The sequence below is a fragment of the Squalius cephalus genome (assembly GCF_949319135.1).
Source record: "Squalius cephalus genome assembly, chromosome: 18".
In the NCBI taxonomy this organism is placed as follows: domain Eukaryota; kingdom Metazoa; phylum Chordata; class Actinopteri; order Cypriniformes; family Leuciscidae; genus Squalius; species Squalius cephalus.
In genome coordinates this window covers 29,289,264-29,347,998 of record NC_137139.1, presented here as the reverse complement: position 1 = coordinate 29,347,998, position 58,735 = coordinate 29,289,264, and the positions used below count along the sequence as shown (strand labels likewise).

Here is a 58,735-nt window from a genome sequence, read left to right as displayed (position 1 = left end):
TGCATGAAAGAGACGAGGTACACAGCGGGGTTTTGAAGGGACAAGGCTCATTAAATCCCAGCAACCTTCAGCTTCACATGCAGAGTCTTACTGGGACCTTTGCGTAAATGGCCAAGAAGTATAAAGACAACCTGAAAGGGTTTGAATGGCATTGCAAGGAACTTACTTCAAAGAAAGATAGTACAAGCTCACTAGTGAGACATCAAACGAGCTTTGGTAGAAGTTATATAACAATGTTTAATATTAATTACAATTCACTCAAATGACCTTTGGGACTATAAATGGAACCGAAAAATATCATTTAAAATATATATTTTTTTGTTTTCTAAAATAGAAGTATTAATTATTAATATTTTAAATTTATTTACATTTATAATTTACTTATAATGAATGAACCAAGGACCGTTTTTACATTATATATAAAATTATATTTACCTTAGTTTATTATAAAATTATTACAAAATTATTGAATATTAATATTTTAAAATATGTAAAAAACTAAAAATAATTTGAATCCCTTAAAATGATAATTTATATATTTAATTAAAAATATGTATTTAAAGCTGCAATCCGTAACTTTTTTGGGTTAAAAAATATCCAAAATAAATGTTTGAGCAGGTACATGAGCGATGAGTGTGAGGATGTTGGAGGTGGAGATTTATAGTCTTTTCTCACAGCACTTGATATAATTAAACTTATCAATTTGATGGCGGATCCAGAAAGGTTCAAACGACAATCACCAGTGACAACTACAGAAAAAAAGAGACTGCAACCGGCCCGTGCGAAAACAAGGATAAATATCGGAAGGGCATTAAATGTAGTCACACAATGCTGATGTTGTTAACATTAACAATTTGAGAACAAAGTATAATTTGCACGGTTTGACGTGATATGATAAGCGATCGTTAGATTTAATCAGTGTGATTTACTGCAATGTTTTTTTCCCCTTAGTTGGTCAGAACAAAAGTGGATGTTAGTTACATGTTCAGATGACATTTTCCGGTGAAAATTCTTATGTTGGTCATAATTCCAAAAAGTAGAATCTGTGATTCTGAATGGCAGTATATCCACACCGGCGTGGTGATTGACAGCCGCACGTTCTCCTCAAAACATCGGATTCATCCGCACCGTGCCGAGGCACAACACACGTAAAGTTGATAATTCCGCGAATAACTGCAATTGCAGATTTCGAACAGAGATGGCGACAAAGAGGAAAAACTACGCACTGCAGCTTTAATTCAAATGTAAATGGTTTATTATATCATTCTAAAAATATTATACAATTTTGTTATAATTTGTATCCACTAAATTGATTTATTATATAGCTTATATATATGTAGCTTACCACACACACACACACACACACACACGCACATAATTTAAAAAAAACTATATATAAATTATTTATATCCACTAAAACGACACAATATACAGTAACAACCAGGATTAAAGTTATGGTTGAAATTAGACAGTTTATACACCCATAAAATCTTCCATGGAAAATGTGGCATGGTTTATTTATGATTTTTCCCCCCCTTCTAATCCCAAATATTGGGCTAGTCTTGAAATTCATCCAAAAGTTTCAAAGTTTATTTGACATGCTTAACTTGGACAGCAGTGAAACGTTTCTGAATAGCTAATGTTGTTCATATTTAAATGCAAAAAAGGCCATAAAATAAGGTTTATTTATCATAAGTGAATTAATATACACCTATCAGGCTGCGAGTTTTCATTCCCTCAACCATATCAGTGTGTGTTTAGAAACCAGCAACTACCTTTTACGTATTAAATCACGTCTGATTATGGCTTAATCAAACTCCACATGCTGAAAAGCACCAGGTTCCATCAAATAAGTGCTATAAGGTAACACTAAGCAGTAAAAGTTTCAAGAGAATCGAATGTAACACATTAACAGCTTCTCCCAGTGCCCAGATGAAAAAGCTGCTGCATTCTGGGATGGCGAAGGATGCCAAAATAAACTGCACGGGGCTGACGAGTGCGACCATGAAGCGGGCCTGTTTGGCTAAACTCTGTTGTAAAGTTTATCCCGGAAAATTCTGCGATATGATACACTGACTTGTTTAAACATTGGAATGAATGAAGTGCTGCTCTCACTGACTGGATCCTACACAACCTCTGGAAAACGTCTGGACACAGGACTTCATTTTCAATTCATTGTACATCACTTCATGGTTGAATTAGATCATTTCTGTGCATCTATATAGATCTGGCATAAACCATATGGAAAATGCCTAAAGGTTCGCCAGCGCCACCGGTGACGTGATGCACATAGGAAACATGCTTTACATTGAGCACTGGAGGTGAAGAGGAAGATTCGCGTGGTTTAAAACGAGTGCACGTTTAACCTGAGAGAGCAGATGTACATTCCTTCACTGTGACAGCACTCTTATGCAACACAAATCGTGAATGAGTAAATTAATACGGAGCAACGCATCTTTCCAGACGACGGGGTTTGCAGTTCCATCTTTTGCTAAGACGACACACATTTTCCAGGTTCCCATCACCGTCATGTCTGCGTTACAGCAGCACAACTTTGTACTTTTCCAATTGCAACATTTCTATTTTAGCAATCAGATTTCATATGGAAATGGCACATTATATAACTTTACGGCATTATTCGGGAAAATCTTTAGGCCATGTGCTTGATCAGTTCCAAAACTTGCCATTTTTCCCATTTCGCCTCTACTATTTCTGCCATATCTCTATAAAGAAGTATGTTTGTATTCAGCTGACCATTTATTATAGAGGCCATTTCATGTTGAAAAATCTCTCCTGGTGAATGAATTACTAGGATGATTTATGTGTGTTATGTAAAGGTGAATATGGATAACCTGATGAGAAAGCAGTTTTTTATTCCACGTGGCTCTTAGCAACATTTCACACACACTACATGGAGAATCATCCACTCACACAAATGGAATCTGAATAGAATTCCTGAAGTTTCCAGTTGGAGCAGCGAAACTTAAATCTGTCTCCATTTCCCATTCCGGATTAATGGACAACAATTCAGCTTTCAGGTTTGGGATTTGTCTCCCTGGTTACTGTGGTGAGTTTCTGATATCTGTCAAACATGAATGATGACCACTCCAACACTGACAGAGGCTAAACAACACAATCAAACATTTTAATGCCTTAAAACATAAATACCAAGAAAGCAGTTTTGTAATAATAATAATTTGTATAATTAAACATATTTATCATTTAAAATTTAATTTATTCCTGTGATCAAAGCTGAATTTTCAGCCTCATTACTCCAGTCTTCATTCTAATATGATGATTTGATGCTCAAGAAACATTTATTATTATTTTTAATGGTGATTGTTTGATAAATAGAAAGCTCAAAAGAAAATGTATTTTTAAATAATACAGTGTATATATATATATATATATATATATATATATATATATATAGGCCTATATATTTTATATACTATGTATGCATGTATGAATATATATATATATATGTGTGTGTGTGTGTGTGTGTGTATATATACTGTATGTGTGTTAATTGTGCTTAATTGCATCTAACATAAAAGTTAAGTATATATAAGTGTATTGTGCATAGTTGCACAATGTATTCAGCACAATGAATCTGTTTAGTATTATTGTACCTCGAGGTGTGGTTATGATCACAAGCACTACTGAAAACTCTTAAGAAAATCTCTGTCAGCAAAGGTGAAGCTTTTAAAAGCAAATCAAACATTCCAGGCCGTTGTGTGTGTATAAATAGCTCTGCTGGGGTGAGAGAGCCGCCTAAACACACTCCTCTTTATGTGATTTATCATCGTCCAAATCTTCTGTTGTGGTACACAACGGAATATAACAGGGCAAGTCAGGATCTGTGTATCCAGGGGTGTTTCATCAGCACAACATTATGCATGCGCGTGTGTGTGTATGAGTATATCTATATCTATATCTATGCGTGCACACACACACAAGTCAATACTTGAAGTGTATAAAAAAAAAAAAAAAAAATAGTTCATCAAAGTTGTCCAAAGACAAGAACAGGTATTGTTCAAAATTCATGTATAACTTTGATGAAAGGTTTTGATCCACTTCAAATGTTGACTACTGAATCTGTATGTTTATGTACATATAAATACAGGTGGAGCTGGGGAAGGTGGAGGGTTTCAGAGGAACTTTATAAAACAAACACTGATCAACTGTTTAAATGTCGAGCAGAAAGCTCATTGGCTGCAGATGCAACAGGAACACATCCCTCCATCATAATCTCACTCTCACATGGTCCCATTATCTGTGTCCTCGCTTACATGCTCGTCTTCTCCCTCGGTCTCACGGCGGCTCTTCCTCTGGGACTGATGTGGCATGGACACACAGGCGACGATCACTGCTGTGTGCTGTCTAATAATAAAGCTCGACATCACGTGCACGGCAGCGTCTGGCACACCGCAGTATGCACCACATGAGAGAGGAGTAATGATACGTTTTACATGGGCTTTACCCAAAGAGCTCATTTCATCAGCAACACATTATGATGCAGAATCAAGGAGGCACACGAAAAGCCAGAAGTTTCAGAAAGTTTCAACTTTGTAAAAACCTGTAGCATTATTATTGTCAGTATCTGTCTGATTTATTAATGTTATCATGAACTTATGTTTTGAAGCCTCACTATCAGGCCTGCATGCTGTTAATGCAGTCTGCATTCATTTCTGAGACTCCCCCTTCTGGTGAAACATGACATTTTTATAACACACACTGGCTGTGTTCAGAAAGGCATACTGCTCTTACTATTTCAGTACATATGTTGTATGTACAATTATATAGTGTATAAATAATGTTTGAAGCATTAAGTGTTATATAATGTAGTTCTGTTTCATATACTTTTATTAAAAAGAGTGTGCAAAATGCAGAAAGCTAGCAATCCAAACCAGATATCCATAAAATAATGAAAATAAACACTACCGTTCAAACACTGGGGTCAGTGAGAAATTAATACAATTAAGCAAGGATGCAATAAATTGATAAAAAGAAATGTATAATGTTACAAATAATTCTATTTCAAATAAATGCTGTTCTTTTGAACTCTGTTCATGAAAGAATTCTGTTTCCACATAAATATTAATCAGCACAACTGTTTTCAACATTGATAATAATCAGAAATGTTTCTTGAGCATCAAATCATCATATCAGAATGATTTCTGAGGGATCATGTGACACTGAAGACTGGAGTAATGATGCTGAAAATTCAGCTTTGATCACAGGAAAAAAAATAATTTTAAAGTATATTAAAATAGAAAACAGTTTTTTTAAATTGTAATAATATTTCACAATATTACTGATTTGATCAAATACATGCAGGCTTGGTGAACAGAAGAGACTTCTTTCAAAAACATAAGCTATTACCAACCCCAAACTTTTGAATGGTAGTGTGTGTGTGTATATATATATATATATATATATAAAGAATATATATAAGCATTATTGTAGATATGATATTACATGAAATATATGTAGAAATTATACTGTATTAAGAAACAAGCAGAGAATTAGTTAAGAAAAGATCTTTTTTATTTTAAACACCTCTTATCCTGAGACACTTGTCCCTTTTTTGTTCTGCAAGTATTAGAGTGCAAATTCCAACACAAATAAGAAAAAATGATAATAAATAAAAGCCATTTTTTTGTTATTTACAATTCAGCAGATTACATTACCAAACAAAAAAAAACTATTTTCATATAAACATAAAAACCAGTCAGCACAAAAAGTAGTCAGGAGAAGATCATGGCATTCGGTCTAAGTCTAGGTCCACATCACAATCTGTACAAACTCTGATCCATGCAAGAGACGTCGAATATGACGAGAGTCTGTCAGTTCAACACAATTAAGTGTCTGAAGGTGAAAGATGATATGGCACTAAAAACACAGACACCAACATAGTGATCAATGCTAAGTGCACATCGCATTCGGGATCATTAACACAGACAAACATTGGGTTTAAGGACACCTTGAGGAGAAGATTACAGCGTTTAGTGCTGACTGATGCATCATGGGATTTGGCTCTGTAAACCAGTGATTGAGAGTAGTCTTAAAAAGACTCTCCGGGTCATAATGGTCAGTCGGGGGAGGCTGGGGTACAAAGTGAGCGTGTCTAGCGTCAGAGGTCACCACAAGAGTGGACAAACACTGCTGTGGACAGGAGGATGCTAAAATAGCATTGCTTTTTATGGCACTGTATCAACCCTGCAGTGACTAGCAGTGTTTGGTTAGTATGCTAATAAAACATTTCCATTTCCAGTTAACCTAGTTAATAAATTCAGTGTCCATTAAAAAAAGCACTCAAACTAGCACAAGAATGATCTGATCTGAACATCCTTTCCAACAATCACACATCTACTGTATATGCTAACGCTTCACAATAAGGCTCCATTTGTTAACATCAGTTAAGTTTGAGAGTTTCTATCTTACACATTGCAATTGCGAGTTTATACCCCTCAATTCTGATTTTATTTCTCATAATTAAAATTGAGACTATTCAGAATTGACACTTTATATATTTTTCTCAGAACTGAGATATAACCTCGCAATTGTGAGATGAATTGTGAGTCTGAATTGGGAGATAAAATGTTTTGAGAAAGTCGCAATTGCAAAAAAAGAATATATATATATATATATATATATATATAAAATATATATTGCGACTATATCTGAGATATAATTGTGAGATATAAATTCGCAATTGCAAGTTATAAAGTCTGAATTGGGAGATAAAAAGACAATTGCAATTACAATTTATCTGTTTTGAGAGTCGCAATTGCAAAAAAAAAACAAAACAACAACAACAGGATTTCAAGTATATATATCTCACAATTCAGAATTTTTTTCTCAGAATTGAACTTGCAATTGGAAGTTATAAAGTCCAAATTATGAGATAAAAAGACTTTAATACTCACAATTGATTGCACAATTTTGACCCAATTACAAAAAAATGTATTGCAAGTTTATATCTCGCAATTGTGAGAAAAAAGTCAGAAGTGGGTATATATATATCAATTCTGACTCAATTTCTCAAAGTTGCGACTTTATATCTTGCAATTTAGACTTTTTTTCTCAGGATTATGATAAACTCGGAATTACCTTTTTTTTCTGGTGGAAATGAGAAAAAATCTCAATAGCAATTTATCTCACAATTTTGAGAGTAAAAAAAAAAAAAAAAAATCAACAAAAAAAAGTACAACAAATTTATATCTCACAATTTTGAGAATTTTGATAAGTTAGAATGTATTTTATTTAAAATAAAAAGATGTATCTGTTAATATTATTTTATGGACCTGAGCTGACATGAACAGTTGTATTTTGATCAACAAATGTTAACAAACAAAGATATTAATTAACTTAGCATTAACTTTTACTAATGGAACCTTATTGTAAAGTGTTACAAATTGACAAAAAAAAAATTAGTGTTTTGTTTTTGTTTTCTTTCTTTTTTGGGGGGGAGAGGGGGGGGGGGGGGGGTACAACAGATACTTTCTGTTTTTAACCTCATCACATCCTTTCAAGTCACATAAATTCAGTAGTTTTGGAAAATAAATAAAAAAGGTACCAAAAACACCCTAAAACAAGTCAACTCCAATTTCCCTTTTCCTCTTTGTGCAAATTATTCCTTTTCACATGAGAATACAAATGCAATCGAGACGCATAATAGCAATAGATTATTAAATCTCACGGAAAAACTTCCCTGTTGTCTCTCTCATGGATGAATCCCAAAGCTAACCAGTGTGTTTAGTCTTCCTCAGGGAGAGTGATTCACTGCAACTTAAACAGTAGAGAAATTACATGATTCAGAGCGAATGGCGTCTGGACTGCGTCAAACAAGTGTCCATTCTTGTCAGTATGAGCAACTGCTCAGGGCTAACCCGACTGCTAAACTACTTAACTGGCTCATTGACCAAAAATATAGAAAAATCAGACTTGTGATTTTAGTATCAGGGTGAATGAAGGAGTGAATCAAACCTGACGTTCCAGCAGTTTTAGGTTTGTTTGAGCCGAGTTAGTGGTTAGAGAGCAAGCCGGACTGAGGCGAGTGAGGCAGTAAAGGGTTCAAGAGGTCAGTTTGGAGTAACTCGGAGGCGAGAAGCGTCGTCGCAGGTATTTGAGGATGTAGAGCGGCAGGCAGCTGACCAAAGTGATGGCGGTCACCTTCCACACAAAAGACAGGGTGGCGATGAAATACACATCTGTGAGAGACACAAATAAAAATACTGTTAGTGCCCATCTCCATTTGGATACTGTCAAACATCTGCTCATGCTGGACTCAGTCTCAGACGCCACATCCATAGTCTGTTCACAGACTCTGAGTCATACTGCACAAAAGTGGCAAAGAGTTTCTTGATCTGGCCAGGTCTAATCTGATTGGCTGACTTTATGAAATTTCCAGGAGTTTGTGAGAATGTTTTGATCCATCTAACAGGAAACAAAGTCATGCTTAAAAGATTTGAAAGAATCTAGAAAAGTTTGCCAGGTCAGTGGCATCAAAACAAGTGCCCCTGTAATCAATCATTTTATCCCTTAAAACTCACCTCTGATCACCAAAATTATATATTTAAATGTTTTTTCTTGAAAAAAATTAAATAACTTCGTCATGCCTTAAAATAGCTTGAATGTGACTCTAAACCCTTGCCTCATTTAGTATACGCGATTCTATGAATATGCAAATGAGCCCCGCCTCCACTCACTCACACCAGCTCAGAGATCCACTCGTTGACGATCACACGTTGACCTGATTGGTTACAAGGTAGTTTGTGATGTCAGAAACACCAGCGATTTCAAACCGCGTTTTTGAGACTGTCTTTGGTTCACTGCAGTTTTAAGGAGAAAATACTCAGCAATGGTGTTGACTTATGAATTTGCACATGGTTTGTCTTAAAGCGTATTAAAAACACCACATAGACATATAAACAACATTAAAAGCTGGATTTTCACCACAGGGGGACTTTAAAAGATACTCAAGAGCAGTAGCGGCCTTTGCTATGTTTCACCGCCTACTTCTTACCGCCACAAACATCCCGTCGGCATGACGGCCAGAGCTTTTCCACAGTGACTTTCTATGATGTTCAAAGCGTTTCTAAGGATGCTGGTTTTTAGAAGAACCACTGAATATGGCTGAACTAAACTTCCACTTAAACTTCCCACTTGCCATTGTGTAGCGTTTACTACAGTCGAGCGAGTGGATCAGGTATTCTGAGCTGAAGTGAGTGAGTGGAGGCGGGGCTCATTTGCATATTCATGGTTCTGCGTATACTAAATGAAGCAAGGGTGTTAAATTCAAGCTATTTTAAGGCATGAAGAAATTATTTTCACAGGAAAAACCTTTTAAATTTGTCATTTTGATTCCCAAAGATGAGTTTTAAGGGATAAAATTGTGGTGCGTTCTCAGAAACACTCACTGCAGAGCTTTTTATTAAACTAATCCTTAAGAACCTATAAAACCTCAGAAGTTTCATTGGGACCAACCAATCAGATTGTATCTAACAAATTTTGCCATTTCAATCTGTATCAGATGGTTGTAAGCGGACTAAATATTACATAAAACATACATTTGAGATGTACATAACACTGTCAATCCCCTCAAGATCCAAAAGTCTCGTCTGTCACACGCTCACGTAAAAGTCTTTCCCATCAATGGTTTTGTTTTGGGTACGATCCCTGCTGAATAATCCTTTGGCTCTTTTTTTAAACCTTTATTCCCAGAATTGTAGGGAAAGACTTCAAAACGGAGCTTGTGAAATACTCTCAGACCACAGTCAGGTCAGTAGAAGGAGAGACTCTGAAATGTAAGTTGGCCAAAATGTTTTGTGCGATTGCTGGAAACTAGCGTCACACTGCGAGGCAGTCGGGGTGACCAGTCTTTGTTTAATGTGGTCAGGTGCCACACACCACCGGAGTTGGACTGCACTCGGAGCGCTGCGGTGTCCGAATGCCTCATCAACACAACTGAAAAGACACTTGTTCGTGCGCTGTGAACGTGAGCCCCGAGATGGTCACAAGTCATCTCCGCCATCATGGATCCATCATCTTCTCCGCCAGGATTCGCATCGAGATCCAATAACGAATTCTCAACGTGGCGTTGGTGGGCAAAAGGAAAATGGTTATGTTGAAGGTCTTGAATGCATTACCAACAGGATCGAAGTTATTTTTGATAAAAGTAGCTAACTTTTTGACTAATCTGTTTATTTTTGAGACAGAACATTTTTTAATGAATCTTATGTTATGAATGTTTTTTAAAAACGTAATTAAATAAAAAAAATATATATACAAATTTTCATGTTTTTTTAAATTTTATTTTATAAAAAGTGCCATCACAAAAATAAACTTCTGGTACTAAATAGTTTTTATTTAGCATAACAAAAAAATGATTATTGCCTAAAACAACTGAGCATATAACTTTACACTAAATACCATTAAACTAGAACAATTTTAAGCAATTTAAATAAAAAATTGGTGTATATCATTATAAAAACTAAGGATGTCTACGCAGGGTCTCATGAGAATAGTTTTATTTACCTGTTCATATAAAGGGGCTACATGTACGAAATTACATGTATTGCCAATATGTGAACAGCTTGTAACGCAAGTTAAAAAAATGAGAGCTTTCCCCAACTTCCTAGCTTGTAGACTGATTTTCATGTGAAGGACTCGGGACGTTTCTGGTTAGAAAATCCAAAGGGTGTGACGTTCATGTCTCTTTCGTTCAATGGCACATGAAACGAATGCTTATACAATGTTCAGGATAATGCCAAAGAAGGTATTCTACACTTTAATGTCAATGTGTCATGCAAAAAAAGGATTAATTCAAACCATAGTCTCACATAGTCAGGTCTATATAGTCTATAGTCTCAAATATACTTTATAATCAAACTATCATAACAGTGTAAAAGTAATGCTTGTGAATTGCAGAGCTGGTGCAAACATATCCACATCGCTATGACCAGATGCTTTGTTAACTGCTGTTTTCTCACCGCTGTCATCTTTTTTGTATGATTCTTTTGTTATTGAGAGAAAAAAATAAAAAATAATAATAATAATAAATTCGCACAGCATAGATTTACATATTCATCAAAACGCCACCCTGACATACGTAGGTTACGTGTGCACGAGTGCGAGCAATAAGCATTGTGAAAACAGCTGAGCTACTGGCACGTGTGCATTTAAAATAACATAAATATGTGAATCCTCAATTGCTTTTCTTTGTAAGAAAGTGTAGAACTCTTCAAATTGAGAAGCACTCTGATCAACACAAAGACCTTGGCCGGGGTAGCATCAGGAAATGAGAGCAGGCTTGTGGTATTTCCCTCCGCGGTGAGCTCTGTATAGCGCTGTGGGCCGCTCTCGGGCTGCCCGGTGTCGTACGAGAGAAACGGGCCACAGCGGCCCTGGAATGCTGATTGCCACATTTTATACAATCAGATTTAACTCTCTCTGGGGAAAACAGTATTGGTTTTGTGGAATGTGGCCACATTTTTTACCTGGATATGTCCGAAATTCTGACGTCAAGATCGCTCAATAACAACAGGATTTCATGATGATAATAGGATATAAAGCAGTAGCAAAACCTTGACCAGAAAGCATAGATGCAACATATATCACTAAAATGACAAGAACAATTAATCACACCACAAAACTATTTGCTAAGTAATGTGTGTTAAATGCAAAAAGTGATTAAGGCAAGACAAGGTGAACGGTAAAAAATATCACTAATAGATATCGCCATATTCCCCAGTTGATCGATTACATTAAGAATACAACATTTTTGTGCTACAAGTTTTCTGCATGTTATGCTTTAACATGGAAATGAGGCATTATCTACTGAAATATGCACTAATTTGCATACATTCCCGATCAGAACTGGGTAAATACTGAATAAAGACAGGTTCAAAATTCGTTTCATTTTGTTTACATATTAGAGTCAAAAGAGCTATAGAGGGGATTTTGGATAGCTCTTTTTATCACTATGAATCATAAAAAAACTGTCAACAGCCAGGAAAAAAAAAGAAAAGTATTTTACGAATTTAAGGAATAAAATGTATATAATCAGGCAAATGATATATGAACAAACCCCTCTGTAGAAAAAGTGAAGTGAAGTGGAGATTTCTGGCTTATTTTGAGATATGTATTGTTATTCAAATCTACAGGTGCAAATAGATAAAGTGTAATAAAATAAACATTTAAAAGAGTATTTTGAATGTTTCTTTCCACTACTCATAGAACACGTTATGAAGACAAATAGGCCAAAATCTAAAAATTAACCAGAGCGCATGAAAAAAAAGGTCTCACTCACTAATAATTGCATGGATTATTTCATATTTGTACGCACAGGAGAACTTCTCACGAAAAATCTCCGCCTAATTCACAACACGTTTGTACACACAAGAATTTGTTCTTAACATCGTTCTGATGTTAGTGAATTTGGAGTTTTCTAAATGAGCGGCCGCGTGCACGAGGTAATTCATTTGCATAAAACAGGCCCAAAACCATCTCCATATAAGGGCTTTCCGCACACGCTTTTCTTACAGCCTTTCGTCTCTCTCGCCCCGAAAAAAATAAAAAAATTAAAATCTGTTTTTTGTGACCCATGTGTTTATGAAAGCATACCCACCGATAAACTCATGCAAGAAGACCAGGGATGCGATGTAGCAGGCCAGACTGAGGAGTTCGGCTACGATCATCAGCCAGTGCCAGGTCTGCACCGTCAGCGCCACCATCAGCAGCTCCGTCAGGATCAGAGACGTGAACGAGATCGCCACGATGTGCACAAACTCGGACTCGAACAGCAGCAGAGCCCCGTACATGATGATGCTCCCTGCAGAGAGCACAGCACATCTCTATTACCACCAGCATCTAATCAAGAGACTTCTAGAAGCGTGCTGGATATGCACACTAGGAGTGTGCTTCTAGCAGTGTGCTTATATACATGTATACAGGGCTTGACATGAACTTTTTTGCTCACCAGCCACTGTGGCAAGTGGTTTTCCAAAGTTTCTAGCCACTCAGCATTTTCACTGGCCTCAATTTTGACATCGATAACATGGCGAAAAACTGCCATATAGATATTTTTAATATTATCCCATAATTTGACAACAGGTATATTATGCTGCTGTCACTTTAAGACCTGACGCACAGATCCATTATACACATGAGTTTTCTTTCTCAACTGTTTGCGTTCACTTAAAACATAACTGGCTGCGTTTACATGAAGACAAGGCTGGCATTTTGACATTATTTTGGGTGTATTTGACTGATTAAGCACAATACGCAGCGAAAATGACCCTGGACCACAAAACCAGTCACATGGGTATTTTTTTTTTAAAATTGAGATGTGTACATCATATGAAAGCTGAATAAATAAGCTTTCCACTGGTGTATTGTTAGGATATTACAATATTTGGCCGAGATACAGCTATTTGAGCATCTGGAATCTGAGGGTGCAAAAAAATCTAAACATTGAGAAAATCGTCTTTAAAGTTGTCCATTTATGTTCGCGATTGTGCTTCATTCACTCACAAAAAAAAAATTATATTTTTATATATTTACGGTAGGACATTTACAAAATATCTTCATGGAACATGATCTTTACTTAATATCCTAATGATTTTTGGCATAAAAGAAAAATCAATAATTTTGACCCATACAATGTATTTTTGGCTATATACCCATGCGACTTATGACTGGTTTTGTGATCCAGGGTCACACACATACAAACACACACATATACATATATATACAGTACCAGTCAAAAGTTTGGAAACATTACTATTTTTAATGTTTTTGAAAGAAGTCTCTTATGCTCATCAAGCCTGCAGTTTAAAAAACAAACAAAAAAAACAGTAATATTACAAAATATTATTACAATTTAAAATAATGGTTCTCTTTTTTAATATACTTTAAAATGTAATTTATTTTTGTGATGCAAAGCTGAATTTTCATCAGCAAGTACTCCAGTCTTTGGTGTCTTATGATCCTTCAGAAATCATTCTAATATGATGATTTATGATCAATGTTGGAAACTGTTGTGCTGCTTAATATTTTTTTTATAACCTGAGATGCTTTTTTCAGGATTATTTGATGAATAAAAAGTTAAAAAGAACTGTATTTATTTAGAATAGAAATCTTTTGTAACAATATACACTAACGTTCAAAAGTTTGGGAACAATAACTTTTTTTTTTAAGAAATTAGTACTTTAATTCAACAAGGATGCGTTAAATTGATAAAAGGTGATGGTAACGATTTATATTGTTAGAAATGTTTTTTATTTTGAATAAATGCTGTTTTTATGAATAAATGCTGTTAACGTTTTACTCATCAATGAATCCTGAAAAAAGTATTCCAAAAAAATATATTAAACAGCACAACTGTTTCCATCATTGATAATAACTGAGTATCAAATCATCATATTAGAATGATTTCTGAAGGATCATAAGACACCAAAGACTGGAGTACTTGCTGATGAAAATTCAGCTTTGCATCACAAAAATAAATTACATTTTAAAATATATTAAAAAAGAGAACCATTATTTTAAATTGTAATAATATTTCATAATATTACTGTTTTTTTTTTTTAACTGCAGGCTTGATGAGCATAAGAGACTTCTTTCAAAAACATTAAAAATAGTAAAGTTTCCAAACTTTTGACTGGTACTGTGTGTATATATATATATATATAATACACTCACACACACACACACACACACGTATATGTATATACTATTTGTAAGTGCATATTTAACAAATAGTTCATGTACACTACACACTTGACAGGTACATTGAAATATGACATTTCTGAAATAATATCTACAATAATAAAGTGTTACTCTGATTTATTGGAAAGTTCATTCTTTCAAGTTAAATAAAGAACTTGTGTATTAATTTTTAGCTGCAAATACTATATATGACAGAGGTCATGATAAAAAGAAACCGTCTGTCTCAGATTCACTTTATGAGACCATAGCAAATCCCTGAGATTGTCCGATCAGCGATCTCAGGAAGAGGAAGAACGCTTCCATGGATTTAGCTTTTTTTTGAGCGCTTCCTGTCCTGAAGTGTTATTGTGAACTTTGAGCTCAACCTCAAACACCACTGGGACTGAAAAACTTGATTAATGCATGCATGAAATTCAAGACCATTCAACTTTGAAGGCTCTATTTAAAGCACAAATGTAAACATGCTATAGATGGGGGAATTTGAGTGAAAAAACTTCATGGACAGAGAATAACAACGAGGGATGTAGGACTTCTCTTTTGAAAACAAGCTCTCAAAGAAGTGAGGAAATACCCAGCGCTCTCTAACACAAACAGAATCACCTTCTAAACTAATGGAATGACAAAGTGTGACGCTGAGAGATTTACACACAAAGACAGCAGGGTGGAGGCTGCTAGTGCGGCTCAAAAAGCAATCGTGGAAAACCTCCTTGTGTTATTCGACTATTGTAGCCACAGACACAAATAAACTATTCAGTGCGGGCGAGCAAAAACACGTGTGTGGGTTTTGTTTGGATGAAACAACATTCACCACACTGTGCTACTGCTGCTGCTTTCTTAACAAGCCTCTGAATGGACATTACAAACACAGATACGCTTCAGTCAGTGGGAGACATAAATGGTCTACTCAATTTACAGCACAACTACTTTGTTGAGTGAAGGTTGTTGCAAAGTTCATGCATTGCACCATATGGTACAATAACCACATTATTCGCTTACCTTGGTAGATACTGATCAAGACCCATATCAAGAACGTTTTGAATGAGAGAGGCCGTCCCTGCAAACAATCACAGTTATTAATATTTTTAAAAAACACAAAAGATTCATTAACTAAATAGTGTAGGCTATTCATTTGAGAATGATAGGGTCAAATACCTTTAGAAGATCCTTGTAAAGTTCAGGATATAACATGGCAACCTCAGACTTGACATCTTTATCCAAAACCAGGGAGAAAACAGGAAACATTGTGTAGATAGTGGAGTAGCTGTAAGGCACATCGGCACAGACAAATTAAAATACAATAAAGTTGCTAGGGTTGAATTTACTTGATCAACAAACAAAAAAAACACACAAAAAAAACTAATATTGTGAAATATTATTACAATTTAAAATAATGTTAAAATATTGCAATCAATTATAAAAAAAGTTTAAAATTATGTTTTCTATTTCTAAAATGTATTTTTATTCCTGTGATGGAAAAGCTGAATTTTAACTCCAGTCTAATATGCCGATTTGCTGCACAAGAAACATTTATTCTTATTATCAATGTTGAAAACAGTTGTGCTGCTTCATATTTCTGTGGAAACCGTGATACCGAGATGTTGTTCAGGATATTTTCATGTTTCTAATTTAATTACCAGACCATCAGACCAATGATTTTCCAATTATCTATCATCACTGGACAAGGATTTTATGATTTGCACTCACAAAAATACAATTTCAAGCCAACTGCATATTTTAAAATATATAACTAGAAAGAATTAAATTTAAAAAAGATTTTTTCATAACTAATCCAAGCCAGGGAAATTCTTTGAGAGAATAACTGAAAACATCAAGCTCTGACATTTATCTGTTAATAAAAGTAAAATGCGCCCAACATGGAATCGCCCACATATATTTCATATGCATAGAAAGTCAAAGTGACAGATCTAGATTGATTCACCGCTGTACTAGTGTGGGTGAAATTTCAGCTTTATTCTCTCCCTGTCCTGAACTCATCTTCGCTGAATTAGAAGAGCCTGTCCGCTTTAACCCCTTGTTCATCACAGGCTTCACAAAGACTCTTTTGATGGACATCAGCTTTGGCGAGCTTCTTCTAGCTCAGTGACCGTGACTCTTGATGGAACAAATCCCTCAGCGATCCTCTAATGTCAGAGCTGTCTGAAACACATGGCTGAAATGCCAGAGAGATTTCACCGAGTGCAAATGAGTCATCATCACCCGCACACTCACCCGATAATGAGGAAGCCTTGATAAAGTGGAACAGATGCAAAGTAGAACACAGAGGAGAACACGGCCTGTGAGGACACATGGGAAGAAAAACATCAGCAGAAATATAAGACAGCAGGCAACTAAAGGCATGGTATATTCATTAGTCCTGTCAGAAAACTGCTGCAGTGGTACAATAGTACAGCAATTGCATTAGATGGCAATACAATGGTACTTTGATATACATCACAGTACTAAATGATTACCATGTTCATATGCAACGGTATTTTTTCAGTGTACAGCAGTGGCCAACAGCGATGTCTGGCAATATCTTCACCCTTATTAAAAATTTGTTACAGATTTTGTAAGCATATTACGTAGTTGTGCTTGGAGTCAATTGTTTTATGAAACTTGCCAAATTGTGTGGACATTTTTTGGCCAGGCTGTAATGCAAAGAAATTATGAACACATGCATAAACAAGAGAATAATATTAACAAAATAACTGATTATGTTGTAGTCAATGTATGTAGTTTTTTGCATAGTAAAAAAACAAACAAACATGTAGCTGTAGTTTGCCTTTTTTTTTTTGTGAGATAAATACTGACAAGTTTAGTGTTTTGTTTTATCATGGAATGACCATTGTACACATGCAAAAATTATGGTTTTACCATGGTATTATATCAAAAAATAAATATAATTATAATAATATAAATAAATATTATTTGTAATATATAAAATAAAATATTTCAACATTACCATGGGACAGATCCCGAAAATTGCTATTATTACTATGATTGCTCATCCAAAATAATTGAAATCGTGTAAAGAAATCATGGTGTATCTCCAAAAACTATGGTAATACATTGGTATATGTTTAAAAAAAAAAAAAAAAAAAAAAAATTATAGCATGGTAGTTTTGGGTTCTTTTTTTGTTAGTGTTATAAAAACTGTAATATTTAAATTATTCACAGACACTAAATTAATAATTAATATATAATTCATAGATACACACACATACATATACACACACATATACATATATATATATATATATATATATGTGTGTGTGTGTGTGTAGTTTAGACCAATACATGTTCTTTTATTTAAGACCTGAAACCTTCAACACTACACTGTTTATTTGCAGCTACTGTGATTCATGGGCTAGTGCTGGATAATTACTCGAGCAGACACTACCTGCATGGTGCTGATGCAGAGACTCCGGTGGATGACAAACTGGCTGAGTGCAGCGGACCGTTTGTAGCTGTTTCTGCCGTGGACCATGAGCAGTCTGCCCAAGTGCTTAAACTGAGTGATGGAGAAATCTGCAGCCAGAGACGCCTGCTTCCCTTCCTGCACACGCAGATAAATAAACAAACAGGTCAGAGCGCTTACACACGCTTTTTTGGACCACAAGCAAGAATGTTTTCTAGATTAAGCCGGGCTATATTAAGCATCTTTGGATCACTGGGTAGTCTAGGAGTGACTGGGTAAAGCAAAAAAAAAAAAAAAAAAAAACACAAAAAATAACAACTTCCCATCTAACCACGTCAAAGTCTATCAAGGCTTACTGTGTTAGTCATGAATGACTCAATATCAATTAACCTTCTCATAACGTCTCATTTTGATGACCAGGAAATCTCGTTTGACGCATAACAAGTGGGTCAACTTTGTATTTTAGGTACATTTAGACTCATAAAACGTCTAACGTCTAAAATGTGTTTCTAAATTGGCAGTCCACCTCCGGATGGGATTCCTGAAATCAGACTTTCCAGTGGTGTCAATTGAAGTTTTTTTTTCATTACTTATTTTGAAATCTTTGGTGGTCCTTAGACAACATGATGCGCCATTCGTAAAGTATTTGACATCCGTAATGTGACATATTTCTGATATTAATATGGATAGTCCTGATTGATTAATACAGCAAGAAATTTTCATATGCATTATATCCCTAGCCGAACTTTTAAAATAAAATAAATAATAATAATAAAATAATAATAATAATAATAATAAATATCAAGATGAAAAAACCTTTAGATAAACTAGCTGAACACATTAATTGACTAGTTGGTTGTTAAATGCTAATAAACAAAAAGCATGGTCTCAAATAAAATAAAATAAAGTAAAATAAATAAAATAAAAATCTAAATAAATAAGAATAATAAAATGTTATGCCAATACACTCAATATAGCATGGCCTGAAATACCTTACCGCTTAAGTGAAATAAAATAAAATATGATTACCAATTAAAGTTGTTTTAGGGGCTGAGATAGTTATTTCAATTACAAATATAGAAAAACAGACATTGTATTCTTTAAAATAACATAAATAAGAGCAGAAACTTCTATTTAGAAAATAAATAGGCTGAATTTTGATTTAAAACTAACACGCTGTAAATCAGTCATGGGAAGTTGTTGCGTGAAAAAGTTTGGAGTCATTTTACATGCTTTCAGTGCCATGTAATGTAAGAAATGTGAGAATCTCTCAGCAGAGGTCTGAAAAGAGCCTGTGTACGGCGTGTGTTTGACGCAGTAAGCGCAGATGGAGGGAAGACTCCGGAAGAAGGCGACAGTGTGTGTGACAGGGCTGCTGCTCGGGGAACTGGTAGCTCTTACTTTGCCCTCCACTCCCACGCCACAGTCTGCTTCCTGGATCATGCTGACATCATTTCCTCCATCCCCTGAGAAAGAGAAAACAGTGAACGATGAGCCAGAGACAGCTGGTGCCGTGACCCAGACCTTATGAAAGGGCAATAAAACTGATGTTATGTCACATGTCAAGATTAAACGTGCAATGGAAACTTATATATTGATGATGGTATCAGCTAATATTAATGCATAGTTTTTTCCAAATATCAGAAAAGGGCTGAACTGGATGATATTGAAAGCACTATATAGTACTAAACAGTTATCTTTAGCTAGTTATCTAGATTTGTTCTGTACATTACAGGGCGGGTTTCACAGACAGGGCTTAGATTAAGCCAGGATTAGGCCTTCGTTCAAGTGGGACATTTAAGTAGCTTTTATAAATGTGCCTTAGAAAAAGAAAAAAGAAAACATTACTGGTGTGCATGTTGAGACAAAACAATGGCACTGACATATTGTATATATCATATTGATATATCAGTGCAAGTTGCTTTCAGTTAAAACAGCTCAAACATTTTAGTTTGGGACTAGCTTAAGCCTTGTCTGTGAAACTGGGGGACAATTGCTGTTCATTCCTATTATATTTATTAAAAAAGTTAAATAATACTGATATTTTTTATTACTTAATTTATGTCTGTGTTTATTCATGACCATAGGTAAACAAAAACAGTGCGATCTTGTAACCAGAAATACACTATCCGTTATCAATCGCTGTTTACAATGAATGTAATAAAATCAGAATCATTCTTGCTTCCCTAGTTATTTTTTGTCACTGAAGTTTTAATAAGGCTACTTGTCCAGTTGGGCAAGTAAAATTCTTTCACTCGCCCAAACTTTTGAAGATCACAAAGCTTATTTTCTACAATAACCCAAAAGCCAAGGGGAAAATCCAATTGGGTTTTTGTCGAGGAGAGTCTACAACAATATGTCACTGTATATTTAATTGATTTAGTGGCAGAGGAAGTGCACAGTGTCAATGGCTTCTGCATACTCACCCACGGCACAGGTGAGTTTGCCGGTGCGTTCCTGCAGCAGACGTACAATCTGAGCTTTCTGTGTGGGAGCACAGCGGCAGCACACGACGGCCGGACACTGGCACGCTAACTCCATAAACTCATACTCGTAATACTTCAGACAGACCTGCAGCAGCAACAACAACAGGACTGAGAACAGGCCATTCAACGAGACATCAGACAGAACAAATTAATACTGTACAACACAGAATGACACAAAACCTCAATGTTTAGGATAAATAAATAAATCAAGCTATTGACCAAACTGGTCATTTACTAAAAATTCAAACATTATGAGATTATATTAACTGATTTTATATTAACAGAATATAAAATCCACATAATGTCATCTGTGAATTTCACATGAATTACACACATTTGAGACTAATAAATGAATCACATTTACACCTGGTATTAAGATGTGTTTTAGTCGATCGGATCAAGTAGACGAGGGAGAGACATTCCCGTTTACACCTGGTGTTTTAATCCGTCTCTTTTGTCCACTTTTAACCACTTCTGTCCTGATTTCTTCGAGGGAAGGTTTGTATGGGCTTTTTCAGATCTTTCAATAAGAAATAAGCTAGCGCAATTTACATAAGAGCGACGACAGAAAAGCATACGGAGAGCATCAGCTTTCGTTTCTGCTCCGACAGCCGCAAGATCACACTGAACACTGTGAGTGTGTTAGAAATCAGGAATGGTGAGAGAACATTGTGCTTGGTACGTTTTTCATCTTCAAACTAAATTTGGATCTTCAGCCGACAAAGTTTGAATCCCGTCTGGCTAGAGCTCTTCCCATAACTTTTACACATTAGGTCAGCAGGCGGAGAGTAGGCGGTGTTTTGTGGCTGTTCGAACACATTCGACCACATGAAGGTTTACACTACAAAAGCAATCCGGTCTGGATATCCGGTTACCTCTGGAAGTGATTGTAAGTTGACAAGCTCAAAACAGTTTAGACCCCATTTACACCTGTATTTAGTCTCGTCCACTTGTGATCCGATCGACCAAAACGCTTCTTAATACCAGGTGTAAACAGGGCCTTTAACCTCATTATATTAATCATGTTTTACACTTATCATATCTACAGATTAATCAGAACTCTGATTCAAGTTCATATAAATTTCTAATGAAAATGCGAGTGGTTCTTGCCAATGCAAAACTGTCCGACATGATGCTTAGAGAAGTAATAGCTCAAGATTCTGCTTTCTTTTCAATGTCTCTTGAGTTGAGTTACGCTCTAAAGTTTGCAAAAGTGTAAGGGGTTGGTTCAAATGTAATGTGTACATGTGGGCTCACATTACCTCCAGAGAGTCTCCCGATATCACCAGCGCGCAGTCGTGTTTCCTCCTGAAGGCGTTGAGCTCAAGGTGAGCTTCGCTTCGAGTGGTTACCTGCAACACATCGGAGAGATCACCATTAGGAGTGTGTTTTCTCATACAAACACACAATCAGCCACTCGGATAATGATCTCAGCGGTGAACCACAGCAAGATCATGAGACTGAGATATTAACTTCAGCTGTCAGTTGGGTGGCAGACCATGGCAGACTCAACTAGCTATCAGCGCAACCGTCTAAACTGTGAGGTTTACATTGCCTGCTGTCTGCAAGTTTCACACAGGAAGTTCACCATTAGTAACTGTTGTTTTTGTATTTACAGATGGCTTTGGGCAGATATGGCTTTCTTGAGATGTTAGATTGAAAGGTTGAAGGAGTAAACAAACTCAAAGTCATTTTCAAACGTATATGACTTTCTTTCTGCTGTGAACTACTAAAAGAGTAGTTAGTAAGAATGTTCAGGCTGCTCTTTTCCATACGAGAAACATCACACAGGTTTGGAATGACATGAAGGTGAGTATACAATTATCGGGTGAACTATTCCCGAAGCATGAACCACAACCAATTTTGTTCACATAAATCTACCCGAAGCTCTTCGCCAACGGAGGATGTTTTCTAATTGTTGGACGTTCGCACCAGAGCAATTCATCCGTCAATTTTAAACACACCAGACTTCAATCTGGATGCCATTTGTGTCCATGAGGAAGCCAATCCAGATGCCTCTTCGATCCAGAGGGAACGAGGTGCTTGTTTTCATGTTGTGCCAGCCATTGTCTTCTGTTTCCAGGAACCGCTGCTGTGGGGAAGATTCAACCTTCCTCAGAGCGTCCTATCTTTCTGTGGCAGCATGCCACATGGGAACTCCACAACAGCTCGTAGAGTCATGTTTCACATAGAGAGGGCACAGGATGCTACTTTCCCTGTTTGCTTCTCAGAACGCTACTAAACTCAATCAAGCTGTGGACCACATTTGTGTTGGAGACACTTGGGAGACTTTTTTTTTTTTATGAGCTTACATGCACACTACTACAAAATTTTGGGGTCATTACGATGTTTTAAAAAAATTTTTTTTAAGAAATTAATACTTGTATTCAGGAAGGATGCATTAAATTGATCAAAGGTAACAGCAAAGACATTTATACTGTTATAAAAGATTCTTTTGAACTTTTTATTCATCAAAGAATCCTGAAGAAAAAAAAAAGTATAGTGGTTTTCCACAAATATATTAAGCAGCGCAACTGTTTTCAGCATTGATAATAATAAGAAATGTTTCTATTAGAATGATTTCTGAAGGATCATGTGACACTTAAGACTAAAAATTCAGCTTTGAATCACAGGAATAAATTACATTTTAAAATATATTAAAACAAAAACAGTAATTTTAAATTGCAATAATATTACAATATTAGAATCAAATTATTATTGTATTTTTGATCAAATAAATGCAGCTTCGGTGAGCATAAGACACTTCTTTCAAAAACATAAAATAAATCTTACCAACCCATTACTTTTGAACAGTATATATATATATATATATATATATATATATATATATATATATATATATATATATACATTTGTGAGCGATTATGTCTTTTATGTTATGGTCAAGGTGGTTTGCAATATCAGGCAGCATTCTTTGCTCATGGTCTCTCATTTCTGAATCATCAGAAAGATTCAGGCACCATTAAAATATCTACTATAACATAATGAAAGATTTGCAACCAGTAAAGCCTTACTCATTTCTCCTGCACTGAGGCTAGTCAATCTTTTAGTTTTAGGGTGAGAATAGGATATAATTTCTGGTGCAAGGAACTTTATTGCTTAACCTGAGGGTGGGGGGGTTGATAAATCATTTTAGAAGTGCAAGATATGACCTATTTAAAAATGAAGGTTGAAATAAGAAGTCTGGAGAGGACTTACAGGCCTGAACACGTGGATGTCCTGATTGCGGGTCACTAGATGGGCGTTCTTGGCTGTGCAGGTTGCAGTCTCTAATTTGTCCCCGGTCAACATCCAAACCTGGACAAAGAACAGGTTTCGTTCAATTAGGCCTGACATTGATGTACCCAAGCACTTGTGTTAACAACACGTCAACAAACAACCCATTTTAGAAACGTACAGTGAAATTCTACACGTGACAGACTGCAGAAATGCAACTATATAGTGTATTTCAGTGTTAGAAAAACCAAGCAATAAGCATTGATAAATCCCATCTCTTAAGTTAATTTGAGTTTCTGTTCTAACCAGTTGCAACCACCAACTGAGCGTTGCATGTCAAGATTTTGATGAGCGCTTCTATTTTTGGCGCATTGTGCTCCGTAGCTCATTAAAATCTCATTGTATGTGCATGTTGTGCGTGCAGACACTGACTTTGATGCCAGCGTTGCGCAGTATCTCCAGAGTGGGTCTGACATCAGCCTGTAGTTGGTCCTCCACCCCAGTGAGACACAAGAGCTCCATCTCCATCTCCAGACTCTCGATCACTGTGGCGACCTTCAGCGAGCGATCGTGCACGCTCAACTTGGCCTGGATGTAGCGAGCCTGCGGCACACATGTTACACACAACATATTAACACACATTTATTTTAGGGGCTTATATAGACTTACAACTATCCACCAAAAATAAAACCTTGAGTATGAATAATTCAAAATAAATAAAGAATATATTGATGACTCTTGTACATTAATGAATCCAGCTGATCTGGGCACACAGATCAATGTTTCCAAAATAAATGATGTCAATAATAATAAATAATCTGATGTTTTTTGGAGTTAATGTGATTATATTTAAAGACAAATTTCCATACATAAATTAATATATATGTAATGTATACAGTTCCTCTTTAAAGGAAAGACTTAACTATTAAGATAATATGCTTTAATAGCAAATTAGGCAAGTGTGTTATTTAATACATTAAATATATATACATAATAATAATAATAATAATAATAATACAAATAATTTCTTATAGTACTATTGACAATAATATAATAATAATTATAATAACACAAATAATTTCTTATAGTACTATTGACAATAATATAATAATAATTATAATAACAAATAAAAAATATTTAATATAATTATATATTTTTATAATTATCTTGACAAAATTAGTGCTGTCAAATCAATAAATCGTGATTGCATCTATCAAAAAAGTTATATATATATATATATATATATATATATACACACACACACACATATATATATTTACATACTTCTTTACAAACTTAATCACGATTAATACATTTTAATAGTATTCCTTATAAAACTTATTTATAATACTGTTATAATGGTATTTTTCAGTCTACAAACATCTATTGATCTAACAATATCATATTGTGTGTTACATTTGTTCATGTTTTTCACATGTTCTATATCTTTTATGGTTATTAGCTAAAATTCATCTCTTAACACTGCTCAGTATTTTTTCCTGAAATCAAAGCAAACATATCAGACATGTCAAAAGAGAAAGTTCAGACCCCTGATACTCCAAACCAGAGGCATCGGCAATCAAATAATCAGTGTCAAAATGACACAGCCTTGCTTTGACCCCTCAAAAAGATTTGCCACTCTGTTGAGCGAAGCCAGAGCGCAGTTTTGAGGCCACGGCCCACAATCACAGTGAGATAAAGACCAAACAATGTGTGCGAGTGCGAGTAACACAGGAACACACTCTCACTTGGTGACTCACACACTCGGTGAGTCACTGCCGCCCACTCGCTCAAACACAATTACACACTTCAGCTCTGAGAGTGGGAACGTGGGCCTGTGAGAAGAAACAACTCTTTCTCTGTGCGTGTGGGCGGGGTAACGTTCGTTTTGGGGGTGTTCCCTGTGGAAAACATGTTACATTTCTTTGACAATTACTGTTGACGATGGATGGTTGCTAGGAAACCGTTTAATCGGGATAAATATAGATCAGCACCTGGATATTGTAGTTATAAACATCCAAAGGTCACCGTCTATACCAGCGGTTCTCAGGACCCCGTTTTACATTGGACACTTCACAAGTAAGTTAAAATGCAGCAAATGTCTTTAAAATCAAACATGACCCTTATTAATTTTGACATTAACACCAAGAAATCTAAAGCTATCTATATGATACAGGCCGAAAAGGAAAATTGACACATTGCCCACATATTTTATTGGCATAGTCATATTACCAAGCAACAGTAACATGACATTGCACCAAAATATTTTGATTTCAGCACAACTGGATCCACCATCTGGTGATCAAGAACAAGTGTCTTTTCTCCTCCTTTTTAAAGCCTATTTATATTACAATTCTAATAATGCACCATCATATGGTTAGATGCATGTTATTAATTGCATTTAGCTGTTTTTCTAGCTGTTCATGACCGTCACACAAACCTGTGGCTCAGTTTTGGGTCACAACCCACCAGTTAAGAATCACTATTCTGTGTCTTAAACAAAACACAGAAATTGTTTCTCTCAATATCTACAGTAGTGGTCAAAAGTGATGTCCAACCTAGGAAAATCTTCACATTTTATTAAAATATTATATATCTATCTATCCATCTATCTATTTTTTTTTTTTTTTTTTTTTGTACAGATTTTTTACACATTTTATGTAGTCGTGCTTGGAGTCAATTGTTTTTGTGATGATAACGCAATGAAACATGCCAAATTGTACGGACATAATTTTTGGTCAAGATGTCATAAAAAAATATGAACATGCAAAAACAAGAGAGAACCAACAAAATATTAAAAACTGATTAGGTTGCAGTCAAGTTATGAGGTTTCCTGTTTTGCATAGTAAAGTAAAACCTGTTTGCCTTTTTTGCTTAATAATTTTGTCAGATACCTTAACCAAGTTTAGTGTTTTTTCTTCCATCATATTTAAAATATATATATTTTTTAAAAACATAAAATAAAATATTTATCATATATTGATGGTTTAATCAAACTTGTAGGGTCATTAAAAACAAATATCCCCCTGGACATCACTTTTGGCCACTGCTTTACCTCCTCAAATCACTAATGGAAAAGAAAGTCAAGCTGTTAATAAGCTGTCAGTTTAGTGCTTTTAATTACAAAAAGTGATAAAAAATTACTGCAATGAATCTTGCACCCTGTCTTTATCAGATTAAGTCAACCTTGAATGTAAATAATTTGATTAAAATTTGAATTGACTGACAGCTCTAAAAAGGTGACTTACTCTGTTATAGCTTGAGTCGAACTATTTGTCATTTGAGAGTCAAATGGCCGTCAGCCAGTCGTAACCTAATGGCTAAAACCCTCTGTGAAAGACGCCGCACACAACTTGGTGACGTGTAAATCAGATCTACTGCCCAGAGTAAATTTGCCATTATTGTCTTCTTTTCTTTTCTTTTTTAAATACTTTTTATATATTTTTTTTTATAATAAATAATTTTTTATAATCATTTAATTATATAATTATTAATTATTTTTATTATATTTATCTTATATATTATTATTAGTAGTAGTACTACATATATAATGCTTAAAAAAATTCTAATAAATGCTGTTCTTTTGAAGTTTCTATTCATCCAAAATACGAAATGTATAAAAATGTATAACGGTTTTCATAAATAATTTAATCAGCACAACTGTTTTCAACATTGACAATAATCATAAATGTTTCTCGAGCATCAAATCATCATCATAGAATGATTTCTAAAGGATCATGTGACACTGAAGACTGGAGTAATGATGCTGAAAATCCAGCTTTGATCACAGGAATAAATTACATTTTACAATATCTTCACAGAGAAAACAGTTATTTTAAATGGTAATAATATTTCACAATCTAACTAGTCTCAAATAAAAGCAGCCTTGATGTACATAAGATACGTCTACATCTATTTTTTTTAGCATAAACAAAATACTAAATGTTCACCACTGCATTTTATTCCATAGCGGACTTTCTAATGACTAAGTGTTGGAAACTCACCTCAAAATCTTGGTATTGTTCTTCTGTTAGGGATTTTTTGGCCACCACTAGCACCCTCAAACCTTCCCTGGCCATATTCCCACACTGATAAAGAAGGAAGAAAGCAAATTCTCAACATACAAGTCACGAAGCTTCTTGGCATAAGCATTACGTAATATAATATTGTATTTGTTTAACTTTGAAAAAAGTGAAATGACCTCTTCCTCCAGCCAGTCGTTGTACTGAACAACCCCAGCCATCACCACATCAGCACCCTTCATGTAAAACGTAATCTCCCCGCTGGATTCATCCTAACAAACATGAGCAGAATATGTTTTGTTAATAAACGATTTGTCATTTATGTATAGAGTGGACACTGAGGAATATGGCAACACTAGAAATCAGGATCAATGATACTCAATGTACCAAACGAAACAGGAAAAGTTCACAGGTAAGCGAGACAGTTTTTTTCCAAGCATTATGGGAGATCCTTGATCGTCCCTGAAGGTGTTTTAAAGGATTCTGCAGAGGAAACTAGGTTCAGTTGCTGATTTCCTGAAACACCGATACAGGCTTCAGTCCAGGCCAACAACAATAGCTGAGAGTTTGTTCGGGGAGAGTTAGTCATCAAGCCCAGGGCAGGGTCACAACTTTCTCAGATAACAGCCAGTCTAGTCATATAATTTTGGGGGCTGATCTTCAATTATCACATTGTTTAAAAGGGTAGAGTACAAACTAGATTTTCACGTTTTCTGGAGCAAGTGTGAGTGGTTCTCGCCAGTGCAAAAGATACTAGGGTGTTCAAATGAATATTTGCCAGACACTAAGATCAGTAGCAGAGACTTTAGCGATTCAGAGTAGAAGGAAAACTTCAGAATAATGTCACTGAGTTCATTCATGAATCATGAAGTTGTGTGAAAAACACACGTGAACGTCCGAGCACACGCACACTTTGGTCAGAGCGGTAATAATGAGATTAAGGCGTTTACTTGCCTGTTTATTGTGATTAAAATCGGCGTACGCCACAGTTTAATGCTGTTATGGTTACTACGATTATGAGCTTAATCGCATTAGTTTGATGGAAGTGTTGTGTTTACATGAGGTAAAGTTTAAAGGCAATATTGCCAAAATCACATTATAATCGCATTATGAGGGTGCATGTAAACGCACTCAGCGAACAATCATTTTTACAGACTTTATCCATCCAGGTTAATTTATAATTTTAGTTTCTTTTCAAATTAATTCATACATTTAATGTATAATGACTTTTATTAAAATTCATAATTTATAATCTTATTTTATTTTTAAATTAATTTACATATTTAATATTGTTTGTTGTTAACTTATGTTTGTTCATAATGCATTAACTAATGCTTAAAATTTTAAAAATTCATTATGTAATAATGTATTTATGTAGAAATTAACATTAATAAATGCTGTAAAAGTCTTTTTCATTGCCAGTCTAATGCATTAACAAATGTTAACACATTTATTTGGCCACCCTAATTAATCAATAATTGTCCTGTGGTGTGACAATTTTTTTTTTTAAAGATACAAGTGCGTAATATCTCAATTAATATGAGGTCAACTTGCCTGCAATTTTACAAAAATTAAAAACAATTCTAAACCATCAACTACCCATTAAACATGACAAAATACATCAAATAATTACAAAACTGCAGCTTCAAAATCTCAGACTAGCAGTGATAATGCTTGTATTTTGCATTTTTATAATTTAATACACAGACCAATTTCACTTATTTTTTGCATCCAGATTTTTACGTGATCTCTGACTTTTTGGTTCCCTATTATATGTCGAACAGGTCATTTTATAAGCTAAGGGAGTTTACAGACACCTATGTTTCGGTTTAAGATGATCCAAAACTGCTGCATGCACCACTCACGCGCACTATGATGCCCATGCGTTTGCTCTCGTAGGTAAAGGGGAAAATCTGCAGGATGGTGAAGTTGAGAATTTGTCCACTAGGTGTCCTCAGCTGCATAGAAGACTGATCTCTGCCCACCAGCGTCAGTCCCACACTCTCCGTCCACTGAACCAGAGACACCTAGTGCATGAGAGAAGCAGATCAAAAGATAAAACATAATATATTAAACATTTCCGCATTTGCAAACTGCTGAGTTTCATAAACAAATGTCATAAACAAACAGGAAGTCGGGCTTCTTGTCTGCACTGTAAGCAAATTACTTAAACGTGCCACATGCGGTTTTCTTAAACAAAAACGAACTCAAAATCAAACACAGAACCATTTCGTTTTAACATCTCGACTCGTTTCCTGCAACTGTTTTTTGGACGTGTGGTGCAAAAAAATGCAAGTATGCAATGAGCCACCAATTATAAACATGTTCTCTTCAGGGAACGTGAAGATAAAGGCAAACCAGATGCCATCCATTAGTGTGATGCTGAAGGGGGGTATTTCTGGGAGGCAGAAGTTATTGCCCAATAACTTCCAGACCAAGGGTTACAGAGAGATCAAAAACCCCGATTTCTTATGCCCTCCCTGACTAGCTGCTAATAACATATCTCACAGTATCCAGATGGGCGGACTGCTGCCGAAAAACTGCCCTCGCTGTTAGAAACCAACAAATGAGGCGTACACAAGATATGCACAGAATAAGAGATGCCACTTTGAAGCATTTTGAGAAGAAATTGTTCAAACTATTTGTGTGTGTTCAGATCTATTAATTTAAAAAGAAACAATGAATAAAGCGAAAAAAAAAAAAAAGTGTTTTCAATTTCTGAATTAATTAAAAAAATATTTAGATCTTATTTTTCTATATATATTTTTTTTTAAAATATTAATATTTTAATAAAAAATATTAAAATAAAAAACAACTTTTAAGTAAAATATATTTAGGTCTTAATTTTTTAAAGCATATTTATTTTCTCTTCTATGATGAATGTTTTCTTTTTTTTTTTCTTCTTTAAAAACTAAAATAATGTTTCTATGATGAACGTTTTCAATTTCTGAATTAAAAACACAAGTAAGAAATATTTAGGTAAAATTTTTTCTTAAACATTTTTTTTTGGTTTTAAAACATCAATATTTTAAAAACTTTAATTCACCAAATGAAAGACAGTGTAGTAGAGCCAACAATGCAGGAATGTTATTGGCACGTGACAAGAAAACCATAAAACAGGAAGGAAATGACATCACAGAGAGAACGGTAGCCCCTTATGACTGTCAAAGTCCTTTAAAAAAAAGTTCAGATAATTTTATCTTTTTATATCACAGGTTAGTTCAGACTCTCAAATGGTATTAATTGTTAGCAAAATCTAATAAAATTTTTTAAATAATGGTTAGGATGTGTATTAAAATAAACTATCGTGTGTGTTTCTCGTGAGCACGTGAAAGTCTGTATATTTGTATTTTTGCAAAGGTCCCTTTAGGGGCTCCGTAGTATTCAAATGTTTTCAAGAAAGAAAAATGTTGACATTTTAGAGTCATTTATTTAAAAAAAATTTGGCTTCACAAAGATATGAAGCCAACATGAATAGAAATACTAAAATTCTAAAAACTTGGTGTATGAACTTTAATTCGATTTCCTTTAATATCAGGGGAAAGAAAAGCATGGCTAAAGAAGCAACAAACGTCTCCAAAAGAACACCAGGTCGTTGTGTCGTGTCTTTCCGACAGTCGTCAGGGCTTCTGCTCCAGAACATGAATGCAGTTAGTCAGTGTCTCCCTGAACACACACACAGTCAGTGCGCTGGCATGCAGTGGTGAAAACCAAACCAGTAATGATGCGTTTGGTGCCCACGTAACCACAGCATGGGCCGATTGATCACTGCATGCATCACTCGCTCCTGGCCAGAAATAATCGAATACGAGACAGCACATCTGCAGAAGTGATCGGCTGCAGAAGTGAATATGCCAAAGGATCGAATCATCATTTGTGAATCATCTAATACCTGCGCAGGGGAGGATGAAATGTGTCTAGACTCACATACACGAGAACGATTTCCCCCCCGAATTATTTATATATTTATATATTTATTTATATATTTATTTATATTTATATATATTTATATATATTTATATATATTTATATATATTTATATATATATATATATATATATATATATATATATATATATATATATATATATATATATATATATATATATATATATATATATATATGTGTGTGTGTGTGTGTGTGTGTGTGTGTGTGTGTGGTGTGTGTGTGTGTATATATATGTATGTATGTGTGTGTGTGTGTGTGTGTGTGTGTGTGTGTAACAACAAATTGTTCAGCTTTTTAAAAAGTTTTTAAATAGTTCAAATGGTCATGTTATGTTATTTAAATGCTCATGTTTTATGAATGCTATTTTTTTTTAAATATGAATTGTAATCATTTATATTATACTGTATACAGTTTCATATAAGGTTTCATTTGTTAACATTTATGTATTAACTAACATGAAATAATAATGAGCAATACATTTATTACAGTATTTATTAATCTTTGTTAAAGTTAGTTAATAAAAATACAGTTGTTCATTGTTTTGTTCACGTTAGTTCACAGTGCATTAACTAATGTTAACAAATACAACTTTTGATTTCAATAATGTATCAGTAAATGCTGAGATTAAAATGAAGTAAGATTAATAAATAATTCAGAAGTATTGTCCATTCTTAGTTCACGTTAACTAAAGTAGTTAACTAATGCTAAACCTTTGTGGTTATTTTATATAAGGGTGATTTGAGCATCATGAATAAGACTGCAGTACCTCGTCTGGACTGGAGGCCTGGTACACCCTGCATGTGTCTTCATAGTGCTGTTCAGCTTCCGCTTGATCCGTCACACCGTTGGACTCGTACACCGGAGTCACATTGTGCACCAGTGCGATGGCCTTCACTGCCTCGTGCACTCGACTGCTGATGGTCTTCCTCACTTTGGTGGCGCCCGGTGCACGAGAGGCCTGGAGGTCATGAGGGGGCTGTGGAGATCAGATTTAAAGGGGTCATGAACTGGCTTTTTAAAAAAAAATTATATTGTTGTCTGAAGTCAACTTATGATGTTCGCTTGATTTTTACATTCAAAACCATCAAAATAAATAAGTAATAGGCTATTTTCTGCCCTGATTTTGAGCCTAGCTCCTGAAACGCTCGGTTTTTATGGGCGTGCCGCATTGAAGACTTGGAAGTAAACGCCCACTGCTATGATTGGATAACAGTTTTGCATATTATAATAAGTTTCATGTAATGCGCGAATCGGTGGGCGGGGCTAAAGAGGCAGTGTTGAAGTAAGCGTTGATCATCTTCTGCGGAGGCGGTGTTTGATACCCTTTGACGTCATAGATCCTCACTTTCAAAAACCTGTTGTTCGGTGTGCCTGGTGTCAATAAAAGCTTTTATTGGACTAACAAGGAAGTTTTCAGTTCTGAAACTTACAGGATATTGTTATAGTATGATGACCTCTTATATGTCTCAAGGAAATTGATTTCTCAGTTCATGACCCCTTTAACATGATTGTCTACATCAGGGGTTCCCAACCTTTTTTGTGCCAGGGACCAGCATATTCATAAAAAAAATTCCAGGGACCAGTTGTCAATTTTAAGATGCATCGTTTGGAACATATCACTGTGTAAAACAGTAACAGATCATTTATTTGCATAATGAACTAGATGGCAACAAAGGCTACTTGTATGAATATACCAATCTTTTTAAACTTTCAGACCGGTTCACAAAATATTTCCCTTTACTGCCATACAATTAGGTCTACTTCAAAAGCAACTCACACAGCACTCACTCACTAGCAGGTGGCAGTAATGGCAAATTGTATGAAAATACCAGTCCATTTCACCTGTCAAATCTCTCCAGAACCACTAAAGACAATCACTTCAACAGCAACTTAGTGTTTTCACACACCAACAGGTGACAACAAAGGCTAATTGTATGAAAATAAGTGCCAGTTTCAACAGTCAGACAGTTTCAGAATACAATAGCAAACACATAAATTAGTGATTTCAACCAATCATTTTTAAAAGTATAAAATTAGAGATTAAACTTTAACCTTTAACAAAAAATACCAAATCAGACCAATGAGAACAAAACTATTTTAATGTGAGCATGAACTGCTTATTGATATTACTATATTTGTAGCTGTGCACAAGACCAGCTGTTCTTCCTGAGCATCCATAAAAAACATATGCATCCAAAACAATGCACAAAAATTCCAGGATACAATAAAACGAAATTTAAAAAGGTCTGCTTCACAAATATGAACGAAAACCAGCTTACAGTTTTTCACCACAAATAATACACAACGGATTTGGCGCCACGGAATCGCCTGTTGTCATAAATCCATAATGTATGAGGTATCGTATTTATGAAGCGTGACTTTTTCTCTCTCGCTATTTTCGAGTTGGTCATCGCCTTTCCTTTTACCAGAACTGTCCGCAATGAAATTAGCCATTGAAAAAAATATCGCGGCCCGCTCATCTCTCCACTTCTCTGTCACTTCAGGTGCAGCGCGCTTTTTTGCACTCCGTTCAGATATGACGCGTTGCTAAGCAATCGCAAGGCGCTCAAAGAAACACATTTTAATCTATTTATTGTTTAGGTTTTGGATTAAATAACATGACGTCATAGCACTTAAAAAAGCATATAAAAACGAAAATTATTATTATTATAAAAAAGAAAAAAAGAAACATTATTCTGGGAATATTTCAAGGCCCGGTACTAACGGGTCCACGGACCGGCACCGGTCCGGGGACCGGGGGTTGGGAATCACTGGTCTACATTGTTCAATCTAAAATGACAATAAAGTGGTTATCATAACTGATTTGATTAACATTAAAAAGGTTAGTTCACCCAAAACATTTAATTCTGTCATTAATAATTCTGTCAATAAAGTGGTAAATTATGGGTTTTTTTGCGCAAAGCACTCGTTTCACTTCATAAAATGTATGCTAAACCACTGGAGTCACGTGGATTACTTTAACCATGTCTTTACTACCTTTCTTGGTTTTGAAAGTGTCAGATGCGTAGCTGTCAATGGAGGGACAGAAATCTCTCAGGTTTCATTAAAAAGATCCTCATTTGTGTTCTGAAGATGAACGAAAGTCTTATGGATTTGGAAAGACATGAGGGTGAGGAAATGTTTGGGTGAACTATCCCTTTAAATTTACTGCTTGGTGCCTGAAATAATTTTTAAAGGTGAACTGATTTTTGTTATTAAACTACCATTTAAACGTTTGAGGTCATTAGATTTAAAAAAATAAAATAATAAAAATACTTTCTGAAAGGATGCACTAAAATTGATCAAAAGTGACAGCAAATACATTTAGTTTTCTATTTCAAATAAATACTGTTCTTTCGAACTTCATTCTGGAAATAAATTAAAATCTATTACAATAGAAAATGGTATTGTTATTTTAAATGGTAATAATATTTCACAATATTACTGTTGTTACTGTATTATATATCTTCTTTTAAAAATATTACAAAATCTAAGTACACTAAACTATTTTTATTAATACTTTTAGTTACTGAATGAAATTTAAGTAAATATTCAAAATATATCTAGATACAATGGGGTAATTTCTTTCCTCCAAGCTTGTCGCAATGCATTCTGGGATTGCTTTCTCCATAAAGGAAGTATGTGATGCTGAATTTTTCAAAATGAGACATCTCAAACACATTTGTAAAAAGTTACTCATTTCTTCAAAATTATTTTTTTTTATAGTGTAAAGACAGTATAGTGCACCTATAAAGAGGTATTCTCCTTGTTTTGATTCTCTATGACCAGATTTGAAGCAAAAATTAGCACTTTGGCTTGACATAATGATAAAAATGTCCACGTCTCTGATTGCTAATAAACCGACCCTCGCTAATATCCTGAAAAAGGACTCATAAATGCTCCCAGATGTGTTACATATATGAACAATTACCTTTAGCACTGAGCTACTATTTATAGAGCGCACATTTCCGAGCGCTAATGACAGAGTTTGTAAGTTCGTATATAAGCTATTGAGAGGCCGGAGTACTTATGACCCCGGTTTCCTGCCTCAGTGACCTCTGGTGTCAAACGGACTAAACATATCAGTAAGAGGTGAAAGGGACTCATTTTACAAGGACTTTGCTCTGTTCTCTGGACAAAAGCTAAACAATAGTGCTTTGTGATCGGCTTTTCTAAACAGCCCAGTTATACAGTGACAGGCTGCATCCAAATCTGCATATTATAGGTGGGTGCTACGACCAAAATCATATATCACAAGTAATCCCATGTCATCAATACGACACATTTACATTTATACATTTGCCAGACATTTTTATTCAAAGCAACTAATATTTATGGCAATTAGTTCATGCATTCCCTGGTAATCGAACCCATGACCATGGCACATTATTATGTGCTTAAATTTTGAGAATAAAATGAATTATTTTTCATTAGATTTCTCAGATCGACATTTTTATTCATTATTAAAATTGATTATTTTCTCGTCTTTTTTTAAAGAAGTTGATAGACATAACCAAAGCATAACAAATATATGATAAATCTGACATTATTGCAAAAACTTCATAGAACATAAATTACGCTTTGGATATGCTGAGATATAAACAGTAGAGCCGAATATCTACAGCAGAATTTGCACAAATAATTGTTATTTTGTCAAAAAAGTGGGTGTATGCGTGTATTTTGCCATGCAGAGAATCCTGGGAATACCTGAGTGTAAGCGCTGAACACGTGACTCTGCACTTCATCCATGGAGTCCATCCCGTACGCCACAGTTCCAAGATGGAGTCGTCTGAACACCATCTCGTTCTGAGTGAGAGTCCCTGTGAAAACCATTAACATTAGAGGAGGGCGACCCATCCAGCCTATATAAACAGATCTGCTTATATAATTATAAGTATATTCATTTTAGCAGATGTTTTAGTAACTTTCAATACTAAAATGATTAAAAATGGTCTTTGTTCATTGAAATAAAGCTGAAATAATATAAAAATTAGAATGAAGTACTAAAATTACTGAAACTAAAACTGAAATAAATAATACAATTAAAGCTAAAAAGCAAAAATGAAAGAAAAAAAAAAAAAGCACAAAAATCACTAAAACAAACTAAAATGCGTTTACTGGTACACCCCTATCAAACAAAATGAGATCAAATGTCTAGATCAAGGTCACAACGGGGTAATTATAAATAAAACTAAAACAAAAAACATAAAATGAACATTTACTGGAATAAAACGAACAATAAAAACTTTTCTAATTGAAGTACTGAAACAAAAAACCTGTCATAAAGCTATATAGTGGAGCTGCAAAATTAAAAGATTGCGATCTCGTTTCAGACACCCACGTCTTTCTAAATGACAACAATTCAGCTCTGTCTATTAAACCTTTGACAAGTAGGATCACAGTGAACATTCAGATCTGTCTTCTCACTGATAGAGCCGCTGACCTTTTCAATCACAGAGTATTATTATTTCTTTCTTACAATAATACAGTAATCTATCGGTTACCAGCCAAGATCTTTTACCAATACACCACAACTCATTTTAGCTGTAAAATATATACTATATATACTGTTTTTTTAAATAGTAGACAGTATGCAGTACACCGTTTTCAATTTCGAACATAACCGATAACAGAGACAAATCTGTGAAAGGAAATGTCAATCTCTAACAACCTTCCCTGATCGACATGCACTTCCTGTAGCCAAAAACCTCAAACTACACAATATTAACACTAATGGCTTGTTAATGACAAAGAGCCTCAGGTTCGTTTCCTGACACCTCTTGCGTTGGCCACTCTTTAACAGAGCCTCACGGTAGTATTTCAGTCAGGCGTCGCTGGTCTACCCCTTACATTACAATGACCTCTGACCCCCTTTATTCACTGGCTCAGTCAAGCTACATCAGTGTCCGTGTGGGAAAGAGGCCATCATTTTACAGGCGGTCAAAAGCATAAATTTGAAGGGTAGAGCTCACTGACTCTGTGTGGTAAGTGTGTGAGGATGAGAGCCTTCAGGTCATCTCTGATTTGTGGCTGTAATAAGTGGCATGTCTGCGCTCTCAGCACACAGGTTTAAGCCCCGTGGCAAGAGCCTCAGATACCTGTGAGCCACTGAGGGAAACACTTCAGCACTATCAACTCTCAAACACCAGCATAATGGTCTCATTTCTGCTTTGGTTCATTCAGAAAAGCCCTTTGCATTAAGGAACATAAATTTAACTGTCAAACTCACAACTTCCTTTTTCCTTTTCAGTCACATAAAAATGTTCATTCTTACAATTAACTTGCACTTATATAAAGATAACTATGCAACCCAAGCAATATCTCACCCTCCATTATTTCCTACAATATATTCTGCTTTACTCTGAAATACACTACAGGTCAAAAGTTTGGAGTCAATAAGATGACTTTTTTATAAAAAAATAAATAATTGTTTTACGTTTTTAATGCAATCTCTTGTGATCACCAAGGCTGCATTTATTTCATCAAAATGCAGTAAAACAGTTTTATTGTGAAGAATTATTACAATATAAAATAAATGTTTTCGATTTGAATATTTTTAAAAATGTAATTTATTCCTGTGATGCAAAGCTGAATTTTCAGCATCATTACTCCAATCTTCAGTGTCACATGATCCTTCAGAAATCATTATAATATGATGATTTGATGCTCAATAAACATTTATTATTATAAATGTTCAAAACAGTTATTCGGCTTAATATTTTTGTGGAAACCGTGATACATTTTTTTTCAGGATTCTTTGATGAATAAAAAGATCAGAAGAACAGCATATATTTGAAATAGAAATATTTTTTAACATTATAAATGTCTTTACTGTCACTTTTGATCAATTTGATGCATGAAAAAAAGTATTAATTTCTTCTCTTTTGTTTTACTTACCGACCCCAAACTTTTGAACGGTAGTGTGCATCATCACACTATGAAAGGCAAATGCATTAAAATGCATTTATAATGTCAACTTTTGTTACTTTGTCAACAAAAAAGATGCAGATTTTACATACGCTTTTACAGTTCAATTAAAGTCATCATAAAATCAAAATTGACATTTCTTGTTTTTTTTATGGACAATTTCAGTATTTATAATAAATCATTTATCTATGCACGCTCAACCATCTTTTTTAAATTCATGTGCCGTTAAAATAACTTCCCCTCCCTCTTGCAGCAACATCTCTTCTCTTCTTTGATGACGTGTTTACTGGCGCGAGGGCGGGACAACCTGACACACACATGGGATCCACCAATAGAAACCCACAACAATCCAATAAACTCCCCATGGACAAAATCAAGTCACACCCTTTTTCTCGTTCAAGTAGTCGTTTCTCTCTGATATACGTCACAATATGGAAGAAAAGATGAATCGGAACTTCCATTTCATGCCAACTTTAAAGCTCTGTAATTGGGTCATTGACGAATAAGGTTTTTAAAAGTGTAAAAAAATAGAATGGAGATATAACTATATTTGAAACCATTTTTTTTGTTTACCTAGGTGTTAACGATAAGATGTTGTGGTTTGTACAATGAATTAACACTGTTTTTTGTCATTTTTTACAAGATGGAAAAAATGTCACCAAAAAAGTCATTCGGTTTAACCACTGATTTGAAAGTTAAAAACTGATTTGACATTGATGTTGAGATAGTATATAGTGTGTACCACAGAAGAAATATTAAAAAAAAATATCACTGATCTCATAAATGTAATCATTTATTGGATTACTCTAAACACTCCAACATATTCAAGTAAAACATTGCACAGGGAAAGGAGAAAATGGGAAATGTAAAAAAAGAGCCTTATCTGCTTTATATTTGTATTATTGTAGTTCCTTTAGTTATTAAAAACAATATTATTCCATTTAAATATTTACTATATCGGTTTTACCGAATGACCTTTTGACACTTCAAAATCTTTAAAATACCTTTATATGTAGTAAAATATAATTAAAACCGTTTGGGTTCAGTAAAAGAGATCAAGTTGTACTACCTTAAATACTTTGGATGTTATATATTTGGTTTTTTATTATTATTATTAAGGCCTTTGGACAAAAAAAATGACCCGTCACGTCATTGACCCAATTACATATATGACATTCAAGCTTTGTAATATGTCTCAGGTCACTGCAAAGCTTCGGCAAGCAGAAAAGGAAATCATACCAGTTTTGTCAGTGAGCAGATAAGAGATCCGGCCCAGCTGCTCTGGTATGGTGCTGGCTCGAACCACAGTCCCGGGGATTTTAGAGTCCTTCTTAATCATCCAACTGAACACCATTTTGCCCATGTCTAAATTCACACGCAAACTGGAAATAAAGCAAGACTTTTAATGAGTGGCCTTTAGCCATTTTTAGGAGAGAAAACAGGACATTATGGAAAAATGGGATCAGAAAACTAGATTCAAACGTGTGTCACCAATATGAGGACTGTTGAAAGGCCAATGCATAGATATGATGCCAATATGTATTCAAATTTCTGGTTGACACCATTTAATAATCATCATTCAAGCATTACAAGACATTCAGTATGTGAGAAATCAAACTACAATCTGATTACAAACACATCTAAATGCACTTACAAAACCTTCAAATTGTCTGACCTTGTGAGTCAAACTGAACGAAACGGCTTTAGATTTCACAGAGAAGGAGAATAAACTTTTACCTGATAGGGACGATGTTGGAGAAGAGCAGAAGGAAGCGGAAGATCTGGAGATACCAGCGACCAGCGAAGTGCTGCAGAGCCACCATGACCAGTGACACCACCACCAGAGCACCAAACAGGATCTTCGTCAGACAGTTCACTTCCAGGTCAAACAGGCCAATCTGCAACAACCAATATGTGACATACAGAATGAGTGTGACAACACTTATTTCTCGGTTTTAGACTTGTCTTAAGATTTTGTTGACTTTATGATACTGCTAATTTTACCTTATGTCTTGGGTTGGAGGTGTTCATTACACTCCGCAGCTCTTTACCGGTGTAAATCACCACCCCAACCACTGTGCCTTGGATTAGAGGACAAAACATTTATGAGGATTATGTAACACGCTTTTCTCAGCTTCTCTCGGCTTTAAAGAAGGAATGGTGCCCTTTTGCACATTATAAGATGGCTGAGAATCATTAAGCCACTTTGATAATAGGGGTGTGCGATATTGACAGACAAATTATTTCTGATATTTTCTGGTATTTTGTCGATAATGATAATTAGACTCCCAAGGCTTCATATTCTTCATTCTTTGCGGTGGTTAGTTCACAGCATTGACAGTGAGTCATTCATTCAAATGATTCGTTTAAACAGCTGATTAATTTGGTCACCAAGACAAGTTTCCATCCACCTATTTTTATGCAAATTTTGGGTCATCGCACACACACACACAAAAAGTCACACAAGTCATTTATAATTTAGGAAAAAATTAAATTAGTGCAAAATATCTGTAATAAAAATGGAAGTGGTGATTTTGTTCTCTTGAACACATGCGATGGAAACAATGCTTTATTAGCAAATGTTTTATGCGATATCCAATTTTACATGCAAGTTAAATTTGTGGATGGAAACATAGTTTTTGAATTATGCATTAAACTAATTTGACACATTTTTTTAATACAATATATTTAGTTGAAAATAAAGCAAAAGCAGAAAACACTCAATTATGTCTAAAATGCAATTCAAAATGTAAAATTATTTTATAGTTTATTTTTTGCAAAGTAAGTGACATAATTAAAACAAAAATTACGATATTATTGTAAACGGTACATATCGCACACCCCTATTTGATATACTAGTACACAATTTAGAAATGACTTTCTGTCGGTTACCAGAAGCAATGACAGTGCTCGCCCAAAGAGTGTTTTCAATGCTCAGACTTTCATTGACTGGAGGGTCTCCATCTTCCTGTCAGATGTAAAACACAAAAAAGCTTGTCAAGCAATGTGGGTTTTGCCAGGTCTCAAAAAAATGCAACTCGTCTGACGCCGCTATACTCGAGCAATGACATGCACTCACTCTAGTGAAGGTACCGATGAAGTTATGGATGTCAATGTTCGGTTCTTCAGCATAAACAAATGACCTGATCTGCAGTAGATCCTGAGGGAACATATAAAGAGGCTTAAAGAAATGGTTCTTTTCACAAAACACACCGTTTCAAAGCAGCTTTACAGAAAACCATGTAAATATTATAATATCTGAATATCCTAATGCTTGATAGTTGCATTTAGCAGATTGGAGCTGTGCAATAATATACATTTTGCAACGACACAGGCAGATGAGATTTGCTATATATTGCTTTACATGAGTATATTCTACAGTATGTAAGCGGAAAAAAGTTGGACATACTGATATATCCAACATTATATAAAGAGCTGGGCGATAATATAGTTATCTTTTGCAAGAAAAAAAAAAAAAGTAGTCTATGCAGTTTATGCAACCGGCCACCGATCATTGTATGATCACCGAATTGTATGATGAACTCATTCCAGGTAAAGCGCTAACATACTTTTCCCAGCAACAAAATTGTAATTTCTATATGAAACAAATGAATCATGGGTGATTGACTCACAGCAGCAGTGGGGAGTCTCTGCGTACAGGCCACAGGGAGGCGTAGTTTCCAATCGGTTTCTCCATCCAACTGATCAGTCCTCAGAAAACAGGAGCCTTTAGGACAAAAAAAAATCTGTGTCTAAATATACATCAAATATTTTAGGATTGACCAAAAGTCAGTTTTTGGTATAACATTCCTAATCATTCCTTGACACGCTTTAAAATGCACTGTAATGTCTTACTGGTGAACTCAGAAGGGCAGTGTGATGTAACATTTCTAACTCTGTTTTACTGAAAAACGTATTTAATACACACCGCATGCAGTGCCTAAGATCATACACCTTTAATGAAATGCGTTCGCCGCCAAAACTAAACTGCTAGTCAGGCAAACCACTCCAGTAAGCCTAAAGCTAGTACTGCCATTTGGACATGCCACCCACCCCCACTCATTTAAAGACATGTCGCTCTGCCATTCAACCCTGGACTCTTAATAATTGCCTAATGGTGTCCATCTGCGGGGCAGATAACAATGCTTCCCTTCCCGTAAAAATAACACATCAACTACTACTGGCAACTTCCACCCCCTGAAACAAGGAAATCTCAGCCAGGCGGAATTCCAGCACAACCAGAGATCAAAAAAAATGTTTATCGGATCTATTTAGACCAATTAGTACCAACTAATTCCTAAAAAAATGTTGACTAAGAACTTGTATCATAAACAATGTAAAACTATTTAGCAAGCAACCATCTCTAGAATGTGACTACATCTTAATACTTTACTCCATTTTCTTATTCAGAGGAAACATTGTCTTTTTTCACTCCTGATGGCACTTTAAATTTGTTTGCCGTATCTATTTCTTCAGTTTTCTGAGCTACTTTGCATGCCTTGATTTTCCTCACGGCTGCCTTGAAATTTGAAAGACAAAAAGAATGTCAATCAAGATAGCATCAGTCCAAACACAGGATCAACAGTAAGGTGATCAGATTTCTGTAATGACAACCAGGGATATTTCTCGTTTCAAACTCAATATATCAATGTGAAATTAATTAAATGATAGAGTCAAAGTTACCAGTTTTGTGATCAAGATAAATAGTAGTATAGTGATGAAGTATGGAATATCATACTCTCATGCTACTCTAAATTATATTTAGTCAACAGCAAACTTATGAAATGAACGTCTGTCGACAATAATGTCAAATTAAATTGATAATGTGTATTATCTAAATGGATTTAATGGAATAAATTAACGAGAATGTAATAACTATGGTGTCTTTTTTACTATATAAATATAAAATGTAATGGTAACACTTTCCACTTTCCAATTCTCACTATTAACAAGTTGCTTATTAGCATGCATATTACTAGGATATTGGCTGTTTATTAGTTCTAATAAAGCACATATTAATGCCTCATTCTGCATGACCTTATTCTACAACCCTACCCAATACCTAAACATCTACCTTACTAACTATTGATAAGCACTAATTAGGAGTTTATTGAGGCACAAGCCGTAGTTAATAGTGAGAATTGGACCCTAAACTAAAGTGTGACCAATGTAATATATAAAATGTTCTGTTCAGTTTGTTTGTGACTTTTTATAATTGTCTTTTGTTTAAAGAGTTTCTCATTCTTTTTTCAAAAACTAAAAACAAAGATGAAATTAAAATTTACCCAATGTATGCACTGATATGTTTTTTTTTTTTAAACAAGCACGTACATGCCACGGGAAACAGAGACATCTGGTCACCCTAATCTAAAGCAGTCGGTGTGTTAAAGAGAATTTCAAAAATCGCAATGCATGCCATCTTTCTGGGCAATTTCAGTGTAGCTCATTAAATGTCCGAGGTTTAGGCTAATCCCTCCATCTACATGCAGTTGCCCTCGCGGCCATGTCATTTCCCCTGCGCTTTTGTTTGGGAAGTTTGGATGAATGACCGACAGATGTTTACCATTTCTTTCAGAGGTCCTTAGGAAGATCATGTCAGCAGGAACACGCTGGTTCTATAAAGAGTTTGGAGGGAGAGATAGGGATTGGGGGGAGGAAGAGAAAGAGAAAAACAAGGTAAAAGATAAAAAGTAAAGACCCAAACGCAAGTATGTCGTCAGCAGCAGTCACCTTGGTTTAGTTGTATAAGTTCTGTTTGGCTTTAATCTACTCAATTACCAGTACGGCCCGCAGCAAATCATTGGGTGGTGCCACTGTGGCAGCTCTGACCGCCAGTTCCACTCGGCCTGACCCTCGCTTCACTCCCAGCTCTGTTTGTAGTTATTAGAAGATGAATTCGCAACGCTATTAAACTCGGCAGATGTTTCAAAACATCGGACGTGACACCGGTATCTTAAACGCGGGCTACGCTTTTAATCAATTAGGCTTTTACTATATGTAACCCATAACCCATATGCAACCTCTAAATATTAAACCCAATTGGATTTTACGCAGATTAGGGTTAAAAGATCAAACATATTACAGCAAGGTTCTGGTGAAACACAACGCTTGCCAGAAACCGCCAGAAAGCTGCTGACATATTTGATTTATCAAGTCGGAATAATTCAAGTACTTCAAAACCTGTGACATTTCACCCCAAAAATAATAAAAAAAAGAAATATTCTATTCTATTGTTATATACATTATACTGAAGAAAAAAATGTTTTTGTATTGTTCATGACAATCAAGCACTTTCAGTGCCGTAATGCAAAAATGGTACGTTTAATTTATGTAGATTTTTTCATTAAAGTAATTTTTTATGTACTTTAGTTCTAACAGTAACCTAATCAGAATAATATGAATTACAAAAAAAACTACAGATGCTATGAGTCATTAATTAGAATTTGGTGGGGAAAAATAATGCCATAATGCATTTTCTTTTTGCAAAACAGGCAGATACGATTACAATTATAAAATGTGTTTTTTCTTAGGTTAAGAATGTGATCTTTCATAAGATTCACACATTAACTTCACTAATAAATGTGTTTTTTTACTGTTTTTTTTTAACAAAACCAGATTGAGCGCAGCATGTGTGAGTCGTCTTTCTGTGTAAAATCAACATTTTTAAGAAAATTGGCCTGATGGGTAATTGGAGACTGCGGACATGTCTCAAATTTCATGTTCTCAGACTTTGTAGGGGGAAACCAGTTCCTTACAATAGGCTTCAGTCCACACGGGAAAAAAGGCAACAGTTGAACAAAAGGCAACACTAAATACCAGAGTGGAATTAGGCAGGATTACTAATAACCAACCACTGGCCTCGGGTCACATGCTTCAGTCATTCAAAATGATTGACAGCTCTTTTCAGCATTAAATACATCATAGAGCTTTTTGATCCATTGGTTAGTTTAATAAATAAATAAATACGATATGAATGTTCTATGTTGGATCTCTAGATCTGTTATTCAAATAGCTCTAATGTGTTTTACATGGGTGAAAACTTAAAATTTCCTTTTGAAAAGGAGCACTGAAGAACTATTTTCATTTTACATACGCATATAAAGCTTGTTATGTCTTTACTGCCCCACTCGGGGGTCGAATTGCCCTAATCTCTAGGGAAGGTAAACAGCTAAAGCATTGAGAGGTATGAGATGCCATTTGTCAAAAGATCTCGATTCCTAACAATGACCGAGCTGATTAGCAAACCAACCTTTTCAACAATGATAAGATCTCCAACCTGGATTCCACTACTTTTCACCTTCACAGTTCCTGCGGAGAGAGATAAAGAGACAATCAGACAGATGCATTTCAAAAAAAAAATTGTGGCTGATGGATACATTGATCTTTTTAAACATTTAAAAACAATATTTAACTATTTATAAGTAATATATCAAAAACAGCCATGCCCAAACTGAAAATACCCTGAAAACTACAGCCAAACGTATAGCTAGAAATCTTTCAAAGATATCCTGATATTTCCAGGTTGTCCATGTCTGTGAGAATTCTGTTGATTCCACATACATTGTGAATCAGAAAAGTTTTATAATCCCCCAATTAATTTACAACAGAAATGTGCATAATATGAATCAATGTAAAAACATCTGTTCAACTATTGGAGGTTTCACCATTGGTCGTAAATCTGCATATTTCATTGCAAACCTCCAGTGGAGATTCAAATATGTAAGCCTTCTTTAAGTCCCCATTCAGATTTTTCAAAAGCTCTGAGTGCATATTAGATTTCCATTTGTTTTTGAACAATACCCTCCTATACGGCTTTACAAGAGTGCTGTGAGAACGATCTCTCATTCCATTGCAAATGCACAGCTAAAATTGTTTGGAAAAGGTCAGGGACCTTTAACCCCTGTGGAGACCTTTACCAATGCATATGTAAGACATTAGCACATATGTATATGTGCATTTTTTTGGAAATGAAAGGACACTTTTATTGCATTTAAGTTTCTATGCTATATTGTTGCAGATTTATTTTACACACATTATATATTTATATTTGGTTTTGATTAATATTTCAGTTTCAATCAATCTTTTTTTGTTGTTTTTTGGAAGAAACATAAGTATGGCTTAGGTCACACCCCTACAGGTTAAATTTTTTACATCCAGAAGCCGGGAAAAACTAGTGTTCTGCTCCGGAAGGTGTGACCTGCGACTATAAATCCCACACCCACGTTTAATGGTGTGAGTCTATTAAAAAACGAGTTGAGGGCCAGTTTAAATATGATGAACTTTGATGTTTTTCGTCCCTGTTGGTCTGGGCAGGGCAATCAGAAGCCCTCCCAGGTAGCTAGCAAATGCCCCAGCTCAGCTCCATGAGCTTTATATGGAGGCCGTTAGTGCTGAGCGCGCATACACTGAGTTTATGAGAGAAGAGAGCCTGCCACATCAAAGGAAGGCGTGTGATGGAAACGACAGGAGGTTCTCTTCCTTTTTTATTGTCAGATGCTTTTCATCCCCCAGTATATGATACAATTTACATCCCTACTTCAAATTAAAGACAAACTGCAGTCTGCTTTATTGCTGATGCATCTGCATACTTTGGCAAGCCTCATCTAAATAAAAAAGGCCCCATATTGTTGCCCTTTTTGCTGTTTTTTTTTTCCATTTCATAGACATTTCAATGACAGCAATTATACGGAAAAGTTTGCAGATGACTTCTAATTGACTTTCTATATTCATACTACAAAAATAAAAGAAATTGTAAAAAAAAAACACAAAACACTATCTTTTAACTAATTGCACAATTTCTGAAAGTGAGCAAATGTTTTATTCCATTTACAACACACACTCCATCGCAGCTTTCATTGACCAAGGCTCATCGCATCTCGTGCGCCACTGATAAAGCAATCACAATCATGTCTTTTGAGCGTGAACGCAATGGCCAATCAGAGGTGCTAGTCAGTAAGTTAGTCAGAATCCACTTAACACAGCTGACAACACACACGGTTTTGTTTTTTTCAACGCGAGCCACACATTTGCAAATCTTCTATTATAACCAACAAAGTGGTTGGTTACAATTTTGGTTGGTTACAAAGTATATTTGTAGAGAGTGCAGAATTCAGTGCTTTCTGTTTATTACCCATTAACAATCTGAATACAAGTTTAGTTGTTTATGTTGCCAAGTACACTGCAAAGTGTCTGGATTGACAACTGTTTTTAAATGCGCAATTGAATAAACTGCGACGGATTTCTAACGGATGAGAAAAAACAGGACAACATTTTTTCGAAGTACTTAATTCAATAGTTTTTGCTCTGGTAGAGAAATTGGTTACCAAGAACTGTGAAATTTTACTGATTGGTCCCGACTACTGAAATTTTCAATTACGATTAATCGTAATTGATTTTTCGATTTTGGATTGCAACGATTATGAAAGCAAGATAATCAAGATAAAAACGATTATTATGCCACTGCGTCATTCCGTCCAGCGCACCTTCCTGTCCTTCACAGCGGTGCGATTTCGTTCCTCACAAAAAGCCCAAACTTAACATCCAAATCAGTCAAATAAGTGAGTATTGTAAAATGCAGTCTACTATTGCTAAACTGCAGGACATGCTTGATATTAAACAGTGTTATTAAAAGTGTATATTGTTCCCTAGGCGGCCTCCTGTGCATGCGCTCCGAGACAGGGCGAAATACACATAATAAAAGTATATTGTGGGCTTCAGATAGGCGCCTAAATGTTCAGATAGCCTAGACACAACTATGTCAAAATGCTTTTGGTAAGTATGCTTGTAAACACAGTCGGTTGTGTCTTAAGTGAATGTAAACTCTGAGAAAGAGCGCGTGTGTAACAGTATATTGGATATGTGCAGTAGCTCTTAAAGTGACAGCAGCCTAATTAACCTGCTGTCATTAATGATAATCAAATAAAAAATGACAAAGATAAAATAACTCACTGCTCTTGAATGAATAAACTGTAGTTTTAATAAGGATTAGGCTAGTCTATATTTAATGTATACTGAAGTGCTATTTTACATTTGATTACTTTATTAAGTTTCTGTTGTAGGCTATTACTTAGCTGAATGCCACAGTAAGTACATCTTCCTGAAAAACCTAAACCACTGTTTATTTAATTTTGTCGGTTTTGTTTGTAATCAGATTCTTTGTTCTTACTGTATTGCTGACTGTTTACTTGTCTTCTTTAACTCTTTTGAGGACTTCTACTTACATTAATTAACCTAGTATTAGTTTTTGCTGAAGTATTGATAATTGTGAAATTTAACAGACATTTAAAATTACTCACATCATGAAATAAGACTTTGATCATATCACCCACCAATAATCTTGTTAAATAATCATGATTTTCAATATTGAGCAAAATAATCACAATTATGATTTTTGCCATAATCGACCAGCCTTATTTGTAACCCATTTAGGCCTACATTACAAATCCATGCACACTAAATCAACTTAAAAGCCATTTAGGTCTACAACAAACAACAAAAACCTTTAATTCATTGCTTATTGCAACACATTTACATAACAAATCCTTGCATAAGGAATCAACAATTCACATTCAAATCTACACCAGACAATAAAACTTGAACGTACAAGAGAAATGTCAAATCCTTGCACAAGGAATCAACAATTCACATTCAAATCTACACCAGACAATAAAACTTGAATGTACAAGAGAAATGTACAAAACCAACAAATAATCCTCTCCAGCTGATTGCTCACTTCACAACATTTACCACACACATTTAACTAACAAATCTATGCATTAGGAATCTGCTTCATTCAATATCATCCAATCAAACCATCCCAAAAAAATCTACATTAAAACACCACAAACTCATTGGCACACAAAGTGCTTTTTTCATTGGAAACAATAGCTCACCTCTTGTGGAGAGCTTGCTGTAGATCTGTGAATTGACCTCTTTGTCTCGTAGGAAACATCGTATCTCCTCAACGGCTTCCCTCACAATCGTAATAATCAAAACAAACCCCTGATGGAAAAAATGTAAAAATCTTATTACAATTTGACCGTATGAACATTAGTATTAGGCCTATATATCATAACAAAACTGTATTGGGACTCACCAGAGGAACCCAGTATGTGTACAGAGCCCCTAGTCTGAGCTCATTCACAAACTGTGAGCAGGCCAGCAGCAGAAAGTACAGGTTGAAGAAGTATTTGAACTGGTTAAATAACACCTATAAACACAAACGCGTGACGATGAGTAAAATAACAGCACCTGTGAACTGACACAAATATATTTTCATTTTAAACCAGATATGATATCATTTTACAGATCAAAGTTTGAACAAAACATGGTAAAAGTGATTGTACGACGATATATACCATGGTACTGAAGATTCATACACTACCGTTCTAAAGTTTGGTCTCTAATGCTCAACAAGGCATTCATTTGATCAAAAATACTGTTAAAAACAGTAATATTGTGAAATATTATTACAATTTAAAATGGGTGTTTCCTATTTTAATATATTTTCAGCATCATTACTCCAGTTTTCAGTGTCACATGATCCTTCAGAAATCATTCTAATATGCTGATTTGCTGCTCAAGAAATATTTCTCATTATTATCAATGCTGAAAGCAGTTGTGCTGCTTCATATTTTTTGTCAAAACCATGATACACTGTTTTCAGGATTCTTTACTGAATAGAAATTTCAAAAGAACAGCATTTGAAATCTTGTGTAACATTATAAATGTCTTTTACTGTTGCTTTTGATTAGTTTAATGTGTACTTGTTGAATAAAAGTATACATTTATATTTTTAAGGGAAAAAAATGTCATACTCTTTTGTTAGTGATATTAGGGTGTTGTTGTGCAAATATTTTCAGATTCAATTATTCAATATATTTTCATTAACTATGAAACACATATAGGCTAGCCTACATTCGCAACCATTGTTCAGCTAGAACGACATTTGTCTTGACGATCCCAGACAGAGCTTAAATTTTTCTACTTAACAAAACATTCAGAATTGAACTCTGATTATCATTTGTCCTTCAAATCATTCAAAATAACCAGAAGGCATTTGCAATGCAAAAAATATGTTTTCCATACAGCAATCTGGTCAAGGTTGTATTTAAACTGGTGGAGCTTGGCATGGCACGAGTAAACAGATTTTTACATTTTCTGCACTGAAATGCAAGTAGTGTTCGTGCAAAATTCGCCACCAAGATGCTAGGGCAGAGGTGTCCAATCCTGCTCCTGGAGGGCCACTGTCCTGTAGAGTTTAGCTTCAACCCTAATTAAACACACCTGAACCAGCTAATCATGGGGTGCGTCTCAATCTGCTCCCTAGTTCAGTAGTCAGGGCACTGATCAGGGAGTCGGCCATTTTAAGAGCTCGATCGTGAAATCCTTCCAGTGCACTGAAATGTTCACGCCCTAAAAAGTCCCACAATGCACCGTGAGAACCAAGGAGCATCAATGCTCACTATGTTCCCTTAACTGAAGTTCTGAGGCACGAAACTTAAATCACGTGATCCGTGCTATAGATGTTTTTAAAATACAAACCATTATTTTATTATATTTCAGCTTGAACAAACATCGCTAGACATGTAATGGAGATAATAAATCTAGCAAACATTTATAATTTATTTATGGATGAAATGTTGCATGTATATGTAACAAGCATTTATCATAATGTACTTTAAAGGGGACATATCATGCTAAATCCACTTTTTTAGCCCTTAAATGCATTTTGTTGTATATTTGGAGTGTTTAGAAGTACAGAAAAGTTGAAATTATTCTCTTCAGGTGCTTCGTTGATATTCAGTTTTGGCCTTATTTTTCAACCTGTTCCGATTTTTCTGTTATCTATGACGTTTTGTGAACTATTACGTCACAGTATTTGCAGCGGAACTGCCAAATAAGGACATTGACTTCCAGCCCAACACTTCGAGCAATCCGCCATTTTTATTTCTCGCTGCAATTTTGTTGTCCAAGCTAAAAGATGCAGAAGTTACGAGAGGGTAAGTTAAAATGTTCGGTTGTTGGATGTAGTAACCCACACGCTTCATTACACCGTCTAATGTAGATGAACTGCCGCGCTTGTGACAGGGCGCATGTTTAACTGAAAGAACGAGCAGAGAGAGAGAGACCCGGTCGCGCGCACGCACTCTCTCTCTCTTCGGAGCCAGGCGAAAGTGTAAACAAGACACCGTCTCCAAACTAGACGCTGTCTTGCTCTCTCTCCCTCGCACATATTAATCAAAATAAATCCAGACGGCGGTAAAAGGTCGGAAGACCAAAGTTTCATGTGTAAATACAGTAACACACCATTGCGATACATCCATATGAAGACGTTGTTCTGCAGGTTCGTCGTCTTCATTTTCATCTCGCTCCGGCTCCGACTCTGGTTCGAACATGTAAGGCTGGCTGGACAAGTCTTCCGTTGTTGACATTTTGTTAATAACGTGTGAATAAAAAGTTTCCTTGCGGCTAGATAATCGTATCTCTGCTATCAAACTACAAAAATGGCCGAACGGGGTGGAGTTGAACCGAGTGTCACCTCTACAACCTGTAGAGGGCGCGGGGTATGAAGTGTCTCAATTGTATTTAAAGAGACCGCACCAAAACGAGTTGCTCTCAGACGCACACCAGAAAAGGGGTAGAAAGGGGGCTTGTGGAGCTATAATAATGAGGAATTCAGACCCAAGCATTGCAGTTCCGCTTTATATAGACTACAAATGTATGATTTATATGTAAAAAGGAACGATTTAAAAGCATGATATGTCTCCTTTAAATAACATTACAAGTTATGTCAGAAAGATATCAGTTCTGCTGTTCATTGTTCATAAATATCAGTAGTGATGTACAATGAGGACGTTGTCATGTTGCCGGAAATAGTCATCAGTGTCCCAATGTGTAGTGAGCAAGGTCTTTACCAGTGCCTGAATTCATGGACACGATACACTGATTCATGAGCTAGGAGGCTAGAGACAGACTGAGACACACCCAAGCTCTTACTAGGCATTCTAGAAACTTCCAGAGAGGTTTGTTGAGGCAAGTTGAAGCTAAACTCTGTAGGACAGTGGCCCTCCAGAAACAGGTTTGGAGGACTCCCCTATGTTAGGCTGTAATGAATAATGGCCAAGGCATTGCTACACTCAAAAAAATGCTGGATTGTTTTAACCCAATTTTGGGTCAAATATGGACAAACCCAAACGTTGGGTTCAAAATGTAATTTACAAATTTAACCCAAAAACTGAATTTCTCCATATTTGAGTTGAAACAACCCAGCAGAAAGAGTACTCTTTGCTTATCCGTTCCATTCCATGCCAATTCAGGCCAGCCGGTACGGATATGGTTTCATTTTCCACTGTGTGGCTGATAACGGAGCTCCTTGGAACGTAATACAAATGCGTCAGTCGTTGCCATGGTAAAATAAGAACCGTTCGGCCCGACGGTGGAAAAGCAGCTACTGATGCGAAGGTGTTCTATGGTTGCTAGGGAGTTCTGGGTGGTTGCTAGGATGTGACTACATGGTTCCTTACTGGTCAAAGTCAAAATTAAAGACTTTTATGAAAGAATGGCATTGATAAAAATCAAAACTCTGATCACAAACGCAATAACACACATCTCCTCGACAACCAGCAAGATTTGTAAAAGGTTCAACAGTTGTATTTTAGAAATTCAGGGAAGAAAACTTAGGAAAATCCTACAATATCAGCCTCAGTGTCATGGGCAACTCTGTTAACCACCAGAGCAAATAAAGAACAAGTTGAGCAACATAAACCATTTCTCAACACGTTCCTAAATGACTCTGGTGGTTAACACCAACTTCTCCCTGAGCATTTCTAGTCACTTACCCCAGGCAGGAAGGTGAAGAAATTGTATTTCTGGTTGTTTATGACATTTCTTGGGTATCTCTGCTCTCTTTTTTCCGGATGGCCCAACCACACGGTCCGCGGACGGAAGTCTCCCCCTCCGCAGCATCTGGACCATGGGCAGCACCTAAATATACAACGACATTACATGTAGCTTGTTTCACAAAGCACTTCAATTAATATGGTAAAAGTAAAAGAACTTTGTGACCCTTTAATAGAAAGAAACTTCACATACAGATACTGGAATTTCACTACAGCCACAGAATTTTTTTTAAGCAAGCAACAAAACTGTGTCAGTAAATATTAGCTTTCATCGCCTGCCTCCTACCAACACCTTCATCAAACAACCTCTTATCAAGAATGATTTATATTGGATATCGTACTTCCTTATAGATGACAGTTTTGTATTTAACAGAAATACACACACACACACACATACATATACATATATATATATATATATATATATATATATATATATATATATATATATATATATATATATATGTGTGTGTGTGTGTGTGTGTATACATATATATATACATATATACATTACATACATGCGTACATACATGCAGAACCAGTCAAAAGTTAGGAAACATTACTATTTTTAATGTTTTTGAAATAAGTCTCTTAAAAATACAGAAAAAAAACAGTAATATTGTGAAATATTATTACAATTTAAAACACTGGTTTTATAAAAAAAAAAAAATTATTCCTGTGATCAAAGCTGAATTTTCAACATCATTACTTCAGTGTCACATGATCCTTCAGAAATCATTCTAATATGATGATTTGATACTCAGTTATTAACAATGTTGGTAACAGTTATACTGTGATTTCTATTTTAAATAAATGTTGTTGTTTTTTTAACCTTTTATTCATCAAAGAATCATGAAAAAAAGTATCTCAGGTTATAAAAAATGTTTCCAACATTGATAATAAATCAGCATATTAGAATGATTTCTGAGGGATCATGTGACACTGAAGACTGGAGTAATGATGCTGAAAATTCAGCTTTGATCACAGAAATAAACTATATTTTAAAGTATATTCAAACAGAAAACTATTTTATTAAATTGTAATAATAATATATAAACACACACACACACACACATACATACATACATACATACATACATACATACATATACATATACACACATATATATATATATATATATATATATATATATATTTAAAACTTATTTGCAAGCGAATACCTGTATGTGCAACGTATTTACATGGTACATTTAAAATACCATGGTACATGTCCAATCAACATGTTGGTAAATGGTAACGTTATATGGTGTTTTTTTTTTTAGCTAAGACAAAGCCACCGCAGTAATATAGTGCCATCAATGGGGATTTTATTTCTAAGGGCCATTATAAATAACCGAGCATTATATTGCATTCAAAGCTTGGTCTAGGTGCCTAGTTTCGACCACCCTAACAAGCGACCTTACGTGTATTATGCAATGACGGACTACATAAGGAGAAATGTTTATTTAGGAGAAATATTGTGACATCATTGACAACAAATCACCTGTGTCCCGGAACAAGGATGTGCACTTGTCTCTCCTATATACAATGATATCAAGACGCTAAATTCACTTAGACGACATCTTCATGGCAAATATTCAATGATATGCAAAATAAACAAAGAGCTACTCGTGTCATGTCGCGATATAATGTCGTTATCAACATTATTTTACGGGTTAAGGGTAGCTGAGCTGTTAGCCACCATGCTATCTCACATACACCGTCCATAAACAAGCCTCCATTTTCCAGCCGAAGCGATTTCACGTTCATTTAACGTCGTGTTATGCTCTTACCCGTCTCTTCGTTTGTTGTCATGTCGTTTTTTGTGTCGGACGGGCTGCAGAGGAATGTTGTCCGTCATTGTTGTCCGCAGTGGAGCAGGAGTCGCCCGCGCGCAGGGCGGAGGCTGATGGGTTGGGCTGTGCGTGAAGCCAGCATGATGATGAGGATGATGGGACGCTTCCAGATCAGCACCCTGGCATATGTGTGTTTCAGCTAGCTGTTTATCATTATGCCTTCTTTTTTATTTAAAATTACTCAAACTATAGCTATAAGTATGCTGATTGACATGCGTCTATACTTTTTGTTTGTAGAGTCAGCATATTAGTTGTGTGTCATATTGCCATTCCACACATATCCTATGTTTTTAGCTTAGATCAACTAATTTGACTAAAAATGTAAGCTAGACAAGGGGTGAAACAATATATCGTATATCGCAATACAAAACTGCAACAATATGTGTCGTGGATAGTGACAGTATTGTGCATAGTTCACCCAAAATACAAAATGAGAAAAAATTTAAGTCAGATTTTTAGTGTCAGTACTACATTAAATCACTATATATAATGTTGAATATAAAGTATAATAATGCAATGGGGCAATATTTGTGGCTCCTGATAATGCAAAATGTTACCAATAAAAAGTGGCCTACATTATTTTAAATGTACTGTATCTAGTCAGTGAAAGAGTGCAAGCATATTTGTCTAAAATAATTCTGTATTTTCAGCTTCAGAATCATGATTATTTTTATTCTGGAGTCACCATTGTCCTGTGCATTGGGCTACCAGCACCAAGTCAAAACATATTCAATTCCACAATGTAAAATCAAATTTAGCATTTTAAACAACGGTACATTTTTTGTTAACCTTTTATCATATGTCTTGGAGTATATGTCTATAATATCATATTGTGAGTTCAGTATCGTTATATGTATCGAATCGTGACATGAGGGTATCGTTACACCCCTAGTAACTTCTATTAACACACAAGTGCAATGTCCATAAACCACAAAAACCAAAACCACACTTTAATAGTCCCTTACAAAAACAATTCAAATTGTAGGCTACCATTATATGCACTGTATTATTATTTATTTATTTTTTGCCTTTTTAAATTTTAAAGTGCCATAGTGTCATCAACAATACTTTTTTTGTAAGTGAAATAACATGATAAATTGTTTAGAGCATAAGAAACCAATGGGGGAAAATATATTTTATTCATATGTTATGCTATGTCCTCTGTAGTGAACACCAGGACAGTTGTTTTAAAAAATAAAAAGACATGTAACAATGTTTTTTTTTTTTTTTTTTCATTCACCTATACATTTTTAGGTTTCAGGATTTTTTAAACTTTGTATAAAGATGATTCTCAACTATGTTATGAAAGATATAATGGAATGAATTGATATACCATTTTGCTTTATGCAATACATGGGTAAAATGTCCATAAAATGGGTAGTCACATTAAATTAAATGCACCTATACACTGTATCTAATTTGCATATTAATGTGTTCTTGGGGCAACATGTGATGAAAAAAGAAATGTAATAAATGGCAACATTTTCATAATCATATCTAATATTTCATAGGAATATTGATATAGAATTCCTTTCCCTATTCACTTGTTGTGTCTCCCAGAATGCCTGATCAACATGATTTAAATCCTGGTGTCCTCTACAGTGGACATGTATGAAATCAATGCCCTGCTTCATAACAGAAAATCGTATCTTGATTAGAAACCCCATAACATTTTCCTGAGATGTAGGTTTATGACAAACAATTTGAAAATTAGTCAGATTTAAATGATAAAAAAAATGTTATATTTCCATAAGAGTCATCATTTTATCACTAAATTAATGTCAGAGAAGTTGTTGTAACACCATGATACTGACACAGCACTTTTGTAAAGCAATCCACCAGATGATAATGGAGATGGTCCTTTTAAATATCTGATACCATGACCATCGATTTTGCTCAGTTCACCTTATTAGCAAACAAATTACTTCCTACAGACAAGTTCTTATTTAGAGGAAATTACAATGGTAATAAAATGCATTTTGCTACATTAGAATCAATTTAGACAAGTATCCCTCATATTGTATCTATTATCCACTTTGGTGTCCTCAAGTGTCTTTTTTTCCGAATGTAATGTAATGACTGCATGCGAATTTAAACAACAACATTTTGGAAAAGTTATCCTTGGTTTTATTCTCAAAAATATCAGAACGGAAGGGAGAACAAACAAAAAGCAAACATTTACAAAAAGTCTACACTGTAAACAAGCCTAAAACAGACTCAACATTTGAACAATCGTACAGACATGACCCCATTTAACCAAGATCTGACACCACCTTTTTTTACATCTAGGGGAAAAAAAGGCACAACTTGGTAAATGCATAATAGAAAGAGAATTTACAGGAGGAGTCTGCCTATTCTGAACAAGTGTTGTGCAAAGTGTCTGGCGATACATTCATTATATTACAGAAATCAGCAGGTTATGGGGGCACAATGCAACCATAACTCCAAACACAATGCAAAAAAAAAAAAAAAACGACATCTAAATGAGGTAGAAATTTGACCAGCATAAAGTTTTTATGTTTAGATACGCTGCGTGCATACACACAAAAGTTCATTCTTTCACTAAGAATGCATGGCTACGATCTCTAAACATGTCCCCACAACAATCAATACACATTTGGGTAGTAAACCATGACTTTCCTGGAATAAGAATGACTGTTGACTCCTTTTGGGACGAGATATGCATGCCTGCTCAGCACATGGGTATAAAATGCATGGAAAACGGCAAAATTTACAGAATTCTAAAACTCAGTGGATCCTAAAACGGCAGCAAGCAAGCAAATGATATCTGAATGATGGGTCCAAGAAACAAAGTTCACAGAATAAATGGCAAAAGCTTGGTTTATATCAGATCTTAGCAGAATGAGGAAAAATAAAGTGCAAGGAATGATTAGGCATTTCAGTATTATACCGGCCTTTTTAACTCCTATCAAAGGTCTCAAATGAAAGCGACTCAATGCAATATTTGATAAGGACCACTGAAAGCAAGAAAACAATTCTCCAATGAAATCACTTTCAAAATAAATGAATAGGCTACAGCTAAATGCAAAAATACAGCATATTTTGTTCTAAACAAAAGATGAAATCCAAAAGGCTTTTATTACAATCCTGTGGTGTCTTGTGATGGGGGAGAAAAAAAAAAAAGATGAAGAGAAAGGGGAAAATAAAACAATTCCAAGACAGGCACTTAGCGAAATTTTTGGTA

At 35.2% G+C, this 58,735-nt stretch overlaps 2 protein-coding genes and 1 long non-coding RNA gene across 3 annotated transcripts in view; 1 reads left to right on the top strand and 2 right to left on the bottom strand.

Moving 5' to 3' along the window:
- Window positions 1–7,482: 7,482 nt before the first annotated feature.
- Window positions 7,483–55,598, bottom strand: atp9a (ATPase phospholipid transporting 9A). The gene is made up of 28 exons (XM_079850439.1): window positions 55,468–55,598; window positions 53,615–53,759; window positions 49,870–49,983; window positions 49,667–49,775; window positions 46,024–46,082; window positions 44,338–44,389; window positions 42,407–42,501; window positions 41,854–41,934; window positions 41,667–41,742; window positions 40,779–40,855; window positions 40,512–40,672; window positions 40,014–40,156; window positions 36,555–36,667; window positions 32,614–32,823; window positions 29,765–29,926; window positions 28,079–28,171; window positions 27,882–27,965; window positions 24,310–24,480; window positions 23,860–23,958; window positions 21,903–21,992; window positions 20,581–20,725; window positions 19,556–19,620; window positions 18,137–18,292; window positions 16,966–17,030; window positions 15,889–15,997; window positions 15,733–15,790; window positions 12,635–12,838; window positions 7,483–8,216 (listed from the first exon to the last, which is right to left on the bottom strand). Exons 1-28 carry the CDS (start codon window positions 55,533–55,535, stop codon window positions 8,080–8,082), a joined length of 3,141 nt encoding a protein of 1,046 aa, XP_079706565.1. The 5' UTR covers window positions 55,536–55,598; the 3' UTR covers window positions 7,483–8,079.
- On the top strand, window positions 25,662–34,755 carry LOC307146450. The gene is made up of 3 exons (XR_013819102.1): window positions 25,662–25,956; window positions 28,229–28,311; window positions 32,580–34,755. It is a non-coding gene; the product is annotated as an uncharacterized lncRNA (long non-coding RNA).
- Window positions 55,599–56,767: 1,169 nt separating the features above from the next.
- sall4 (spalt-like transcription factor 4) overlaps window positions 56,768–58,735 on the bottom strand; it is an 8,573-nt gene continuing 6,605 nt past the window's right edge. The window contains exon 4 of the mRNA XM_079849650.1: window positions 56,768–58,735. This exon is cut by the window's right edge and continues 1,200 nt beyond it. The gene's annotated coding sequence lies outside the window, so the exon portion shown is untranslated.

Coding starts and splice junctions, on each gene's coding strand:
- atp9a (XM_079850439.1), bottom strand. CDS start 55,535: ATGACGGACAACATTCCTCTGCAGCCCGTCCGACACAAAAAACGACAT. Junction 44,390..46,023: donor ATCTTATCATTGTTGAAAAG/GTTGGTTTGCTA, acceptor AACTCTTTATAG/AACCAGCGTGTTCCTGCTGA. Junction 29,927..32,613: donor AGGCCTCCAGTCCAGACGAG/GTACTGCAGTCT, acceptor CTCATGCACTAG/GTGTCTCTGGTTCAGTGGAC.